Below are 62,529 nucleotides of genomic sequence, written 5' to 3'. Positions count from 1 at the left end.
GAAACTGTCACCCATGGAGGCTTGGGAGAATGTGCTGGTGGAGGAGATGTATGGGCAAATGAGTTGATTCAGCCTTTTGAGATGTACGGCAGGAAAACTAAATACAAGGAAAATGGAACTGGATGATTATTACCACGTTGCCTGGACATCGTCAGGCATCAAATGAAAGACCGGGGGTGAGGCTGGGCACGGTAGCTTACACCTGTAATCCTAACACTTTGGGAGGCTGAGGCAGGTGGATCACTTGAGGTCAGGAGTTTGAGACCAGTCTGGCCAACATGGTTAAACCCCATCTCTACTAAAAATATAAAAATTGGCCAGGCACAGTGGCTCACGCCTGTAATCCCAGCACTTTGGGAGCCTGAGGCAGGGGGATCACCTGAGGTCAGGAGTTCGAATCCAGCCTGGCCAACATGGAGAAACCCTGTCTCTACTAAATATACAAAAATTAGCCGGGTGTGGTGGCACGCACCTGTAATCACAGCTACTCAGGAGGCTGATACAAAAGAATCGCTTGAACCCGGGAGGCGGATGTTGTAGTGAGCTGAGATCGCACCACTGCACTCCTGCCTGGGTGACAGAGCAAGATTCCTTCTCAAAAAAAAAAATTAATGGTTGAATGAGTTATCATGGGAGTGGGTGAGTTATCGCCACAGTGGGTTTGGTATAAAAAGCCAGTTTGGACTTCAGTGCACCCCTCTTGGCCATGATGCCTTTTGCCATATTATGACATAGTACAAGACCCTCCCAGAGGCTGATCAGAAAAAAACCCTCAACCTTGGACTCCCCAGCCTCCAGAACTGTAAGAAATAAACCCCTTTTCTTTATAAATTACCCAGTCTCAGGTATTCAGTCACAGCAACATAAAATGGACTAAGACAGTTCTTTAAAGGTAATTTTTCTAATTAAGTTGGATACCTGTTATAGGATTTTGGTAGGTTCCTTTTATCAGATTGAAGACTATTATCATGGCTCACTGTAGCCGCAAACTCCTGGACTCAAGCAATCCTCCTGCCTCAGCCTCCTGATTAACTGGCACTACAGGAGTGTGTGGCTAATTTTTTAATTTTTGTAGAAACAAGGTCTTTCTTTGTTTCCCAGCCTGGTCTCAAACTCCTGGCTTCAAGCGCTCCTCCTACCTCGGCCTTGAAAAGGGCTGGGATTACAGGCGTAAGCCACTGTGCATAGCCTAGAGTGTCAAATTCTATCAAATGATTTGTATCTTTTCATCTGTTAATATGATGTATTACATGAATATATTTTCTTTCTAAATTTTTTTTTCTTTTTTGAGATGGAGTCTCTCTCTGTCACCCAGGCTGGAGTCCAGGGGCAAGATCTTGGCTCATTGCAACCTCCGCCTCCTGGGTTCAAGTGATACTCCTGTATCAGCCTCCCAAGTAGCTGGGACTACAGGCGCCCACCACCACACCCGGCTAATTTTTGTATTTTAGTAGAGACGGGGTTTCACCATGTTGGCCAGGCTGGTTTTGAACTCCTGACCTTAAGTGATCCACCTGCCTCAGCTTCCCAAAGTGCTGGGATTACAGACGTGAGCCACTGCACCCGGCCTCTTTCTAAATTTTTGTTGTCAAATACATCGTAGGTACAAAGGCATGCTGGATGCTGTAATATGCCACCCACACCCCCTCTTTAGGACTGAGGCATTCTTTCTGCCAGCAGCCTGGGGTGTTGGTAGCTGATGGCTTACAGCTGCACCTCTCTCTGGGACTTCAGCTGAAGAAAGCCATCTGGCCCAAGGTTATCCCCAATCCCCAGGGGCAGCCCACATTCTATATCTGGTTCATAAGGAAGTACAAAGGCCTGGCTCCATGCCTCAGCCGGGGATCCCTCGGACAGGCCACCCCAGCTCCGCATTCTCTGCCATCCTGGCTGAGGCTCTGGTGGCAAGCACATCACACTTCCACATCTCCCTCTGCCCACCTTGCGCTCCTCTCTCCCTTAGAAGTTTCCCCCACAGAGCACTCCTCCAAAACCATCTGCCTGCAAATCTCCACCTCAGAATCTGTTTCCCAGGAAACCCTACATAAGTAAAAAAGTGTGTGTGCTTGTGTATTTATTTTTAAACAGTAATAAAATACTTATCTGTCCACCAACTAAGTTCTGAAATGGAATATTACCAGTGCTTTAGAAACCTGCTTTCCTTTCCCTTCCATCATACTCAGAGATCATCAATAATCTGATCTTTTTTTGAGACAGGGTCTTGCTCTGTCACCCAGGCTGGAGTGCACTGCTGTGATCTCAGCTCACTGCAGTCTCCGTCTCCTGGGCTCAAGGGATTCTCCCACCTCAGCCTCGCAAGTAGCTGGGACTACAAGTGTGAGCCAGCACACCTGGCTAATTTTTGTTGTTGTTTTTGCTGTTATAGAGACGGGGTCTTACTGTGTTGCCCAGGCTGGTCTCAAACTGCTGGGCTCAAGTGCTCCTCCTGCCTTGGCCTCTCAAAGTGCTGGGATTACAGGCGTGAGCCACCATGCCCAGCCTCTCATTTGTTTTTTAATTTTTATTTATTTATATATTATATATATAATATATAATATATAAATATATGTATAATATGTTAAAATATATAATATATATTTTTAAATATATAATATACAATATATAATATATAATAATAATATATAAAATATATAATAATGTATATATATATATTTTTTGAGATGGAGTCTCACCCTGTCACCCAGGATGGAGTGCAGTGGTGTAACCTCCGCTCAAGGTTGGCTCACGGCAACCTCCACCTCCTGGGTTCAAATGATTCTCCTGCCTCAGCCTCTCGAGTAGCTGAGATTACAGGCATGTGCCACCATCCCCGGCTAATTCTTTGTATTTTTAGTAGAGATGGAGTCTCATCATGTTGGCCAGGCTGGTCTCGAACTCCTGACCTCAAGTGATCTGGCCACCTCGACCTCCCAAAGTGCTGGAATTATAGGCTTGAGCCACCACGCCTGGCCTGATTTGTTTTTTTAGAGTGGGAGGCCTCACTCTGTTTTCCAGGCTGGAGTGCAGTGATGCAATCATGGCTCACTGCAGCCTCAAACTCCTGGGCTCAAGCAATCCTCTCACCTCAACATCCCAAGTAGCTGGGACTACAAGTGTGGACCACCATGCCTAATTAACTTTTTATTTTTTGTCTGCAGAAATGGGGTCTCACTATGTTGCCCAGGCTGGTCTCAAACTTCTGGCCTCCCACCTCAGCCTCCCAAGTCACTAAGATTACAGGTGAAAGCCACTATGCTTGGTAATATCCTAATTTTTTGTAATAATCTCTTGCTGGCTTTTTTTTAGTGTTTGGCCATCTATCGTGTGTGTGTGTGTGTGTGTGTAGTTTTTTGTTGTTGTTGTTGTTGTTGTTTCTTTTTGAGATGGAATCTCACTCTGTTGCCCAAGCTGGAGTGCAGTGGCGTGATCTTGGCTCACTGTAACCTCTGTCTGCTGGATTTAAGCGATTCTCCTGCCTCAGCCTTCCGAGTAGCTGGAACTACAGGTGTCCACCACCATGTCCTGCTAATTTTTGTATTTTTAGTAGAGATAGGGTTTCACCACGCCTGGTCTCAAACCCCTGACCTCAAGTGATCCACACACCTTGGCCGCCCCAAGTGCTGGGATGACAGGCATGAGCCACCGTGCCTGGCCTGTGTTTGATATAAATGTTATAAATGATACAAATGAAAGCATACCACCTGGATTCTTCTGTGACCTGCATCTTTCATTCAACATTAATATGAGATTCATCCATTTTGATGAAGATAACTACTGTTCATTAATTTTGTCCATTATGGGAGTGGACTACAATCTATGCATCATTGTGTCCTTAATGTGCTAGTGCCCCCAGTTTGGGGACTATTTCTCACCCATGCTGCTGTGAACATTATCTACCTTCCTCCAGGGGCCATGGGCAGCAATGTCTGTAGGGCAGAGTTTCTCATTCTTGGTAGTGGTGACATTTGGGGCTGGATAATTCTGGCTGGAAGGGCCCACCCTGGGAATTGGAAAATGTCTAGCAGCATTTCTGGCCTCAACTCACTAGATGCCAATAGCACCCCTGCTTCTCAGTTGTGAGAGCCAAAAAATGTGTCCAGATACTGCCAAATATCCCCAGGGGGAAAAATCATTCCCAACTGAAAACCACTGCTTTAGGCAAACCACTTATTTTTTTTGTTTTGTTTTGAGTCGGAGTCTTGCTCTGTCGCCCAGGCTAGAGAGCAGTGGCGCAATCTCGGCTCACTGCAAACTCTGTCTCCTGGGTTCAAGTGATTCTCCTGCCTCAGCCTCCCAAGTAGCTGGGATTACGGCGCCAGCCACCACGCCTGGCTAATTTTTGTATTTTTAGTAGAGATAGCATTTCACTATGTTGGCCAGGCTGGTCTCGATCTCCTGACCTCTAGTGATCCGCCCTCCTCGGCCTCCCAAAGCGTTGGGATTACATGCGTGAGCCACTGCGCGTGGCTACAAACTGCTTAATTTCTAAGACCTTTCTCCTCTACATAATAGTGCCAATAAAGTATCTACTTATTATTCTATATATATTATATATTCTACCTACCCATATAATATAACCGTATATACCTGCACAAGCTGCGTACTAATATGTGCAATGTGCTTAGAACAAGGTCTGGCCCAGGGGATGACTATTAGATTCTTGTGGTTTTTATTGGCTGGGCATGGTGGTTCACACCTGTAGTCCCAGCACTTTGGGAGGCTGAGGCGGGAGGATCACTAGAGTCCAGGAGTTTGAGACCATCCTGGACAACATAGTGAGACCCCCGTCTCTACAAAATATTAAAAAACTAGTTGGGCCCAGTGGCATGCACCTGTAGTCCTAGCTACTCAGGTGGCTGAGATGGGAGGACCTTTTTTTTTGGAGACAGAGTCTCGCTCTGTCACCCAGGCTGGAGTACAGTGGTGCAATATCAGCTCCCTGCAACCTCTGTCTCCTGGGTTCAAGCAATTCTCCTGCCCCAGCCTCCAGAGTAAGCTGGGATTACAGGCATGCACCACCATACCTGGCTAATTTTTGTATTTTTAGTAGAGACGAGGTTTCACCATGTTGCCCAGACTGATCTCGAACTCCTGAGCTCAGGCAATCTGCCTGCCTTGGCCTCCCAAAGTTCTAGAATCACAGGTGTGAGCCACCGTGCCTGGCCAGGGGAGGATCTCTTGAGCCCAGGAGTTCAAGGCTGCAGTGAACCATGACTGCACCACTGCACTCCAGCCTGGGTGACAGCGCAAGATCCTATCTCAAAAAAAAAAAAAAAAAAAAAGAGCTGTTATCTTGGAAGCTGAGAGTGATCTTCACCAGAAACTGAATCTTCTGGCACCTTGATTTTGCACTTCCCAGCCTCCAGAACAGTGAGAAAATAAATTTCTGTTTTTTGTAAATTACCCAGTCATAGGTATGTTGTCACAGCAGCACAAACAGACTGAGACAGTGATGTTCTGCCTTTATGAACATTCCTAGGGGGCCACAGAGCAACCAGAGGGCTCTTGATTGCCTTCATGGGGGTCTGGAGTGGGAACTCTCCATCAGCCGAACAGGTCATTTAAATGTTAATTTTGTTTTGTTTTGTTTTGTTTTGAGACGGAGTCTCGCTCTGTTGCCCAGGCTGGAGTGCAGCAGCACGATCTCAGCTCACTACAACCTCCACCTCCCGGATTCAACCAATTCTCCCACCTCAGCCTTCCAAGTAGTAAGGATTATAGGTGCGTGCCACCATGCCCAGCTAATTTTTGTATTTTTTTTTTTTTAGTAAAGATGAGGTTTCCCCATGTTGACCAGGCTGGTCTCGAACTCCTGACCTCAAGTGATCCTCCCGCCTCAGCCTCCCAAAGTGCTGGGATTGCAGTAAATGTTAAAATCTTCTACACTGCTTGTTGAGTGTTCACTGCCAAGTGCCCTCCTTTCTTTTGCTCCTTCTTTGGAGTTTCCTTGTCTCTCCATAATCAAAGGGGCACACAAGGGAGTGTCTGAGACCCTAATCAGGTGCCCCAGCCTATGTCAGCAATTATGGCCACCGCCATACCATGCCATTATTAAACATTGTAGATGTCACCTTGTTCCTACTGTGGCAGATTCTGTTACTTGCAGGCCATCCCCCACTTCCTGGCTAACAGAACCTAGCTATTTTTTTCTTTTTTTTTTTTTTTGGTGCAGCCATGTGCCCAGCCGTGGATGATGAATTAGAATACACCAGACGTAGCTGGGCACAGTGGCTCACGCCTGTAATCCCAGCACTTTGGGAGGCCGAGGCAGGTAGATCGCCTGAAGTCAGGAGTTCAAGACCAGCCTGGCCAACATGGCAAAATCCTGTCTCTACTAAAAATACAAAAAATTAGCTAGGCATGGTGGTGGGTATCTGTAATCCCAGCTACTTGAGAGGCTGAGGCAAGAGAATTGCTTGAACCCAGGAGGCGGAGTTTGCAGTGAGATGAGATCGTGCCATTGCACTCCAACCTGGGCAATAGAGCGAGACCCCATCTCAAAAAAAAAAAGAAAAAAAAAGAATACACCAGATGTGGCTAGCTTGTTCCCCTTTGCTGGATGTTTGCTTTCACAGCCTCCTTTGCAGCTAAAGGTAGCCCTTTGACCCAGTTCTGCTCAAGAAGGCATCAGGGGAAGTGTGCTGGGCGCCCTTCCCTTCCTATGTCTTCCTGCCTTTGTGTGTGAAGTTATGGTCCCAGCCGCTGAGGCTGCCAACCTCTAAGACAAACACCAACATGCTGAGGGTGATGGAAAGGAAGAGAAGCAGGCTGGCTCCCTGAAGACATAACTGAGCTGCTAGACCAACCCCAAGATCCCAAGATAGCTTATCTCAAGAGTGCTTGTTAAATAAACAATAAGTACCCTTTTATTAGCAGGCCCCAATGTTAACTGGACTTCCTGCTGCTTGTAACCAAAGTCCTTTTCCCTGATCCAGCATCCTCATAGGATTGCGGGAGGTTCAATTAAATGATATGTGAGCAGCCAGGTGCAGTGGTTCATGCCTGTAATCCTAGCACTTTGGGAGGCCAAGGCGGGCAGATTGCCTGAGCTCAGGAGTTCGAGACCAGCCTGGGCAACATGGCAAAACCCTGCCTCTACTTAAAATACAAAAAATTAGCCAGGTGTGGTGACGGGTGCCTGTAGTCCCAGCTACTCAAGAGGCTGAGGCATGAGAATTGCTTGAACCTGAGAGGTGGAGGTTGCAGTGAGCTGAGATTGTGCCACTGCAATCCAGCCTGGGTGACAGAGTGAGACTCTGTCTCAAAAAAAAAGATACATGAGCAAGCTTAGCACTGTGCCTGCCATCATGTCATGGTAGAAACTAAGCAGCATCCCCACCGCCTTTCTTCCCTTCTTCCCTTTAGTTGTAGTGTTCCCTGAAATTTAGCTGTGTCAGCTGAAGAATGATGAGGTTCATACACTTGGAAAGGAGAACTTTATTTCTCATAAGGGGTTGTAGCCTGCAGGTGGTCTATTCTGACAAGCTCGGAAGTGTAGCCTCTGGCCAGAAGCCAAAAACAGGCACTTTGAAGGTGGGAAGATGAAGACAGGGGTTTATGCTGAATGGGGTGGCCAAATATATATATTCAACAGGTTACAGGAGGAGCTATGAATATTCACAAAGGGGAAACGTGTGCATGCATAGTAGGCCAACATATGCACATGCATCCCATGTTCATCTGGGGTGAATATTTAAATGTATTACAATTTAACATTTAAACACATTACAATTAGGCCCTATACATCAAAAGATGAAGCAGAGGGCTGGGTGTAGTGGCTCACACCTGTAATTCCAGCACTTTGGGAGGCTAAGTCAGGCAGATCACTTGAGGTCAGGAGTTCAAGACCAGCCTGGCCAATATGATGAAACCCCGTCTCTACTAAAAATACAAAAATTAGCCAGGCATGGTGGCAGGTGCCTGTAATCCCAGCTACTGCGGAGGCTGAAGAAGGAGAATCGCTTGAACCTGGAAGGCGGAGATTGCAGTGAGCTGAGATCGCACCACTGCACTGCACCCCAGCCTGGGAGACAGAGTAAGACTCTCAAAAAACAAACAAACAAAAACAAAAGGCGAAGCCGAGGTCATGAGGGCCCTCAGTGTGCAAACTCTGTAGACTGGCCAGAACCACTCTGTGACTGATAGTATCTTATCACGAAGGAATGCTGGTCAGTTGTGTCAAAATCACAAAACAGGTAGCATCGGGCAATTGGTTGATATCAACAGTGGAATGAGGCTTTCAAAAAGGCTGATTTGGCTGGGCATGGTGGCTCATGCCTATAATCCCAGCACTTTGGGAGGCAGAGGCGAACGGATCATTTGAGGTCAAGAGATCGAGACCATCCTGACCAACATGGTGAAACCCCGTCTCTACTAAAAATACAAAAATTAGCTGGGCATGGTGGTACGCACCTGTAGTCCCAGCTACTCGGGAGGCTGAGGCAGGAGAATCGCTTGAACCCAGGAGGCGGAGGTTGCAGTGAGCTGATATCATGCCACTGCCCTCCAGCCTGGCAACAGAGCGAGACTGTCTCAAAAATAAACTAACAAATAAAAAACAAAACACAAAAGGCTGGTTTGTGTTCAACCCTCGGGGAAGAAGAACTAATGGAGGTTAGTGAGGGAGGGGGTGATATTATTAGGCTGTGTCCCCACCCAAATCTCATCTTGAATTGTAGCTCCTATAATTCTCATGTGTTATAGGAAGGACTTGGGGGGGATAATTGAATCATGGAGGCCGATTCACCCATACTATTCTCATGGTAGTAAATAAGTCTCACAAGATCTGATTTTTTTTTTCTTGAGCTGGCTTTGTTGCCCAGGCTGGAGTGCAATGGTGTGATCTCAGCTCACTGCAACCTCTGCCTCCCAGATTCAAGTGATTCTCCTGCCTCAGCCTCCCAAGTAGCTGGGACTACAGGCGTGCACCACCACACCTAGCTAATTTTTGTATTTTTAGTAGAGACGGGGCTTCTCCATGTTGGCCAGGCTGGTCTCGAACTCCCAACCTCAGGTGATCTGCCTGCTTCAGTCTCCCAAAGTGCTGGGAATACAGGCATGAGCCATCGCGCCTGGCCAAGATCTGATGATTTTATAACGGGGGACCCCTTTCACTTGGTTCTCATTTCTCTCTTGCCTGCTGCCATGTCTCTACTAAAAATACAAAAATTAGCCAGGCGTGATGGCGTGTGCCTATAGTCCCAGCTACTCAGGAGGCTGAGGCAAGAGAATCGCTTGAACCCGGGAGACAGAGGTTGCAGTGAGCTGAGATCACGCCATTGCACTCCAGTCTGGGTGACAAGAGCAAAAATCCGTCTCAAAAAAAAAAAAAAAGGATGGGGATTGTGGAGTGGTGAGGAGAAATGGCAGGGAGCTGTGAGAAGAAGGGGCTGAAACTGTCTGTCACCTATTCATTAGCCATCCCCACTTCCTGTCTAATACAGCCTTGAGTTTGTTGGCATCTCCTTCCATTCCCAAGTCTGGAAGGAAATCCTGATGGTTTGGATATCAGGGTGATCCTGGTTCCTCTTGCCAGTGTGCATGTGACTCAGCTCTGATCCGTGACTCAAAAGAAGAAGCCCTTACCGTGGCTTCTGGGAAATGCTCTCAATGCAGGGACTGGGATCTGTGTTCATCAAGCCCTGTCTTGTTTTCCTTCTGGGCACACAGAGCCTGACTACACTTCCAAGCCTCCTCTGCAGTTCAGTAGAGAATGTGGGCAGGAGTGACGTGTTACGTTTCTGGGGCTGACCCACAAATATCTCCCCCATAACTCTCCATGCCCTCATCCCTCTCACCTGCTGGACTGATCCAGTGGAATATTATGAGGCCTGGGAGGATGGTGGGGCCACTACATGGAAATAGCCTGGATCCCTAAATGACTGCATGGAGTAGAGCATCTGCCCAGGCAGCCTGGGCAATAACAGGAATGAGAAGTAAGCTTTTACTGTGTGTCCCCATCTTGCCCACAGTAAACACTCTTGCCCAGAGCTCCCTGTGTTCCCTCTGCCTCCTGACCTACCCTGGTGAGTCCCTGTGTGGCCCCCATGGTATGGCATGCCCCCTCCTCTTGGAATTTGTAAGTACAACAAACTTTCTAATAACTGTCATCTCAGGATCTCTTGGTTTTACTATACCCAAATAATAATAAAGCCTGTGTTAAAATATTGTCCCAGGACCACAGGCCCTTGCGTACTGTTCAATGCACACATCTGGATGCCTTTCCCAAAAATGGGTACCATGTGGAAGAGGAGATGATGCAGAGAGGCCTGCAGCCTCAGATCTGAGGCTCAGATTCCTCTCCTCCTCCCTCACTCCTCCTTTCTCATCTCTAGCCCAGACCCACCTAACTGAACAGCCAAGATATGGTGGTGATCATTTGGAGCCTTGTCCAGAATCCAGACACAGCTGCAGTCCTGCACATTGCCCCACCTGGCACTGTGAAGATCTGGCTGTGTCTCAAAAAAACCCCACCAGATCTGGCCGGGAGCAGTGGCTCATGCCTATAATCCCAGCACTTTGGGAGGCCAAGGTGGGCAGATCACTTGAGGTCAGGAGTGCGAAACCAGCCTGGCCAACATGGTGAAACCCCGTCTCTACTAAAAATACAAAAAAAAAAAAAAAAAAGCAAGGTGTGGTGGTACACACCTGTAGTCCCAGCTACCTGGGAGGCTGAGGTGGGAGAATCGCTTGAACCTGTGAGGTAGAGGTTGCAGTGAGCCGAGATGACACCATTGCACTCCAGCCTGGGCGACAAAGCAAGACTCTGTCAGGAAAGAGAGAGAGAGAGAGAGAAAGAAAGAAAGAAAAGGAGAAACCACCAGATCACCCACAAATGGACAGGAAGCAGAGAAGGGCTCTGGCCAGGCGGAGGTTGGTCTCTGCTCTGCCACTCTCTGCCTGGAAAACCCTGAAAAGGTATTTTTCCCCTCTGAGCCTGTTTCCCCATCTGTAAACTGTTTCTCCATCTGTAAACAAAGAGAGGTGATGATATTCAAGAGGCTTAAAAACAGCACAGTGCGGCCGGGCATGGTGGCTCATGCCTGTAATCCCAGCACTTTGGGAGGCTGAGACAGGCAGATCAGCTGAGGTCAGGAGTTCAAGACCTGCCCAGCCAACACAATGAAACCCTGTCTCTACTAAAAACATGAAAAGTAGCCGGGTGTGGTGGCGGGCACCTGTAATCCTAGCTACTCAGGGGACCATGGCAAGGAGAATCACTTGAACCCGGGAGACAGAGGTTGCAGTGAACTGAGATCGTGCCATTGCACTCCAGCCTGGGCAACAGAGCAAGATTCTGTTTCAAATAAATAAATTAATTCATTAAATAAAATAAACAACACAACCCAACCAAGGAGAATGGGGTGGGATGGGGGTCTTGAGCCATGAACAATCTGGGCCGAGCTGTCCCGCACTGGTGGATGATGACAAGGACTAAGTGAAATTCCTGGGTCCGGGGTGAGCCACTGTGATGATTCTCACCCAGGTCACTGTCCAGAGGCTGCATTCTTGGCCAATTCTCTTGGAGGTCCGCCAGCTCCTTGTGGCACCAGCTGGGAAGAGGAAGGAGGGAAGGAGATGGGCAGGAGAGGAGGTGGAAGAAGGGCGGGCTTCATTCTCAGGCTCTGAAGCCCAGGGCTGGTGAGGCAGGGGTCGGGCACTCACTCAGTAAGTCACAAAGCAGGTCTGGGAGCCTGCGAGGGTCCCTTCTCCCCAACATGTCATTGCCACAGTGCTGCAGATCCCAGGCGTCCTCTGCAGGACCAGGGAGTAAGGGAGGCACCAGCCCTGGGCCACACACCCTTACTGGCCGGGCTGTGCCTGTCCCTGCTACTTGGACTTAGTAGCCTTGACCCTGTCCTTGGGAAAGGCTTTGAGCCCTTCCATGATTACATCATCATCCCTGGAGGAACACTGCAAAGTCTTGGCTCCCCTCCTTCCAGTCATCCCTGCCAGGCCCTAGCTGCCCCTGGTCACCCGGCCACACTCCCAGACTTCTCCAGGGCAGTAAAGAACTCAAGCTAAGTCTTGAAGAGGTAGAACCTAGAATGATAATTTTCAATTTTTAGATCATGACCAATGGATAAAAGTCACAACCAGCACAATTTTTAAAAAATGAAATTCAATAGAAACCATCAGAGTGCACTGCACACAGCAAGCGGTAAACATGGCTGCAGAAATTCTACTTTCAGGTGTATTGATTGTTGTGTAAAATACATTTCTTTTTTTTTTTTTTTTTTTTAGATGGAATCTTACTCTCTCACCCAGGCTGGAGTGCAATGGCACAATCTCGGCTCACTGCAATCTCTGCCTCCCAGGTTCAAGCAATTGTCCTGCCTCACCCTCCCGAGTAGCTAGGATTACAGTCGCCCACCACCACACCTGTCTAATTTTTGTATTTTTGTAGAGACAGGGTCTCACCATGTTGGCCAGGCTGGTCTTGAACTCCTAACCTCAGGTGATCCACCCACCTCGGCCTCCCAAAGTGCTGGGAGTACAGGTGTGAGCCACCGCACCCGGCCAGAATGCATTTCTTACTCAGGCTATGGTTACAAAATTTACAGAAACATTGGCCTTGAAGTTCATAGCACATACCCAGAAAGATTTTGCAACCTTCTGAACCTATTCAGATTCCGCACGCCATCTTCAGGGAGCGGCACTCTCATTTCACCAGCTGCCAGACCCAAGAGCCTGGCCTTGTCCTGGACTCCTGTCTCTCCCCATTTCTCACACCAAATCCAGTCCAGCACCAAATCCTTTTATCTTTCCTTCAAAGGACATTCAGAACACGCCTGACTTCTGCCATCACCCCGCAGCTAGGTTATCACTCCTCCACCTTCGAGACAGCAGAACCCTAAGAGAGCGCACTGCACATAACAGGTGTTAGGCTGGGCGTGGTGGCTCACACCTGTAATCCCAGCACTTTGGGAGGCTGAGGCAGGAGGATCACTTGAGCCCAGGAGTTCAAGACCAGCCTGGGCAACATAGTGAAACTCTGTCTCTATTAAAAAAATAAAAATAAAAAAATTAGCTGAGTGTGGTGGTGTGCACCTGTAATCCAAGTTACTTAGGAGGCTGAGGCAGTAGGAATGCTTGAGTGTAGGCGTTGGAGGCTGCAGTGAGCTATGATGGCACCACTGCACTCCAGCCTGGGCAACAGAGTGAGACCCTGTCTGAAAGAAAGGAAGAAAGAAAGAAAGAAAGAAAGAAAGAAAGAAAGAAAGAAAGAAAGAAAGAAAGAAAGAAAAGAAAGAAAGGAAGGAAGGAAGAAAGAAAGAGAGAGAGAAAGAGAGAGAGAAAGAAAGAGAGAGAGAGAGAAAGAGAGAGAGAGAAAGAAAGAAAGAGAAAGAGAGAGAGGGAGGGAGGGAGGGCTGCATGCAGTAGGCGCTCATCTGTGGATTGACTGGTGGCAGGGCTGGGCTTGGAGATTGCTTGGCCAGCCTCCTCCCTCTGTCCCCCTCCAGCCGCCCAGAGCCTGTTATTTGACCTCCCCCAACATGGGCTCCTCGCCTCCCCTCCTCCAAGCCTCCAGACTCTGAGGTTTGTAAGCTGAGCCCAGCAGCCACACACGGTGCCGCCCCTGGGCTGGTAGATGACAGATGAGTTGCATCCCCCTTGCACTCTGTTGACATTATGAGAGCTGATCCCTCCCAGGAACAATCTACAGCCTCCCCAAGGGGCCCCCTGAGACCTGCCTGTTCATCTCTGGGTCACAACCCCAACATCAGCCTGGCCAGAAGGAAAGCTGGCCGAAGGGGTGACAGGCAATATAATCGGCCTGCCAGGCATCATGTAACTACTCTCAGGGGCCATGGCCAGGCCAGACGGTGAGATGGAATGCAGAAAGAATGCAGAATAGAGCTGGGCGACAGAGAGACCGGCTGATGCCAGTCCAGCCGCGAGCCACCTGGGTAGCTACAGACTTTCCTCTAATGTCACTGGTTAGGAAAGTGAGCTGATGGTACACCATGAACCCAGACTGAAGGCCAGAGGACCAAACCTTTGTAGCCCATGAAGCCCATTTGTTATGGTAACAATTTTAGAAGGGCTCAGCAGTGTTTTTGAAAAGGTTGTTTTGTTTTGTTTTGTTTTGTTTTGTTTTGTTTTGAGACAGGGTCTCGCTCTGTTGCCCAGGTTATAGTGCTATGGTGCGAACACACCTCACTGCAGCCTTGATCTCCTGGGCTCAAGCGATTCTCCCACCTCAGCCTCCCACGTAGCTGGGACCATGGGTGCGTGCCACCATGCCCATCTAATTTTTTAAATTTTTTGTAGAGACGGGGGTCTCCCTAGGTTGTCCAGGCTGGTCTCAAACTCCTGGGCTCCAGTGATCCTCCTGCCTCAGCCTCCCAAAGTGCTGGGCTTACAGGTGTGAGCCACCATGCCAGGCTAAGGTTTTTTTTCCATAACTAGAAAGTCAGAACTCCCTTTCCAATAATAAATTATCTGGCCAAGAATTAATCTCACCTAGCTAGCAAAATTGTTATCTTTTCTCTTTCTTTTTTTTTTTTTTTTTTTTTAAGAATAGAGACAGGAGGCCAGCACTCCTGTGAGGTGAGACAGGAGGTGGCTCACACCTGTAATCCCAGCACTTTGGGAGGCCAAGGTGGGTGGACCACTTGAGGTCAGGAGTTCTAGACCAGCCTGGGCAACATGGCAAAACCCTGTCTCTACAAAAAATAGAAAAATTGACTGGATGTGGTGGCACGCACCTGTAGTCCCAGCTGTTCGGAAGGCGAAAGCAGGAAGATCACTTGAGCCCAGGAGGCTGAGGCTGCACTGAGCCGTGATTGCACCACTGCACTTCAGCCTGGGCTGCAGAGTGAGACCCTGTCCCCACCACAAAAAACAATAATAAATAAGAGGCCGGGCGTGGTGGCTCACGCCTGTGATTCCAGCACTTTGGGAGACCAAGGCAGATGGATCATTTGAGGTCAGGAGTTCAAGACCAGCCTGGCCCACATGGTGAAACCCCATCTCTACTAAAAATACACAAAAAAATTAGCTGGGCGTCATGGCAGGTGCCTGTAATCCCAGCTACTCCAGAGGCTGAGGCAGGAGAATCACTTGAACCCGGGAGGCAGAGGTTGCAGTGAGTTGAGATCACGCCACTGCACTGCACACTCCAGCCTGGGCGATACAGCAAGACTCCATCTCAATAAATAAATAAATAAATAAAATAATAACAAATAAGAACAGAGATAGGGTCTTGCTTTGTTGCCCAGGCTGATTTCAAACTTCTGGCTTCAAGTGATTCTCCCACTTTGGCCTCCCAAAGTACTAGGATTACAGGCGTGAGCCACTGTGCCTGGCCAATAAAATTGTTTTCTTATGTGTCTTTTCATGTTCAGCCAGGAAGGCTTAAAATTGAATACAGAGATGAAGGAAATCAAAGCCCCAGAATTAAGACTTTTATGTTATATTTAAGAATCATCAGGCCAGGCACGTTGGCTCACGCCTGTAATCCTAGCACTTTGGGAGACTGAGGCGAGTGGATTGCCTGAGGTCAGGAGTTCAAGACCAGCCTGGCCAGCATGGAGAAACCCCATCTCTACTACAAATATAAAAACTAGCCAGGAGTGGTGGTGTGCACCTGTAATCCCAACTACTTGGGGGGCTGAGGCAGAAGAATCGTTTGAACCCAGGCGATGGAGGTTGCAGTGAGCCAAGATTGCACTACTGTACTCCAGCCTGGGCGACAGAGCAAGACTCCATCTCAAAAAAAAAAAAAAAAAAAAAAAAAGAATCATCTGGGCTATTTGGTGTTTTAAGTATTTGAAATGTATAAAAAAATTTGGGCCAGGCACAGTGGCTCATGCCTGTAATCTCAGCACTTTGGGAGGCCAAGATGGGCTGATCATGAGGTCAGGAGTTCAAGACCAGCCTGACCAACATGGTGAAACCCTGTCTCTACAAAAAACACAAAAAATTGGCCGGGCGCGGTGGCTCACGCCTGTAATCCCAGCACTTTGGGAGGCCGAGGCGGGTGGATCACAAGGTCAGGAGATCAAGACCATCCTGGCTAACACAGTGAAACCCCGTCTCTACTAAAAATACAAAAATTAGCCGGGCGTGGTGATGGGTGCCTGTAGTCCCAGCTACTCGGGAGGCTGAGGCAGGAGAATGGCAGGAACCTGGAAGGCAGAGCTTGCAGTGAGCCAAGATCATGCCACTATACTCCAGCCTGGGCAACAGAGTGAGACTCCATCTCAAAAAAAAAAAAATTTTAGCCGGGCGTGGTGACAAGCACCTGTAATCCCAGCTACTCGGGAGGCTGAGGCAGGAGAATCGCTTGAACCCGGGAGGCAGAGGTTGCAGTGAGCCAAGACCATACCACTGCACTCCAGCCTGGGCAACAGAGCGAGACTCCGTCTCAAAAAAAAAGGAAGGGAAGGAAGGGAAGGAAAGAAGGAAAGGAAGGAAGGAAGAAAGAGAGGGAAAAGAAAAGAAAGATCATAATCATAATTGCACCATTACACTCCAGCCTGGGCAACAGAGCAAGACCCTATCTCAAAAAGAAAGAAATAAGAAAGTAGGAGAGAGAAAGAAGGAAAGAAAGAAAAGAAGGGAGGGAGGAAGGGAGGGAGGAAGGGAGGGAGGAAGGGAGGGAGGGGGGAGGAAAGAAGGATGGAAGGAAGGAAAGAAGGAAGGAAGGAGGAAGGAAGGAAGGAAGGAAATTTACATTCTCTCCTAGGAATGTGTATTTCTAGTGGTAGGGCAACCCACCACTAATACACATGAAACTGGTCATGTAAACATGCTCTTCTCTTTCTCTCCCCCAGGGAAATATTGTCTGTGAAGCAAGATTCTCACATTTCTTTTCAAATCCTCTTCCCATGGGCTAGCCCCTCTGGGAATGCACAGGTCCCTGGTGCCCCAGCTGGCCAGCTAGACCAAAGCCACTGGCTGCCTTTCTTTTTGAGCCTGGATCTTCAAAGGAGATCCACTTACAAACTGTCTTAGTCCCTTTGGACTGCTGTAGCAAAATACCATAAGCTGGGTATTTCAATAAACAACAGAAATGTATTTCTCACCGTTCTGGATGCTGGGAAGTCCAAGACCAAAGCACCAGTAGATTTGGTGTCTGGTGAGGGCACATTCTCTGGTTCATAGATGGTGGGTTTTTTTGGTTTGTTTTTGTTTTTGTTTTTTTGACACAGGGTCTTGCTCTGTCCCCCAGGCTGGGGTGCAGTGGCACGATCTCAGCTCACTGCAGCCTTAACTTCCCGGGCTCAAGCGATCCTCCCACTTCAGCCTCCTGAGTAGCTGGGACTACTGGCACCCACCATCACACCTGGCTAGTTTTTATATTTTTTGTAGAGATGGGGTTTCACACTGTTACCCAGGCTGGTCTTGAACTACTGGGCTCAAACGATGCTCCCTCTTCAGCTTCCCAAAGTGCTGGGATTACAGGCATGAGCCTCGGTGCCCAGCCCATGGTGCCTTTGGACTCTGTCCTCACGTGGCAGAAGGCGAGAACTCTGGTCTCTTCAATCCCTTACAAGGGCACTAATCCCATTAACGAGGGGCCCACCCTCAAGAGCTAATTACCTCCTGAAGATCCCACCTTTTAATACCATCACACTGTGGATTAGCTTTCAACACAGAAATTTGGGTAGACACAAACATTCAGGCCACAGCACAAATATTTGACATCTGGCAAACACTGACTTATAAAAAATCTATGCCCAGGCTCACACCTGGAATCCCAGCACTTTGGGAGGCCAAGACAGAAGGATCAGTTGAGGCCAGGAGTTTAAGACCAGCCTGGGCAACCTAGTGAGACCTCGTCTCTACAAAAAATAAACAAAACATTATCCAGGCACGGTGGTACACGCCTGTAGTCTCAGCTGCTCGGGAGGCTGAGAGGAGAGAATCACTTGAGCCAAAGAGGTTGAGGCTGCAGTGAGCTATGATTATGCCACTGAGCTCTAGTCTGGGCCACAGAGCAAGACTCTGTCTCAAAAAAAGAAAAAAAATGCTATGCCCAGTGTTCCCCCGGGAAGTATTATTTGCAAAGTCATGACCTGAGCCCATGGTTTTCAGACATCCCCTGACACCAACAAGCAACTCCCCAGTCTCTACTGTCTGGATTCAGCAGGGTCGATGCCAGGGAGGACCAAAATCCCAGAATCATGGCAGGCGGAGAGCACAGAGGGCCAACACCTTTCAGTGAGGTGCAATTAACAAAACTTAATATATACAAAGTCTTAGGAAACCTCTGCCCAGAGAAGGGGGCATCTGAGTGTAACTGTGTTTCTTGTGCTTGTGAATGGGGTATCCTGGGGTGGTGATTAAGGGCTCCGGGGTCAGACCAGACTTCACCGAGGTTTTTTTTTTGTTTTGAGATGGAGTCTCACTCTGTCATCCAGGCTGGAGTGCAGCGGCACGATCTCGGCTCACTGCAACCTCTGCCTGCCCGGTTCAAGCGATTCTCCTGCCTCAGCCTCCCGAGTAGCTGGGGTTACAGGCATGTGCCACCACACCAGGCTAATTTTTGCATTTTTAGTAGAGACGGGTAAATTTTTGTATTTTGAGTGATCCACCCACCTCAGCCTCCCAAAGTGCTGGGATTCAACGCGTCAGCCACCGTGTCCGGCCATCGTTTTTGTTTAAAATATTTTTTAACACCACAGCTTCTTTCACATATTAATTTACTCATTCATTCCACACATATATATATATATATATAATTTCTTTTTTTGAGACAGAGTCTTGCTCTGTCACCCAGGCCAGAGTGCAGTGGTGCGATCTTGGTTCACCGCAACCTCCACCTCCCAGGTTCAAGTGATTCCCCTGCCTCAGCCTCCCAAGTAGCTGGGATTACAGACATGTACCACCATGCCTGGATAATTTTTTGTATTTTTATATTTATTTATTTATTTATTTATTTTTCTGAGATGGAGTCTTGCTCTGTCACCCATGCTGGAGTGCAGTGGCACTCTCTCTGCTCACTGCAACCGTTACCTCAATTCTCCTATCTCAGTCCCCCAGGTAGCTGGGATTACAGGCACCTGCTACCACGCCTGGCTAATTTTTTGTATTTTTAATAGAAATGGAGTTTCATCATGTTGGCCAGGCTGGTCTCAAACTCCTGACCTCAGGTGATCTACCCATCTAGGCTTCCCAAAGTGTTGGGATTACAGGCGTGAGCCACTGCACCCGGCCTAGGCTTCTCTGTTTCTTAGCGCTATTGTCTCTACTTGTTTCTTCAGGGTAGCAAAGGTCCCTATTCCAGAGAGTTGCTGGAAGAATTAGATGTGATACTGTACCTAGATCTCTTAGCCCAGAACCTGGCACTTAAGATTTTATTTTATTTTTATTTTTTTCTTTTTTATTTATTTATTTTGGCACTTAATATTTTAGAACTAATAATTATAAAATGTGATTAGATAACAACTACTAGAATGATGACCACTATTATTATAAAAGAACTATGGTCCGAGCCAGACATGGTGGTTCACGCCTGTAATCACAGCACCTTGGGAGGCCAAGGTGGGAGGATCACTTGAGGTCAGGAGTTCAAGACCAGCCTGGGCAACATAGCAAGACCACAGGCGTGGTTGCTGATGCCTGTATTCCCAGCACTTTGGGAGGCCGAGGATTACTTGAGGTCAGGAGACCAGCCTGGCCAACACCAGTGAAACCCCATCTCTACTAAAAATACAAAAAAATTAGCTGGGTGTGGTGGTACATGGCTGTAGTCCCAGCTACTAGGGAGGCTGAGGCAGGAAAATTGCTTGAACCTGGGAGATGGAGGTTGCAGTGAGCCAAGATCATGCCATTGCACTCCAGCCTGAGCAACAGATCAAGACTCCATCTCAAAAAAAAAAAAAAAGCCCAGGCATGGTAGCTCACGCCTGTAATCCCAGCACTTTGGGAGGCCAAGGCAGGTGGATCACATGAGGTCAGGAGTTTGAGACCAGCCTGGCCAACATAGTAAAACCCCATCTCTACTAAAAATACAAAAATTAGCCAGGCGTGGCAGAGTGCACCTATAATCCCAGCTACTTGGGAGGCTGAGGCAGGAGAATTGCTGGAACCCAGGAGGTGGAGATTGCAATGAGCCAAGATCGCACCACTGCACTCCACCCTGGGTAACAGAGTGAGACTGTGTCTCAAAAAAAATTTAAATAAATAACTATGGTGTATGGTAGACTGAATAATCCCCCCTTCTGCCAAAATTATCCAGGTCCTAACCTCTGGAATTTGTGAATGTTTCCTTATATGGCAAAAATAACTTTGCAGATATAATGACGTTAAGGTGGGTGGGGGGATCTTTGTTTTTTAGAGACGAGGTCTGCCTACGTTGCCCAGGCTGGTCTCGAATTCCTAAGCTAAAGTTATCCTCCTGCCCCAGCCTCCCAAACTGCTGAAATTACAGGTGTGAGCCACCACACCTGGCCGAAGTTATAGGTTTTGAGACAAGAAGATTATCCTGGAGTATCTAGGTGGGAGGCAACCCAGACCCCCACACAGCCTCCTGTGACACCCTTGCAGACAGTAGTCTCTCCAGGTGGCATGTGGCTTGAGAATTTTTTTGGAGCTTACTCTATGAGTCTGTGCCTGTCTAGGTGTGGTGGCTCAAGCCTGTAATCCCAGCACTTTGGGAAGCTGAGGCGGAAGGATTGCTTGAGCCCAGGAGACCAGCCCTGGGAACATGGTGATACCCTATCTTTACCCAAAAAAAAAAAAAGCCAGGTGTGGTGGTGCACACCTGTAGTCCCAGCTACTTGGTAGGTTGAGGTGGGAGGATCACTTGAACCCAGGAGGTCGAGGCTGTCATGAGCCATGATCATGCCACTGCACTCTAGCCTGGGCAACAGAGCAAGACCTTGTCTCAAAACAAAACAAAAAAAGTGTGTGTGTGTGTGTGTGTGCCTTCAGTTCTGTGTGTGTGTGTACCTGTCTCTATCCCTACCAGGGGTTGTGTCTCTATGTCTCTATTTATATCTAAATGGATATTTTTTGTGCCCTACATTTTCCAAGAGGATTCCTTGCAAGTTTCCTTTTTTGTTCAGAAGATATTCCTGGCCAGGCGCGGTGGTTCACACCTGTAATCCCAACACTTTGGGAGGCTAAGGCAGGTGGATCACATGGTCAGGAGTTTGAGACCAGCCTGGCCAATATGGTGAAACTCCATCTCTACTAATAATACAAAAATTAGCCAGGTGTGGTGGTGGGCGCCTGTAATCCCAGCTACTCAGAAGGCTGAGGCAGGAGAATTGCTTGAACTCGGGAGGCGGAAGTTGCAGTGAGCTGAGATGGCGCCACTGCATACAGCCTGGGCGACAGAGAAAGACTCTGCCTGAAAAAAAAAAAAAGATTTTCCTCTATCTGGTAAGCTTTTAATTTTTAACTTTCTGCCCTCCAACCATGCACATCTTCACAGTGCAGATGTACCTCTAATTGATTAACTGGGTCCCTTGACAGCCATCACTAAGGCAAAGCTGGACTGCTTTGTTTTGGGCATTTCTTTTGTCTTCTAAAGGCTCATAATGTAGGAGTCTGCAGGGCCAGGCTCCCAGCTGAGTGTTTCGAGAGGATCATCCCAGGAGTTGCCACCGACGCAGGATTTTTCTCAGCCACATTGCTGGCCAGAGACCTCTGGCCAGCAATGCCACTGCCCAGGCCTTGCACTGTTCCCAGGTTTGTTGCAGGAGGCACCCTGCCCACTCAGCCCACCAGGGCACAGCTAGATTGCACTCTGGCATGGATCCCACAGCCACCGTGACTTTGTGCTCAGTCCCTGGTGGGAGGGGGTGTGTGAGCCAGCAAGTGTGGGGTCCCACTGGCCCCTGCAAGCACTGACACAGGGGCAGGCTCCATGTAGGGTTTGTGGCTGGACCAGGTGTGTTGCAAGCGGCTCCCACTGTGTACTCTGGCGTTCAGACAAGGAGAACACAGCGGCACCCAAACAGGGAAGCCCATGACCCTGAAGTCCCAGAGGTGGTGTTATAGCATGATAACAGCTCTGTTAGTCCCTCCACAGCCTGACGAATGGAGGCATGTTAGTAGTTCTGTCATGTTGCCCCACTCTGGCCTGTAGCTCCAGGGCTGGCCTGGTCTTGACACTGCTTTCTGTTGCATGGGGTGGCCGCTAGGCACCAATCGGGGGGAGCTATGGTGCTGCTGCCTTCTTCGTACCTACATTCGGCAGGGTCCCAAGTTCTTGTCCCACGTCCAAGAAGAACGAGATCACACTTACAATCCAAGGGTGAGAAGGGTGGAGAAGAGTTTTATTATTAAGTGACGTAAAAGCTCTCAGCAGAGAGGGGATGTGAGGGTAGTCCCCCACCTGAAGTCAGGTGGTCTCTCCCTCAGTGTGGCTGGGTCTGGGGCTTTTATGGACTTAGAATGGGGGAGTGCATGCTGATTGGTTTGTGAGTATGCAAAAGAGGCTAAAACAAAAGCACCATTCAAAGATGGGCATGACAGTGTAAAAAACCAATTACGGGCTGGGTGCGGTGGCTCACACCTGTAATCCCAGCACTTTGGGAGGCCAGGGCAGGCAGATCACCTGAGGTCAGGAGTTTGAGACCAGGCTGGCCAACATGGTAAAACCCTGTCTCTATTAAAAATTCAAAAATTAGCCAGGCATGGTAGCAGGCACCTGTAATCCCAGCTACTTGGGAGGCTGAGGCAGGAGAATTGCTTGAACCCAGGAGGCAGAGGTTGCAGTGAACCAAGATCATGCCACTGGACTCCAGCCTGGGCAACAGAGCGAGACTCCATCTCAAAAAAAGAAAGAAAAGAAAAAAAAAATTAGGGAAGGGTAGGTACATGTAAAATAGATGAAGGGTGGGGAGGAATCAGAGGAAAGTGCACCAAACAGGAAGACAAGTTCTCATTCTGGTCTGTGGATTTATCTGAGACTTGCAGCTTGGCCTTCAGGCTTAAAACTGTCTTTGGCTTGAAGATGAGGTTTCACTGGGGAACCACCCCTATCTGCCAAGGGATTTGACTGCCTCCTGCCACTATCACCACCACAGATAACCACAAGCCAGGATATTAATGTGATGGATGATGGGCCCAGGCAATGCACTGCACAAGGTAAGGGACTGTGAGAACACGTGCCCTATAGTGTAGGCCATCTCTCCAGAGGCTGGAAAGTTAGATTTGTATGTGACATCCGTCCATTTTTCACTGTTTGCAATAATTGCACCATTTTTTTTTTGAGTCGGAGTCTCACTTTGTCGCCTAGGCTGGAGTGCAGTGGAGCAGTCTCAGCTGACTGCAGCCTCTACCTCCTGGGTTCAAGTGATCTTCACACCTCAACATCCCAAGTAGCTGGGATTACAGGCATGTGCCACCACTCCAGGCTAATTTTTGTATTTATATTTGTATTTTTTTATATTTATTTATTTTTGAGACAAACTTTTGTTCTGTCACCCAGGCTGGAGTGCAGTGGCACGATCTCAGCTCACTGCAACCTCCGCTTCCTGGGTTCAAGTGATTCTCCTGCCTCAGCCTCCCAAGTAGCTGGGACCACAGGTGCCCTCCACCACATCTGGCTAATTTTTGTATTTTTAGTAGAGACAGGATTTCACTATATTGGCCAGGCTAGTCTCAAACTCCTGACCTTCTGATCCGCCCGTCTTGGCCTCCTAAAGTGCTGGGATTACAGGAGTGAGCCACTGCACTGGCCCATTGCACCATTTTTAAAACACAACACCTGACCAGTAACTGCAGAAAAATGGGCAAAGGTGATTAATGACAAACTATGTAGAAAGAAATGCAAATAGCTCTTAAACACATGAAAAGATGACCAATGTCCTCATCTTAGGAGAAATGCGAAGGAAGATACCAGGGCAATACCTTGTTTTGTTTTCTTTTTACTTCTTAGATAGGCAAAGATGTAAACTTTGTTTGTTTGTTTGTTTGTTTTAAGACAGAGTCTTGTTGTGTTGCCCAGGCTAGAGTGCAGTGGCACAATCTCAGCTCAGTGCAACCTCCGCCTCCCGGGTTCAAGCAATCCTCCTGCCTCAGCCCTCCTAGTAGCTGGGATTGCAGACACATGCCACCACACCCAGCTAATTTTTGTATTTTTAGTAGAGACGGGGTTTCGCCATGTTGGCCAGGCTGGTCTCAAATTCCTGACCTCAGGTGATCCGCCTGCCTTGGCCTCCCAAAGTGTTGGGATTACAGGCGTGAGCCACCGCGCCCGGCCTGTTTATTTGTCTTGAGATAGAGTCTTGCTCTGTCACTCAGGCTGGAGTACAGTGGCACCATTACAGCTCGCTGCAGCCTTAACCTCCCAGGCTCAGGCGGTCCTCCTGCCTCAGCCCCCCAAGTAGCTGGAACCACAGTCACACACCATCATAGCCAGGTAATTTTTTAATTTTTTGTAGAGATGGGGGTCTCACTGTGTTGCACAGGCTGGTCTTGAACTCCTGGTCTCAAGTGATCCTGCTGCCTCCCAAAGCACTAGGATTACAGGCATGAGCCACCGTGCCCAGCCAATGTAAACATTTGATAACACATCAGATTGGCAAATGTCAGGGCCTCCTAGTTCAGTTCTTCATGGTTGATGGGAATGACAGTTGAGGTTTTATTGTGATAGAAGGCTTTAGATTTAATTGGGTAGAAACAGGCCTTGCTCAGCAGAAAGAGCTGCAAAGTAGGCACATCAGCCTGCACCATGTGAGGAGACACCAGGAACAAATGTGACTCCGAGGGAAAGCACGACCAAGACCATAAATAAAACCTCTCTTCCTGTTCAGATCCAAGCACATGGACAGGCTCTGAGTGACAACCGCATTCAGTGGGCTGCCCTGCTAGAGGTTCCCCAGGCCTCTCCACCGGTCCTGAATCATCAGCCTTCCTGAAACTGGCTCTGACCTAAAGCCGAAACCTCAGCAGGTCCGAGGCGGTTACCAGGGCTCCTTATATTGGGTGAGTCAAATCACACTCCCTGCAGGAAAGGAGTCTAAAAACTAGAATACCAATAATAAAGAAACAAGGCCAGATGCAGTGGCTTATGCCTGTAATCCCAGCATTTTGGGAGGCCAAGGCAGGCGGATTGTTGAGCTCATGAGTTCGAGACCAGCCTGGGCAGCATGGTGAAACCTCATCTCTACAAAAAATACAAAGATTAGCCGGTCATGGTGGCGTGCCCCTGTAGTCCCAGCTACTTGAGGGGCTGAGGTGGGAGGATCACTTGAGCCCAGGAGATCAAGGCTGCAGTGAGCTGTGATCATGCCACTGCACTCCAGCCTGGGTAACAGAGCCAGACGCTGTCTCAAAAATAAATCAATAAATGAAAAATAAACAATTCCACTTTTCGTAATAATAACAATAATAAAGAAACAAGCTCAAATCCATGGGTATCAGCACACTGGTGACACGTGTCAGCACAAGTATGCATTAGCTTTGTAATCATTATAATAACACACAATTGCTTTGTCTATTTGTTAAGGTATTTACAACAATCGCAAACATCTGACATTAGATTTGGGAAGGCTTTAAGCGATGGCCTTTGGAAGGAATGTTGAAATGATTAGGGAAATCTGGTTTCGAGGAAGACTTAGAGGAACAACTGTTTAATGTTTTATCAAAGAACAAAGATTAGTTAGTATTCTCGTCCCTACATACACAAGCCCCTGGATGTCAGAGAATTGAGCAGCATGAAGAAATGGCTACTTACGGCCAGGCGTGGTAGCTCACGCTTGTAATCCCAGTACTTTGGGAGGCCAAGACAGGCAGATCACCTGAGGTCAAGAGTTCGAGACCAGCCTGGCCAACATGGCCAAACCCCCTCTCTACTAAAAATACAAAAATTAGCCAGGCATGGTGGCGCGTTCCTGTAATCCCAGCTACTCGGGAGGCTGAGGCACAAGAATTGCTTGAGCCCGAGAGGTGGAGCTTGCAGTGAGCCAAGATCTAGCCACTGCACTCCAGCCTGGGCAACAGAGCGAGACTCCGTCTCAAAAAAATAAAATAAAATAAATAACCCCCCCAAAATCCGGAATGCAAAACAAACCTAGGCCTACGCCTTTCACATAAGGAACTGCGTGTGGATCTGTGCTAAAAACTCTACCAATAATACAGTAATTTTACAACCCACAGCAGAAAATGCTTTCAAAGGCGGTTGTTACAAATAATGTAATAGTAGTCAAATTAGCGTTGGCTCTGAGTCCAGCACTGTGCTCCGCGCTGCACACGCAGTCTCACGCCGTCCTCACGATGGCGCTGTGGGGCCTGGCTGAGGTTTCTAGGGGAAGGGGCTTTAGGGAATCCAGGCTCTCTGGCTGTGTGACCCCTCCAAGCTAGCGACTTGGACTACGTGCAACAGACCAGGTATCTCTGGACTTCAGTGTCTCGGGAGAGGCGTCCATGAGGAGGTCATGCATACAAAGCATTTAGCACAGTGGCAGATATGAGCCAGTGGGCCTGGAGAATGATTTACCAGCGTGGGGGAGGCCTGGCTTCCAGAAAACTAGCTCTGGGGTGTCTGAGATCAGTCACCTTGAGGTCCCTGGTGCAATCTAGGGCCATCAGAAGGGACTGCAAAGACCCAAGGGCAGAGGTAAAGGGAGAAAATGGGTCGCGGCCCCAGCCTGACCGAAACTGAACCTCCGGATTAATTCAGTTGTCTATAGCTGGGGGGATGGGGAGGACAGGGGAGTCCTAAGGTGGAAGGGTACAGGTTTGTCATTGCCACAGAGAGTGCGTGTGGTGAAGGGATTTAATTTAAGATCAGCCCCGGGCTTCTGAGAATCTGGCCCTGGGAAGCAACGTAAATACAAGAAAATCCCTGTGGCCAGGGACTTTGATCCAGGTGTTTCGAATCAGGCCCTGGGTCGGGCTCACAGCTAAGCGGTTTACCAACCGTGGACCTATGCAGGATCCCATAGATGTGAGGGGTGGAGACGGCCGCAAGCAGGAGGCCAGAACCACAAGGAAACGGAATTTGGGTGGGGGTGGGGAGCTAGGACCAGTCCCCCCGCGGGGGCGTCTTGGGGATGTGGAACTCGCACACCCAGAGGAGGTGGCTCTCCCAGGGGTGGGCCCCGGATCCTAGGGGCGCGGGGCTGGCCCCGCTCCCCGCCGGCCTCGCGGCAACTGGGCCTCCCCCTCGCTGCACGCAGCCCTCCCAGCTCCCCCGCCCGCCCTCGCTCCCGCTGGGCCCCGCAGCCGGAGGAGGGGCGGCCTCCCGCCCCCGCCCGCTGGATCTCAGAGTCGCCGCCCCCGGCGCCGGGCTGCAGCCGCCACGCCCCGGGAGAGGACAGACCGCCCAGACCGCCGGTCCCGGGGCCCCCTGGGCCACGCCGATCACGGGGAGCCCCTCGACTGCCTCCCAGAGCAAAGTGGGAAAGGGAAGCTTAGCCCGCCGCTGCCGCCTCCGAGCAGCCCGCCAGGTGAGCGCCGGGACAGGTAGGGGACCCAGGTCGGGACCCAAGCGTCAGTCCCGTTCTCGCCCACAGCTGGGGCGCCCCGGGAAGGATTCCCGCGCCAGGCCCTGCCCGGAGGGGCGGGTCCCTGGGAGTCCCATAACCCGCAGCGTCGCTTCCCCGGGCACTCCCTCGGCCTGAGGCTCCTTTAAACCCAAAGTTATACAAATGCACGTTAGAAAGCCCTAAATCTGGAAGGGCTTTGCTTTGAACGTGGGTGTTCGAACGCCCAGGCCTCTCCATCCCTGCGCTCGTCCGCGGAGGCCACCATCCAAAACCCCTGCCAAACGCTGCAAACCAACACGTGGGCGCAACAGCCCGGGGAAGGCCAGGCCGCTTTTTACCGTTGCTGGATTTTCTGTCTTCTGGCCGTCAGTCCCTTCGCAGAATCTGTGAATCAGAAGCCTTGGAGGGCGGTTTCTCGATTTAGCAACTTGGGCACATTATGTGTTTCGCTGCGGCCCCAACCCTCAATTTAAATTTTGTTCTGCCAAGTTACTTTTGCAATGTTCAGTGATATGTTCTAAAGCTCTGTATACTGCCTCTTCAACTTTAGACAGCGTCTATTTACTCCATATTTTGAAAGACAAATATTATGGGAGCCTAGTTGTAAAATAAATAATACTTCTTTAAAAATGTTCCAGTAATACACGACACTCAGACACGTAGGACAGGACAGAGCTTTGCATGGAAAACAACACGCCTTTAAACAACAACCTCTCCCTCACCACCGCCCCCAACCCCTGTCGGCCAAATACATTTTTTTGTTAACTACATTACTTTTCAAAAATGGCAAGAAGTAACTCGTGATCGCTGGTGCCTCGTTTTTAACTTTTTCCACTTTTTATTCCTCGTATCTATTTCCAAATCTTTACAGCATATTTTTGGATTGTTATTTCTTATTTCATCAACTTTTAGACAACGCGTCCATGGATCCCTTGCTAAAAATAGGAGACAACTTTGATCATCTCCGTGGTTCCTCCTCCCTATATAATCACCTCCTTGTATAGTCAGGACATTACTTTCGGCTTCTCTATTGGCTACTTTTCTAACATAAAATAATTTTTTTAACTTGTATTTATTGTTCCATTAAATATACCTAGTATCTGTTGACTCTCTTTTTGTAAGGCTTGGCTAAGGAGCTTCTTTTTAAAAAATATATTTTTAGGCCGGGCGTGCGCGGTGGCTCACGCTTGTAATCCCAGCACTCTGGGAGGCCGAGGCGGGCGGATCACCTGAGGTCAGGAATTCAAGACCAGCCTGGCCAACATGAAACCCCGTCTCTACTAAAAGTACAAAAATTAGCTGGGCGTGGTGGTAGGCGCCTGTAATCCCAGCTACTCAGGAGGCTGAGGAAGGAGAATCGCTTGAACCCTGGAGGTGGAGGTTGCAGTGAGCCAAGATTGTGCCATTGCACTCCAGCCTGGGTGACAAGAGCAAGACTCTGTCTCAAAAAAAAAAAAAACTATATATGTACATATATATATGTGTGTGTATATATACGTGTGTATATATATATATGTGTATACACATATATATTTGAGACCCTGTCTCAATCAAATCAAATCAAATCAAATCAAAACTGTGTTGCCCAGGCTGGAGTACAGTGTCGTAATCATGGCTCACTGCAGCCTCAACCTCCTGGGCTCAAGAGATCCTCCCACCTCAGCCTCCTGAGTAACTAGGGCTACAGGTGCACGCCCCCCGCCCCAAACCCCACTAATTTTTTTATTTTTTGTGGATATGGGGTTTTGCCGTGTTACCCAGGCTGGTCTCGAACTCCTGGGCTCAAGCCATCTGCTCGTCTTGGCCATCAAAAGTCCTGGGATTACAGGTGTGAGCCACCGGTGCCCAAACAAAAAGATATATTTTTAAAATAACATTTTTGTATTTATGTAAATATTAATTTCTTCAATTCTAATCAAATTCTACATATGGCTTAGAAATCAAATAGAAAAGTTTGCCTTAATTTTTTTCTATAATAAAAGTAATGTAATCTCTTTTAGAAAACTGGAAAACGAAGCGTTTTAGATTAAAAGAGATGAGTGAGACCTGCCACCCCCACTGGTGTTTGAGCCCCCACGGGGATCTTGTTAGGAGGAAACAGCCACAGAAGACCTGCTAGAGACAGTAGGGGAAATTGTTCACGGAGTGGGTATTGAGGGCAGAATGAATTTTTGAGGCAGAATCTCTCTCTGTCGCCCAGGCTGGAGTGCAGTGGCACAATCCCGGCTCACTGCAACCTCCACCTCCTGGGTTCAAGCGATTCTCCTGCCTCAGCCTCCCTAGTAGCTGGGATTACAAGCATGTGCCACCACGCCTGGCTAATTTTTTTGTATTTTTAGTAGAGATGGGGTTTCACCGTGTTGGTCAGCCTGGTCTCAAACTCCTGACCTCGTGATCCACCCGCGTTGGCCTCCCAAAGTGCTGGAATTACAAGCGTGAGCCACCACGCCTGGCCAGGTTGCCCTTAATCTTAGGAGATTCATTAGGAAGTACTGAAGAGTAGTTCATCAAGGCCGCCAGGCGCGGTGACTTATGCCTGTAATGCCAGCACTTTGGGAGGCTGAGGAGTTCGAGACCAGCCTGGCCAACGTGTTGAAACCCTGTCTCGACAAAAATAAAAATGTAGCAGGGCATGATGGCGGGTACCTGTAATCCCAGCTACTTAGGAGGCTGAGGCGGGAGAATAGCTTGAACCTGGGAGGTGGAGCTTGCAGTGAGCCGAGATCGCGCCATTGCACCCCAGCCTGGGCGACAAGAGCAAAACTCTGTCCAAAAAGAAAAGAGAGAGCGCAAATATGGCAAAATGTGGAGCAGATAGTGATGTTCATTTGATTACTCTTTCAACTTGTCTATAGAATGAAATTTCATAGTAAAAATTGGGAGAAAATAAAGTAAGATTATTTTGAAACAAAGAAAGAGAGAGAAGACATGTATACAGTAGCACAAACTATGGAGTCCAATATACCAAGATTCAAATCCCAGCAGGTTTTTTTTTTTCTTTGAGATGGGGTCTCACTCTGTCGCCCAGGCTGCAGTGCAGTGGCACAATCACAGCTCACTGCAACCTTGACCTCCTGGGTTCAAGCAATTCTCCTGCCTCAGCTTCCTGAGTAGCTGGGATGACAGGTGCGTGCCACCACACCCAGCTAATTTTTATATTTTTAGTAGAGATGGGGTTTCATCATGTTGGCCAGGCTGGTCTCGAACTCCTGACCTCAGGTGATCCACCTGCCTTGGCCTCCCAGAGTGCTGGGGATAACAGGTGTGAGTGAGCCACTGCTCCCGGCCTAGTTTTTTTGTTTGTTTGTTTTTTTCTATCATTCTTTTCCCTTGGTCCCAGCTTATAAAACCCACCATTCTCTTACTACCCAGTGGGGGTCTCAGTCTGTTTCGTAGAATGGAGGCTGCCCCATTCAAGAATCTTGAATAAAAGCCCATTAGATCTATAACTAAATTTGTTGTAATTTTGTCTTTTGACATGGCTCTGTTGCTTCTTTGTTGGGTGACCTTGGGCACGTTGCTGTCATCCTCCAAGCCTCAGTTTCCCCATGTGCCTACTTCATGGGGTGGTTTGAGGCTTCTGTGAGATTTTGTAAAGCAATTCCCACATGCCTAGAGGAAAGTAAGTGCTCAGTTAACAGTAGCTGTTAGTATTCTGTGAAGGCATCTCCTTAACTATTATAGCCTGTTCACCTATGACTAACACTGTCAACATAACTGCTGCAGCTGGGCCCTTTCTTTTTCTTTTCTTCTTTTTTTTTTTTAATTGGCACAGGGTTTCACTCTCACCCAGGCTGGAGTGCAGTGGCACAGTCTTGGCTCACTGCAGCCTCAACTTCCTGGGCTCAAGTGATCCTCCCACTTCAGCCTCCCGAGTAGCTGGGACCACAAGTGCACACCACCATGCCTGGCTAATTGTTAAATTTTGTTTGTAGAGACAGGGGTCTCACTATGTTACCCAGGCTGGTCTTAAACTCTTGGGCTCAAGCCATCCTCCTGCCTTGGCCTCTCAAAGTGCTGGGATTACAAGCGTGAGCCACAGCACCCAGTCACCACTCATTTTTCTAGGGATAGATTTGGAACTTGGTATTTTCTTTTTCCTTTTGCAAATTCAACGAATGATCATGCCAGAGGTTCAGTTTTTGTCCTGCTGTGTTTCGCCTTGTTTTTTCCTAAGCGTGTCTGTCCTTATCCCACATTCTTCTAGTCTCTGATGGCAGCATATGGAGGTGCCCACGTGGACTCCTCCAATCCCATAGCTGGGTGTTTGCTGCTAATCATAGTAACTCCTCACAGTGGCAGCAAACATTTGTTGAGGGCCAGGCCCTGATCTCATGAAATTTCCCTACAACCGTGAGGGGCAGGGGTTGTTAGAGGTCCATCATCTCTGATCCAAAGCTCTTGGGGCCGGATGCATTTGGGAATCTAGACTTTGAATTTTTTTTTTTTTTTTTTTTGAGACGGACTCTCCTTTGTCACCCAGGCTGGAGTGCAGTGTTGTGATCTTGGCTGACTGCCACCTCCACCTCCCAGGTTCAAGCCATTCTCCTGCCTCAGCCTCCCAAGTAGCTGTGATTATAGGCATGCACCACCACACCCAGCTCATTTTTGTATTTTAGTAGAGATGGGTTTCACTATGTTGACCAGGCTGGTCTCGAACTCCTGACCTCAAGTGATCTGCCTGCCTTGACCTCCCAAAGTGCTGGGATTATAGGCGTGAGTCACCATGCCCAGCCTAGACTTTGAATATTAAGCAAGTCATATGGAGCCCATTTGGTATGTTACATAAGTCCCCTAGTAGGGCTGAGGAGCATTTGTGTAATCAAACACTAATAGACCTTCAGTGAAATGCACGTTCATTCTCAGGGGAGTAACTAAAGACTATACAAAACCTCATGACAGCTCAAGTCAGCTCCTGCCACCAAATGGGTCTGGGAAAAACTGTTGGTTTTCTGAGCTTTTGAACATGTAGATTGTGGATGACAGATGTGGACCTGCATATTTCCCATCTTGCAGAAGGGACATCCTCACACACGAAGAGAGAAAGGGCCAGCCGTGGTGGCTCACGACTATAATCCCAGCACTTTGGGAGGCTGAGGTGGGCAGATCATTTGAGGTCAGGAGTTCTAGACCAGCCTGGCCAACATGGTGAAACCCCATCTCTACTAAAAACACAAAAATTAGCCAGGCATGGTGGTGTGTGCCTGTGGTCCCAGGTCCAGAAGAGGCTGAGTCAGGAGGATCGATTTAGTCCAGAAATTGGAGGCTGCAGTGAGCTATGATCGCGGCCATGCACTCCAGCCTGGGCAACACAGTGAGACCCTGTCTCAAAAAACATTTTTTTTTTTTTTTTGCTTTTGATAATCATTCATGTTCTGGGTACTTGTGGCTTATTCCTTATTTTGTATTTGTATTATTTATAATATTTGTATTTGCAATATTTGTATTATTGTGCTATATAGTAGTCCATCTTATCTTATTAATGACTTATTTGTATGTGCTACAGTGGACAGGCATCTGGGACTTTTCCAATCTGAAGCTGTTAGGAACAACACCACCATGAATATTCTTGTATGTGTTTTCTGGCTCTGGGGTGGAGTTGCTGGGTCATGGGGCAGGCACATTTTCATTTTTACTTCAGTAAAAAATGTCCAGTGGGCCAGGCACAATAGCTCATGCCTATAATCCCAGCACTTCGGGAAGCCAAGGCAGGAGCTCAGGAGGTTGAGACCAGCCTGGCCAACGTGGTGAAACCCTGTCTCTACTAAAAATACAAAAATTAGCAGAGCATGGTGGCAGAGTAGCTGTAATCCCAGCTACCTGGGAGTCTGAGGCACAAGAATCACTTGAACCCAGAAGGTGGAGGTTGCAGTGAGTCGAGATCATGCCACTGCACTCCAGCCTGGGCGATAGAGTGAGATTCAGTCTCAAAAAAAAAAAAAAAAAAAAAAAGCCCAGTGGTTTCCAAAGTGATTCCAAATGGATTCCACCAGGAATGTATGGGAGTTCTCTTTGATAGTATTTTTAGTGAATTGCAGTAACATTGCACTGTTTTGTGTTTGCTCATTTTCTTTTTTCTTTTCTTTCTTTTTTTTTTTTTTTTTTTGGAGATGGGGTCTCACTCTGTCACCCAGGCTGGAGTGCAGCGGCGGGATCTCGGCTCACTGTAGCCTCAACTTCTGGGCTCAAGCGATCCTCCCACCTCAGCCTCTCTAATAACTGGGACTACACACACACGCCACCATGCCCTGCTAATTTTTTTGTAGAGACGGGGGTCTCACTATGTTGCCCAGGCTCGTCTTGAACTCGTGGGCTCAAGCGATCATCCCACCTTAGCCTCCCAAAGTGCTGGGATTACAGGCGTGAGCCATCGCACCTGGCTGTACATTTGCTTTTACATTGTCAAGGTAGAAACATCTACAGTCTGTTCTGTTTCCATATTTAAGCCCTACATGCTTTAACTGCAAAGTTTGCTGTGTTTTTTTAATCAGCTTTTTTGAGGTGTAATTTACATACCAAAAAATTCAGCCCTGTTAAAGTGGACAACTTTGTGGCTTTTAGTGACTTTACAGAGTTGTGCAACCATCACCACCGTAACAAAGCATGTTCATCACCCCCAAAATATCCCTTGTGCCTATTTGTAGTCACTCTGTTCCCAGCCTAGCCCAAGGCAACTACTAATCTACTTTCTGATCAAAAAGATTTGTCTTTTCTGGTCATTTCATAGAAGCACATCATATAATATGTGTCCTTTTGCATCTGGCCTCTTTCATGTAGCATATTGCTTTGGAGTTTATTCATACTATAGCATGTTTATTCCTTTTTATTGCTTAAAAATATTCTATTTTGTGGACATGGCACATTTTATGTATCCATTCATCAGCTAATAGACATTTGGAGTGTTTCCAAATGTATAAAGCTGCTATGAACATTAGCATATGAGAGTTTGCATGGAGGTAGAAGGTGTATTTTCATTTCTCTTGGGTAGATAATCTAGTCGTAGAATTGCTAGGTCTCATATAAGTTTATGTTTAACTTTTTTTTTAATTTTTTTTTTTTTTTTTAGAGACAGGCTCTTATTCTGTCTCCCAAGCTGGAGGGTGGTGGCGCATTCATAGCTCACTGCAGCCTAGAACTCCTGGACTCAGGCGATCCTCCTACCTTGGCCTCCCAAAGTGCTGACATTACAGGCATGAGCCACTGCACCCAGCCATGTTCAACTTTTTTTTTTTTTAGAGACAGAGTCTTGCTCTGTTGCCCAGGCTAGAGTGCAGTGGTACAGTCTTGGCTCACTGCAACCTCCACCTCCAAGGTTCAAGTGATTCTTCTGCCTCAGCCTCCCGAGTATCTGGGATTACAGGCGCCCACCACCATACCCGGCTAGTTTTTGTGTTTTTAGTAGAGATAGGGTTTCACCATGTTGGCCAGGCTGGTCTCGAACTCTTGACCTCAGGACTCCCAAAGTGCTGGGATTACAGGTATGAGCCACCGAGCCTGGCCTCAACTTTTAAAGAAACTGCCTAATGGTTTTCCAGGTTGGCTGTACATCTTACATCCCCACCAGCGATGCCTGAGGGTTCCAGTTTCTTTATATCCTCGACTACACCTGTCAGTATCGTCAGTTTGAGTAATAGCCAGGGTAGTGGGTATGAAGTGGTGTCTCATTGTGAATTTAATTGGCATTTCCCAGCTGGGCATGGTGGCTCATGCCCATAATCCCAGCACTTTGAGAGGTCAAGGAAGGAGGATCCCTTGATCCCAGGAGTTCAAGACCAGCCTGGGCAATATAGGAAGACCCATCTCTATAGAAAATTCAACAATTAGCTGAATGTGGTGGTGGGTGCATCTGTAGTCCCAGCTACTTGGGAGGCTGAAATGGGAGAATCACTTGAGCCCAGGAGGTTGAGGCTGCAGTGAGCCAAGATCGTGCCACTGCACTCCAGCCTGAGCAACAGAGAAGACCATATCTCAAAAAAAAAAAAAAATTGCATTTTCCTAATGACTAATGAAGTGGAGCATCATTTCATGTGCTCATTACTCATTTGTATATGTTCTTTGGTGAAATGTCTACTCAAATCTTTTGTCTTTCTTTCTTTTTTATTTTTATTTTTTTGAGACGGAGTTTCACTCTTGTTGCCCAGGCTGGAGTGCGATGGCGTGATCTCAGCTCACTGCAACCTCTGCCTCCCAGGTTCAAGCGATTCTCCGGCCTCAGCCTCTTGTGTAGCTAGGATTACAGGCTAATTTTTTGTATTTTTAGTAGAGACAGGGTTTCACCATGTTGGCCAGGCTGGTCTTGAACTCCTGACCTCAGGTGATCCACCTGCCTCAGCCTCCCAAAGTGCTGGGATTACAGGCGTGAGCCACTGCGCCCGGCCTTTTGTCCATTTTTTAACTGGTTTATCTCACTGAGTTTTATGAGTTCTTTATATATTCTATACACAAGTGCTTTATCAGATATATAATGTGCAAGTACAAAAGTTTTAACTTATGATAATGTCTAATTTATCCAGTTTTTCTTTTATGAATCATAGTTTTTGGTGTTGGATCTAAAAAATCTCTGCTTAACACAAGATCATGAGATTTTCTCCTGTTTTCTTCTCAAAGTTTTATAGTTTTAACTCTTAAATTTAGATGTATGATTAATTTCATGTTGATTCTGGTATGAGGTAATAGTCTAAATTCATCTTTTTGCATATAGATTTCCAGTTGTCCCAGCACCATTTGTTGAAAAGAGTCTTTTTCCCAAGACAACCCGTAAGTAAAGCCAATGTAAAGAGAATGCCCCTAGCCTCCAGGTCAAAAGGATTCCTTTTTTGTGAACTTTATCAAATAGCTGTAACACAGATACAGTTTTATGTTTTTCCTAGAATTTCTCATAGCTTTAATTTTTCCATTTTGACAGAGGCGTTTTTCTGTTAGTAACTCATCCAATCCATTTCTTTGGATTTCTTTTTCTTCTTGTAGACATTCTTCCTTTTATAGTATCCTGTTCTTACTCTGTTTAGAACATCTTTGCAAATCTTAAGTGTTCCCAGGACTAGCTACATAATTTGCATGGCCCATTGCAAAATGAAAATGCAAGGCCACTTGTTCAGAAATAATTAAGAACGTTGAGGCCAGGCTCGGTGGCTGAGGCCTGTAATCCTGGCACTTTGGGAGGCTGAGACGGGAGAATCATTGGAGGCCAGGAGTTTGAGACCAACCTGGGCAACATAGTGAGACCCCATCTCCACACACACACACACAAAATTTTTAATTTAAGAGAATGTTGGCCGGGCATGGTGGCTCATGCCTGTAATCCCAGCACTTTGAGAAGCCGAGGTGGGTGGATCACCTGAGGTCAGGAGTTCGAGACCAGCCTGACTAACATGGTGAAACCCTGTCTCAACTAAAAATACAAAAATTAGCCGGGCGTGGTAGCGCACACCTGTAGTCCCAGCTACTCAGAAGGCTGAGACAGGAGAATCGCTTGAACCCAGAAGTGGAGGTTGCAGTGAGCCAAGATCACGCCACTGCACTCCTGCCTGGGTGACAGAGTAAGACTCCATCTCAAAAAATAAATAAATAAAAATAAATAAATAAATAAATAAAAAGAATGTTGAGGCTGGGAGCAACGGCTCATGCCTGTAATTCCAGCACTTTGAGAGGCTGAGTTGGGCAGAGTGCCTGAGGTCAGAAGTTCAAGACCAGCCTGCCCAACATGGTGAAACCCCGTCTCTACTAAAAATACAAAAATTAGCTGGGAACAGTGGCTCATGCCTGTAATCCCAGCACTTTGGGAGGCTGAGGTGGGTGGATCACCTGAGGTCAGGAGTTCAAGACCAGCCTGGCCAACATGGCGAAACCTCGTCTCTACTAAAAATACAAAAATTAGCCTGGCTTGGTGGTTTGTGCCTGTAATCCCAGCTACTCGGGAGGCTGAGGCTGGAGAATCGCTTGAACCCAGGAGGTGGAGGTTGCAGTGAGCTGAGATCATTCTGTTGCACTCCAGCCTGGGCAACAAGAGCAAAACTCCATCTCAAAAATAAATAAAAATAAAAATACTAAAATTAGCCAGATGTGGTGGTGGGCGCCTGTAGTCCCAGTTACTCGGGAGGCTGAGGCAGGAGAATCACTTGAACCCAGGAGGCGGAGGTTGCAGTGAGCTGAGATTGTGTCATGCACTCCAGCCTGGGCGACAGAGAGAGACTCCATCTCAAAAAAAAAAAGAAAAGAAAAAGAATGTTGAGATGGCCACAGTGGAGCATTGAAAAGAGGGTGGGCCACATGTGAACGCACAGGTTGCATGCCCATGAAGCCAGCCCTGAGTGTACCAGTTAGGGTTTTTTCTTTTCCTCCATGTTCTTTTGGTCCTGTGAATTGTCTGTTTCCTCTGGGGTCAGTTCACTTTCCTTCTGCTTGTTTACTTAAATGTTTCTCTTTCAGGCTGCTAGTTTTCTTAAACATCTGATGGTCCTTGCTATCCAGTCACTTTTTCAAACAAGAGGCTGGGTGACTGATTGTGGTTTTTTGTTTGCTTGTTTTTAAGTCACTGGTATGACATTTGGGGCTGTTATAAATACAGTCCTTTCCCACTGGCCTCTTGGTCAAGTTGGATGGATGACTGTGAACTCTGTGTTCTGTGGACAGCACTTGATCATGTTAGCAGGGACGAAAACAGTCTTTGTGCTGGGAGCTCACTCCCGGATGCCAGATGGGGAGGGCTTTACTCAGTAACACCAGCAGCATCCACACTTCCCAGGGGCTGCATGCAATTTTTTTTTCTTTTCTTTTTTTCTTTGAAATGGGGTCTCACTCTGTCACCCAGGCTGGAGCACAGTGGTGTGATCATAGTTCACTGCAGCCTCCACCTCCTGAGCTCAAGCACTCCTCCCACCTCAGCCTCCCGAGTAGCTGGGACTACAGGCACTTGCAACCATGTCTGGTTAATTTTATATTTTGTAGAGATGGAGGTCTTGCTATGTTGCCCAGGCTGGTCTGGAACTCCTGGCCTCAAGCAATCCCCCTGCCTCATTCTCCCAAAATGTTGAGATTACAGGCATAAGCCACCATGCCCGGCCAAAAGAGTTAAAAATTAATAAGGGATGGGAAGCTGAGGCAGGAGAATCGCTTGAACCCGGGAGGCGGAGGTTGCAGTGAGCCGAGATCACGCCACTGCACTCCAGCCTGGGTGACAGGGTGAGACTCCGTCTCAAACAAACAAACAAAAATTAATAAGGGAGAATCGGGTAGAGGAAAGTATTCTGAAGGTATGAAAAGGAAACCATTCTGTGTAAACTTTTTATAAGATTGACAATACCAATACCAGGTGCTGGCAACTGCAATGCATATAGAATTTTTGGGAATGCAGATGGCACAATCATGCTGGAAAACTGCTGGGCATTTTCTTGCAACGTTAAATATACACCTGCCATGTGACTCAAAAATTCTACTCCTAAGTATCTACTCAAGAGCAATGAAAATGGCTGGACGCGATGGCTCACTCTTATAATCCCAGCACTTTGGGAGGCCGAGGCAGGCAGATCACTTGAGGTCAGGTGTTTGAGACCAGCCTGGCCAACATGGTGAAACCCCGTCTCTACTAAAAATACAAAAATTAACTAGGTGTGGTGGCGCACACCTGTAATCCCAGCTACTTGGGAGGCTGAGGCAGGAGAACTGCTTGAACCCGGGAGGTGGATGTTGCAGTGAGCCGAGATTGCACCACTGCACTCCAGCCTTGGTGATAGAACAAGACTCTGTCTCCAAAAAAAAAAAAAAAAAAAAAAGCAATGAAAACATATGTCCACACAAACACTTGTACATGAATATTCATAGCAGCCTTATTCATAATACCCCTAAGCTGGAAACAACCCAAATGTCCATCATACTGAGTGGATAAACAGGTTGTAGATTATGTGTTCAGTGGACTATTACCCAGCAATAAAAAGGAATAGACTACCGATTGATACACAACAAGTGGATGGGCCAAGCGCGGTGGCTCATGCCTGTAATCCCAGCAATTTGGGAGGCCAAGCTGGGAAGATCGCTGAGCCCAGGAGTTCAAGGCTAGCCTGGGCAACATAGCAAGACCCTGTCTCAAAAAAATTTTAAAAATTAGCCAGGCATGGTGGGGTGCACCTGTGGTCCCAGCTACTTGGGAGGCTGAGATGGGAGGATTGCTTGAGCCTGGGAGGTCATGGCAGTAGTGAGCTATGATGGCGCCACTGCCCTCCAGCCTGGGCAACAGAGTGAGACCCTGCCTCAAAAAAAAAAAAAGTATGAGTGAATCACACGGACATTATGCTGAAGGAGAGGACAAATAACCCTAAGCCATGCCTACAACTCAAGGAATATTACAGGCATGAACCACTGTGCCTGGCCCAGATGCCTTCTTCACAAGGAGACACATACTGTGTGTATCAGTCAGGATCCAACCAGGAGACAAACCACACAGTAATTTAAACAGTGATTGTTTAATATACAGAATTGTTAACTATAATAGGGGATTTGAGTAAGAGGAACTGGTTACTAAGAAATAAAGAGAATGCTAACAAATGTAGAAATAGACTGGGCACAATGGCTCACACCTGTAATCCCAGCACTTTGGGAGGCGAGGCAGGTGGATCACGAGGTCAAGAGATCGAGACCATCCTGGCCAACATGGTGAAACCCCGTCTCTACTACAAAAAGTAGCTGGGCGTGGTGGCATGTGCCTGTAGTCCCAGCTACTCAAGGAGGCTGAGGCAGGAGAATAGTTTGAACCCAGGAGGCAGAGGTTGCGGTGAGCCGAGATCTTGCCACTGCACTCCAGCCTGGGTGACAGAGAGAGACTCCATCTCAAAAAAAAAAAAAAAAAAAGAAAGAAAGAAAAAGAAAAAAGAAAGAAAGAAATAGCAGATACAAGGAGCAACCACTCCTCCTAAGTCTAAGATAGCCCGAGAAAGATGAGAGCCCCAGGCTGAGACCCCGACCTTGCTGGAGTAGTCTTGGCCATGGCTCACCGAAGGACAAAGGCATCCCTATGGTGCGGCACCAGTAGAATGCGGCAGAAGTCCATCCAGTAAGATGGTGGGGAAAGCAGCTGACAGGGAAGTGTCTCAGCTGAGGTGGGTGCTGCTGACTGCCATATTTCAGGAGCCATGTGCCAGAGAAACTTCCTGACACTAAAGAAACCGCACGCATGTAGGAGTCAGAGGCTGGAGAAGCATGCTCGCTGCAGGAGTAGCTGCCCTGCAGGAGCCAAGTCTGGAAACTGGAAGCCAAACCCTTTCCTCCTACAACGTCTCTCCAGCGCCCTCTACTGAAAAAAACTTAGCATCATGTCAGTCAGCAAAGGAAGAAGATTTAAAGGGCCAAACTCCAATTATTATTTATTTATTTATTTATTTATTTTTTTGAGACGAAGTTTCGCTCTTGTTGTCCAGGCAGGAGGCAGGCGTAAGCCACCGTTCCCGGAGCTTTTTTTTTTTTTTTAACAGCGTCCCTGGGTGGGCTAGAACCAAACTCCAGTTTCGCAGCTTAGAACAATGAGGTCGTAGGTTGATAGCCGACACTCTATATGATTCCATTTACGTGAAATTATAGAAAAGAAAAATTGAATTTATAGTAACAGAAAGCAACCGGGCACGGTGGCTCACGCCTGTAATCCCAGCACTTTGGGAGGCCGAGGCAGACGGATCACTTGAGTTCAGGAGTTCAAGAACAGCCTGGCCAACATGGTGAAACCCTGTCTCTACTAAAAATACAGAAATTAGCCGGGTGTGGTGGTGCGCACCTGTAATCCCAGCTACTCCGGAGGCTGAAGTAGAAAAAATCTCTTGAACCCGGAAGGCGGAGGTTGCAGTGAGCCGAAATCGCGCCCCTGCACTCCAGCCTGGAGGACAGAGCAATACTACGTCTCAAAAACAAAACAAAACAGAATAGTAGTTGACTTTGGGTGGGAGTGGGGAGGTTGGCTGGGAAGGGATAAACCTTTTGGGGCAATAGAAATGTTCCATATCGGCTGGGAGCGGTGGCTCACACCTGTAATCGCAGCACTTTGGGAGGCCGAGTTGGGTGGATCACCTGAGGTCAGGAGTTTGAGACCAGCCTAGCTAACATGTGAAATCCCATCACTACTGAAAATATAAAAATTAGCTGGGTGTGGTGGCGCACGCTTGTAATCTCAGCTACTTGGGAAGCTGAGGCAGAAGGATTGCTTGAACTTGGGAGGAAGAGATTGCAGTGAGCTGAGATCATGCTACTGCACTCCAGCCTGGGTGACAGAGTAAGACGCCATCTCAAAAAAAAAAAAAAAAAAAAAGATTTAAAATCAATTGAAATAAAATTGCTACATTTTAAACAGATACAATTAATAAAACGTAACTAATAAAGTAAAAATAATACTTTATAAAATGAACACAGTTAATTGAGGCTGCTGCTGTGTTAGTAAAACCTGTTCAATACAATGAACCTTGAAGATGAAAGTATATTATCTGGGCCATGCGCAGTGGCTCACGCCTGTAATCCCAACACTTTAGGAGGCCAAGGCGGGAGGATCACTTGAGGTCAGGAGTTCGAGACCAGACTGGCCAACACAGTGAAACCCCGTCTCTACTAAAAATACAAAAAATCAGCCTGGTGTGGTGGTGCGCACCTGTGATTCCAGTTACTCAGAAGGCTGAGGCAGGAGAATTGCTTGAACTTGGGAGGCGGAGGTTGCAGTGAGCAGAGATCATGCCGTTGCACTCCAGCCTGGGCGACAGAGCAAGACTCCATATCAAAAAAAAAAAAAAAAAAAAAAAAAAAGTGGCCGGGTGCAGTGGCTTATGCCTGTAGTCCCAGCACTTTGGGAGGCCGAGGCAGGTGGTTCACCTGAGGTCAGGAGTTCAAGACCAGCCTGGCCAACATGTGAAACCCTGTCTTCACTAAAAATATAAAAATTAGCCGGTGTGGGTGGCACGCACCTGTAATCCCAGCTACTCGAGAGGCTGAGGCAGGAGAATCCCTTGAATCTGGGAGGCGGAGGTTACAGTGAGCCGAGATCGTGCCACTGCACTCCAGCCTGGGGGACAGAGCGAGACTCTGTCTCAAAAAAAAAAAAAAAGATATTATTTGGTTTGTTTCCGAAAGTAGCTGGACAGACCAGGTGAAAATAGAGAGAAATGTCTAAGGAGCGCCAGCTGTTCGGGTCTCCTCACTTCAGCTGCTAGACTAGGATGGAAGAAGCCTCAGATGACCCAGCCCCATCCACCATCTGACGGCAAAGGCACAAGTTCCCTAAGTGAGGACCGCATAGCTGATCCCAGTCCCCAGAGCCATAAAAAAAAAAAAAAAAGGAATAATGGCTTATTATAAATATACTCTGGCAAAATTATACTCTGGACAGACCAAAAACAAACTGGTATCATGATTCACAGAGGTATTTTTTGTGCAGAATTTTCCAGTCAGTATAAAAAGGTCTCTGGCCTCAAAAAAACTATACAATTTGAGAATCTGCTGAGGAGATACTTATAAGCTAACTCTTAATCATTTTCACAGATTCTTCTATTTTAAAATAGTAACATCTTTTGTTTGATGGCTTTGAGGAAAGTTTTTGGACATCTTTTTGTTCCTTTCCATGGACTGCCATATCTGTTTTTCTTGTTTTCATCATTTTTAGCAAACGTTGAGGGTTTTGGGTATGTGTTCTGTTTTGGTGGTGGTGGTGGTGTTTTTTATCTGTTTGTTTTTGGAGACAGAGTCTCACTCTGTCACCCAGGCTGGAATGCAGTAGTGCAATCATAGCTCACTGTACCCTTGAACTCCTGGCCACAAGCTATCCTCTCACCTCAGCCTCCCGAGTATGTGGTACTACAAGTGTACACCACCAGGTCCAGCTAATTTTTTAATGTTTACTTTTTTAGAGATGGGGTTTCACTATGTTGCCCAGGCTGGTCTCGAACCCCCGGGTTCAAGCGATCCTCCCACCTCAGCCTCCCAAAGTGCTGGGATGACATGCATGAGCCATGGTACCCAGCCCATTTTTAGCAAACCTTTTATAGAAAGTGCACAAATTGCACAGCCTAATGAATCCCAGCACTTTGGGAGGCCAAGGTGGGCGGATCACAAGGTCAGGAGTTCGAGACCAGCCTGGCCAACATGGTGAAATCCCGTCTCTACTAAAAAAAAAAAAAAATACAAAAATTAGCTAGGCATGGTGGCGTGTGCCTGTAATCCCAGCTACTCTGGAGGCTGAGGCAGGACAATTGCTTGAACCCAGGAGGTGGAGATTGCAGTGGGCCGAGATAGGGCCATTGCACTCCAGCCTGGGCAACAGAGGAAGACTCCGTCTCAAAAAAAAAAAAAAAGAAAGAAAAGAAAAAGGAAAAAAGAAAGAAAGACAGGCAGAGGCTGCATACTCTTTTATGATCCAGCCTCAGAAATCCCTTAGCAGGCCGGGCACAGTGGCTCCTACCTATAATCCCAGCACTTTGGGAGGCCGAGGCGACAGGATCACTTGAGCCCAGGAAGAGACCAGCCTGGGCAACATAGGGAGACCCCTCACTTCTAGAAAAAAAAAATATAAAACAAACTAAGCTGGGCATGGTGGCATGTGTCTGCAGTCCCATCTACTCAGGAGGCTCAGTTGGGAGGATCGCTTGAGCCCAGGAGTTCGAGGCTTCAGTGAGCCATAATCACGCCACTACACTCCAACCAGGCGACAGAGTGAGACTTTGTCTCTTAAAAAGAGAGAGAGAGAAAGAGAGAGAGAATGAAATCCCTTAGCAATCTCCCTTCTGCAGTGCTCTGAAAGTTGAGGCAGTTGCAAAAGCCTGCACGTGCCCAGGAGAGAAATGTGGACCCCACAGCTTCACGAGCAGTGGTGAACTGAAAAAGCATGTCAGATAGGAAATGTTCTCATAGCCACTTTTGAAAAATACAGTCTGCTGTAGTAGCATCCTGGGTCCCTTTGGGTAGCTGAGTACCAGTAGCATTCCCCAGTCACTCTGACAGCCAGTAACCTTCCTCCAAACACACACTCTCCCAAAAACCCTGGAAGCAGGCAGTACTAGGCCCTACTTGTCCTATTGTGACTCAGCCAGTAGTTGGCATTCAATCTTGCAGTGGGTACTTTTCAACCTTTCCCAAAATTGGCCAGAAGCCCCTCTCAGGCTTATTCTCCAAAATAAGCCTGTCTTTGACTGTTGAGCCACTTTTCGTGTTTCTTTCCTCTTTCCTTTTTTTTTTTTTTTTTTTTTGAGACAGTTTCACTCTGTTGCCCAGGCTAGAGTGCAGTGGCACAATCTCAGCTTACCACAACCTCCATCTCCTGGGTTCAAGGGATTCTCCCATTAGTCTCCCAAGTAGCTGGGACTACAGGAGCATGCCACCACACCTGGCTAATTTTGTATTTTTAGTAGAGACGGGTTTCACCATGTTGGCTAGGCTGCTCTCAAACCCCTAACCTCAGGTGATCCACCCACCTTGGTCTCCCAAAGTGCTGAGATTACAGGCATGAGCCACCGTGCCTGGCCACAAACTTTTTTTTTTTCTTTTTTTTTTTTGAGACAGGATCTCACTCTATTGCCTGGGCTGGAATACAGTGGCCCCTTCACGATTCACCACAGCCTCAACCTCCCTGGCTCAGGTGATCCTTCCCCCGTCAGCTCCCAAGTAGCTGGGACTACAGGTGCATGACACTATGCCTGACTAATTTTTTTGTATTTCTTTTGTAGAGAGAGGGTTTCGTCATGTTGCCTAGGCTGGTCTTGGACTCCTGGGCTCAAGCAATCCTCCTGCCTCTGCCTCCCAAAGTGCTGGGATTACAGGCATAAGCCACCACACTGGGGCCCCATACAAGCATTTAATATGGTTTGTGTGGTATAGCTGAGGGCTCATACAGTACATTTCTTGAACATCTCTGCTCCTTGGTGAAGTCTGGCTGTCCTCGTTGGGCGAGGGGCCTACCCCCAGCCCCAGAGATCCTCCTTTTGCCAGTGGGAACACGCTCCTAAGAAGAATAGGAACTGCCGGGCGCAGTGGCTCAAGTCTGTAATCCCAGCACTTTGGGAGGCCTAGGCGGGCGGATCACAAGGTCAGGCGTTCGAGACCAGCCTGGCCAACATGGTGAAACCCTGTCTCTACTAAAAATACAAAAATTAGCTAGGCGTGGTGGCAGGTGCCTGTAATCCCAGCTACCCGGGAGGCTGAGGCAGAGAATCGCTTGAACCCGGGAGGCGGAGGTTGCAGTGAGCCGAGATCGTGCAACTGCACTCCAGCCTGGGCGACAGAGTGAGACTCCGTGTCAAAAAAACAAAAAAGAAGAAGAGTGGGAACTAAGAACTCCTCCTAAGAAGAACTCCAGGAAACTAAACTCTGGTGAACATCACACCCATGCCAGGCAGGCTGGTAGACTTGTTTATAAACCTAGGGAATTTATTTATTTATTTTTGAGACAGAGTCGCTCTGTCACCCAGGCTGAAGTGCAGTGAGTGATGTGATCTCTGCTCGCTGCAACCTCCACCTCGCGGGTTCAAGCGCCGGGCCTCAGTGAACTATTAATGCAACTCAGAACCACCTGGAGAAAAGCACAGCTTGGTCTTTGTAAAGTCTGTCTCCACAGCTTCATTCTTTCTGCAGTAGGAATAAAGATGATGTCAGAGGCTGGGCATGGTGGCTCACACCTGTGAAAATTAATATTAATATTTTAAAAATTAATGTGAAACACTAAATTATGTTAGTTGCCATTATTATGACACATCATTTTTAAAAAGTGACAGCAACTATTTTATTTATTTATTTATTTTGAGGCAGAGTCTCGCTGTGTGCAGTGGCATGATCTTGGCTCACTGCAACCTCCACCTCCCAGGTTCAAGCGATTCTGCTGCCTCAGCCTCCTGAGTAGCTGGGATTACAGGCTCCCACGACCATGCCTGGCTAATTTTTGTATTTTTAGTAGAGACAGGTTTCACCATGTTGGCCAGGCTGGTCTTGAACTCCTGACCTCAAGTGATCCACCCACCTCCGCCTCCCAAAATGCTGGGATTACAGGCATGAGCCACTGTGCCTGGCTGACAGCAACTATTTTAGCTGTGACATTTTCATTTAGCGGCATTTATTGGCCCTTATTAAGCCACGGTGCTGAGCATTTAAGCTGGATCAGCTCATGAATTCTATCATCTTGTTTAATGGGCAAAACTCTCCTTTGAGGGTGCCCTTGGTTAAGAGGCTTTAATGATCTAATGCTTGTTATCTTCATGTGCCCAATAAGTGCTCAATTAATGTCAGCTATTGTCATTTTTAAACAAATTAAGGTTTTACTTAAAAAAAAGAAATAAGCCTGTGTCAGGCAAGTAGTCCATGAATGTAGCAAAAATTCCTGACATCATCTTTTTATTTTTTTGAGACAGAGTCTCAGTCTGTCGCCCAGGCTGGAGTGCAGAGGCACGATCTCAGCTCACTGCAACCTCCACCTCCCGGGTTCAAGTGATTCTCCTGCCTCAGCCTCCCGAGTAGCTGGGATTACAGGTGCCCACCACCACGCTCCGCTACTTTTTGTATTTTTTGTAGAGATGGGGTTTCACCATGTTGCCCAGGCTGGTCTTGAACTCCCGACCTCAGGTGATCCGCTCACCTAAGCCTCCCAAAGTGCTGGGATTACAGGTGTGAGCCACCATGCCTGGACTAATATTAAATTAATATCACTCTTATTTAGGAGCCTACAGGGGCTTTTCCTAAGTGCTTTAAAATACTCATTTCATCCTCACAACAGCCCTATGATGGAGGCACTGTTAGCAGCCCCATTTTCAGAAAGGGAAACTGAGGTATAAAGAGATTAAGTGACTTGCCATTGGTCATATAATTTATAGCAAGAAGTGGAGCTGGAGCCGAGCACAGTGGCTCACACCTACAATCCCAGCACTTTGGGAGGCCAAGGCAGCAGGAGCCTTTGAGCCCAAGAGTTTAAGACCAGCCTGGGCAACATGGTGAAACCCTGTCTCTACTAACGATACAAAAATTAGCAAGGCCTGGTGGCACGCACCTGTAGTCCCAGCTAATCAGGAGGCTGAGGCACGAGAATCACTTGAACCTGGGAGCCAGAGGTTGCAGTGAGCTGAGATTGTGCCACTGCACTCCAGTCTGGGTGACAGAGGGAGACTCTGTCTCAAAAAAAAGAAAGAAAGAAAGAAAGAAAATGTTTTAGAAAGAATGGAAGCAGAAAATACTGGGTAGACAGCTCTTTTGAGAAGTTTTACCACAAAGAGAAACAAAGACGCTGCATGCGGTGACTCATGCCTCTAATCCCAGCAGTTTGGGAGGCTGAGGTGGGAGGATCACTTGAGCCTGGGAGGTTGAGGCTGCAGTGAGCCGTGATCACACCACTGCACTCCCACCCGAGTGAAAAAGCAAGACCCTGTCTCAAAAATAAAAATAAAAGGCCAGTTGCAGTGGCTCACGCCTGTGATCCCAGCACTTTGGGAGGCCGAGGCGGGCGGATCATGAGGTTAGGAGATCGAGACCATCCTGGTTAACATGGTGAAACCCCGTCTCTACTAAAAATACAAAAAAATTAGCTGGGCATGGTGGCGGGCGCCTGTAGTCTCAGTTACCCGGGAGGCTGAGGCAGGAGAATGGCGTGAACCCAGGAGGCGGAGCTTGCAGTGAGCCGACATCGCACCACTGCACTCCAGGCTGGGCAACAGAGCAAGACTCCGTCTCAAAAATAATAATAATAATAATAATAATAATAATAAATAACACATTCTCAGGCCAGGCGCAGTGGCTCACGCCTGTTAATCCCAACACCTTGGGAGGCTGAGGTGGGCGGATCACCTGAGGTCAGGAGTTTGAGAACAGCCTGGCCAACATGGTGAAACCCTGTCTCTACTAAAAATATAAAAATTAGCCAGGTGTGGTGGCGGGCGCCTATAATCCCAGCTACTCAGGAGGCTGAGGCAGGAGAATTGCTTAAACCTGGGAGGTGAAGGCTGCAGTGAGCTGAGATCGCGCCATTGCACTCCAGCCTGGGCAACAAGAGTGAAACTCTGTCTCAAAAAAAAAAAAAAAAAAAAACACACACATTCTCGGCCCGGCGCAGTGGCTCACACCTGTAATCCTAGCACTTTGGGAGGCTGAGGCAGGTGGATTACCTGAGTTCGGGAGTTCGAGACCAGCCTGGCCAACATGGTGAAACCCTGTCTCTACTAAAAATATAAAAATTAGCCAGGCGTGGTGGCAGAGGCCTGTAATCCCAGCTACTTGGGAAGCTGAGGTAGGAGAATCGCTTGAACCCAGGAGGTGGAGGTTGCAGTGAGCTGAAATCGCGCCACTGCACTCCAGCCTAGGCGACAGAGCGAGACTCCATCTCAAAAAAGTAGATAAATAAAAAATAACACATTCTCTGCACACACCCTTGCCCGCTTTGGCTTCCTCCTGCATGAGACCCTGGTTAAATCCAGCCTTCCTCTCTGCCGTGCCTGCACCCACACAGCTTGAGTGAGCTAAAAAACAACACAGCCCCCTGGCCAGGCTAATTTCAAGTCTGTGAACTTGACCCTCAGGCGGACCCCAATGCTGCCTGGCAGCCATATGACATTTCTCTGATCCCCTCCTTCCTCCTGTCTTCTAGACAACTAATTCACACCTTTTCCCTTCTCCTCTAATCCTTTCCAACACCTCCTTGGCTTTCACTCTCCCTTGGCTTCTTATTTTGCAGAGAAAATGCAAGAGATGAGAAGTGAACTTCCACAGCCACCCCCGCCTCTACCACCTACCTGCACCCTTGCCCACACCCGTTCTCCTGCTGTGACTGTCCCATCACCTGCTCCCACCTTCCCGCCCACTTCCAGCCACCGTCCCTGGTTCTCACCTCTCTCTGCTGCTCATTCAGTTTCCCCCATGCACTGGATCTCCTGTTAGCCCACACAGCGTCCTGTCTCCCATCTCAAAACAAACCCTCTCTCTTTTTTTGTTTTTGTTTTTGTTTTGTTTTGAGACAGGGTCTCACTTTGCCGCCCAGGCTGGAGTGCAGTGGTGCGATCTCAGCTCATTGCAACCTCTGCCTCCTGGGTTCAAGCAATTCTCCTGCCTTGGCCTCCCGAGTAGCTGGGATTACAGGTGCGCCACCACACCCAGCTAATTTTTGTATTTTTAGTAGAGATGGGGTTTCACTATGTTAGCCAGGCTGGTCTCAAACTACTGACCTCAAGTGATCTGCCCACCTCGGCCTCCCAAAGTGCTGGGATTACAGGTGTGAGCCACCGTGCCCAGCCCAAACCCTCTCTTGACTTCACCTCCCCTTCTAGCTACAGCCCCACTTTTTTGGCTATTCTTTTTATTTTATTTAGAGACAGGGTCTCGCTTTGTTGCCCAGGCTGGAGTACAGTGGCACAATCATAGCTCACTGCAGCCTCCAACTCCCGGGCTCCAGCGATCATCCCACCTTAACCTCTGGAGTAGCTGGGACTACAGGTGTGCACCACCACACCCGGCTAATTTTTTCATTTTATTTTTTGTACAGGTGGAGTCTCGCTGTGTTGCCCAGGCTGATCTCAAACTCCTGGCCTCAAGCAGTCCTCCCACCTTGCCCTCCCAAAGTGCTGGAATTACAGGCATGAGCCAGCGTGCCAGGTCAAGAATGTTTTTAATGATTAACCATGGAATTTAAGCTGGCTAAGGAAGAAATGAGGGCATAGGAGGGTGAGGGGGAGTAAAAAATGAAAGGGACAACAGATGGGAGATCACAGTGGGTTGGAAGGATCATGCGAGTGGGGCACTGGAGGGAATGAGGTGGAAAGAAAAAGTGATGGGTGGAGAGTGAGTGTGTGAGATTGAGGTTCTGAAGAGGCTGCTGTTATTCAAACAAGGTCTGGGTTTGACCACGAGAGGGAGATGTTGGGGAAGGAAAAAGTCACTAGAGAGAGGTCAGGGAACAGAGAGGTTGGGGCTGCGGAAGAACTATCTGGTTATAGAAATCACTGAGAATGATGCTAAGAGCAGCGGGAGCGGCCGTGAGCCCAGAGCTAAAATTAGGGAGAAGAGAGGAGTCATGATCTGGGTCAGCAGATGACGCACGAAGCAAGGTAGTGATGAGATTCATCGCTGGGGGTTTTGGGGAGGGTGGAGGGAGAATGGTCAGGAAGTAGCTCCCAGGAGCACGGAGACCTCCCCACTTGGAAGGCCCACAGGAGAGCTGGGTTCCAGTTAGAGCAAGAAGGTGGTAGGAATGTTCAGAGAAGTAACTGAGGCAAGAAGAGGTTTTGTTGAAGATGGGTCATGGGTTCCAAAGCTCACAGTAGCTGGAACACATTGGGGTATGGGGTAGAAATGGTTTCTTCCGCAGTGGGTTTCCTTGTGGGTCTGTAACCCAACCGAGGTTTGGCCGCTCAACACTCAAAAGCCAAACTCAGGCCAGGCGTGGTGGCTCACGCCTGAAATCCCAGCATTTTGGGAAGCTGAGACAGGTGGACCACTTGAGGTCAGGAGTTTGAGACCAGCCGGCCAACATGGTGAAACCCCATCTCTACTACAGAAATTACTGGCTCGGTGTGGTGGCACACATCTGTAATTCCAGCTACTTGGGAGGCTGAGGCAGGAGAATCGCTTGAACCCGGGAGGCGGAGGTCGCAGTGAGCCAAGATTGTGCCACTGCACTCCAGCCTGGGCAACAGAGTAAGACTCAGTTTCAGAAAAGAAAGCCAAACTCGGGCCAAGCGCGGTGGCTCAAGCCTATAATCCCAGCACTTCGGGAGGCCGAGGTGGGTGGATCACCTGAGGTCCGGAGTTCGAGACTAGCATGGCCAACATGGTGAAACTGTCTCTCCTAAAGATACAAAAATTAGCCAGGTGTGGTGGTGCATTCCTGTAGTCCCAGCTACTCGGGAGGCTGAGGCAGGAGAATCACTTGAACCTGGGAGACAGAGGTTGCAGTGAGCCGAGACGGGCCACTGCATTCCAGCCTGGGTGACAGAGTGAGGCTGCCTCAAAAAAAAAAAAAAAAAAATAGAAAGCCAGACTCAAGAGAGATGACAGTTGGTGGGAGGAAAAGCAAGTTTATTTGGAGAGCCAGCAAACCGAGAACACAGTGGACTATCATCCTAAAGTACCATCTTAAATCAGTACAATTTTTTTTTTTAGGGGCAGAGGGAAGAGAAGGGCATTGTGATCAAGAGGTGACCAACAGGCCAGGCGCAGTGACTCATACCAATTCCAGCACTTTGGGAGGCTGAGGCAGGAGGATCACTTGAACCCAGGAGTTCAAGACCAGCCAGGGCAATGTAGTGAGACCCCATCTCTACAAAACAATAAATAAAATAAAAAACTAGCTGGGCATAGTGGCATGCACCTATAGTCCCAGCTACTTGGGAGGCTGAGGCAGGAGGATCACTCGAGCCCAGGAGGTAGAGGCTATAGTCCTGGTTTCTAGCTCCATAAAAAAGTAATAAAAATAAGGAGGTGACCACTGCAGACATCTGAGTGCCAGCTAGGGTCCGAGGAGGTTGGTGACTTCTTTGTCCTTGGTTGGGTCACAATGCCCCTATAAATCTTTGAAAAAACAGGCTGGGCGTGGTGGCTCACACCTGTAATCCCAGCACTTTGAGAGGCCGAAGTGGGTGGATCACGAAGTCAGGAGTTCGAGACCAGCCTGGCCAAGATGGTGAAACCCCGTCTCTACTAAAAATACAAAAATTAGCCGGGCGTGGTGGCAGGCACCTGTAGTTCCAGCTACTCGGGAGGCTGAGGCAGGAGAATTGCTTGAACCCAGGAAGTGGAGGTTGCAATGTGCCAAGATCGTGCCACTGCACACTCTAGCCTGGGCAACAGAGCAAGACTGTGTCTCAAAAAAAAAAAAAATCTTTGACAAAACATAGTTGTTTACATACTTCTTTAATCCCAGAGTTAGTTTTAAAAACTACATGATTGCTGTTTTTGCATATTATCTCAGCGGTCTAAAATTAACCTAGCCATGTGCAGGAATGGGTAAAGTCCCCTTAAACAAAAATGGGGTTAGTTATGTTAGTTCTTTTGCCATTCCACTGGTCATATACGTGAAGCGCTTAGCCTGACACAAGTGAACGCCAGACGGAAGCCGTGATCAGCGGTCCTGACGGGGGTCAGAGTCAGACCAGGGGTCTTTTACCCAAGTGGGGAAGATTGGGAGAGGCCTAGGATCAGAGAGGGAAATGGGTCCCTGGTTGCCCATGGACCGGGGCCTTGCGCCCTGGGGGGCAAGGTAGGGAGGGGGTGGCCTGGCTGCGCTGACCCGCCTACCGACCCCTCTCGACCTGCAGGACTCTGGCTGCTGGAGATGGGCGCCCGGCTATCGCGGCGACGGCTGCCGGCGGACCCGTCCCTGGCCCTGGACGCGCTGCCCCCGGAGCTGCTGGTGCAGGTGCTGAGCCACGTGCCGCCACGCTCCTTGGTCACGCGATGCCGCCCAGTGTGCCGCGCCTGGCGCGACATAGTGGACGGGCCCACTGTGTGGCTGCTGCAGCTGGCCCGCGACCGCAGCGCCGAGGGCCGCGCACTCTACGCAGTGGCTCAACGCTGCCTGCCCAGCAACGAAGACAAGGAGGAGTTCCCGCTGTGCGCCCTGGCGCGCTACTGTCTGCGCGCGCCCTTCGGCCGCAATCTCATCTTCAACTCCTGTGGAGAGCGTGGGTGACGGGGGCGGGGCCCAGTAGGCTGAGGGGGGCGGGGCGAGCGAGGCGGGGGCGGGGCCGGGACAGAGTCTGAGAGATGTAGCCAATTGGCTAGACCGCTGGAGGAGCCAGGGGGCGGGGCTGAGGGACGCAGTGACTGGGCGGTAGGCCCGGTGGGCGGGGCTGGAGAAGGTGGAGCCGGGAATCCGAACGAGTGGGCGGGGCAAGGCAGGAAGACCCTGGCTGGACCGGGGGAGAAAGCAAGTAGTTTGGTATGCAGAGGAGATGCAGAACAGGACAGGGGCCAGGCGCGGTGGGAATGGCAATGCTTTGGGAGGCCAAGGCAGGAGGATCGCTTAAGCCCAAGGAGTTCAAGGCTGCAGTGAGCTATGATCATGCCATTGCACTACAGCCTGGGTGACAGAGACCTTGTCTCAAAAAAAAAAAATGGTGGGGTGCAGTAGCTCACGCCTGTAATCCCAGCATTTTGGGAGTCTATGGTGGGAGGATCACTTGAGGCCAGGAGTTTGAGACCAGCCTGAACAACAAAGTGAGACTCTGTCTCTAAAAAATTTAAAAATTAGTCCAGGTGCAGTGGCTCACGCCTGTAATCCCAGCACTTTGGGAGGCCCGAGGGGGCAGATCACTTGAGGTCAGGAGTTCAAGACCAGCCTGACCAACATGGTGAAACCCCATCTCTACTAAAATACAAAATTAGCCAGGTGTGGTGGTGCACGCCTGTAATCCCAGCTACTTGGGAGGCTGAGGCAGGAAAATTGCTTGAACCTGGGAGGCGGAGGTTACAGTGGGCTGAGATCATGCCATTGCACTCCAGCCTGGGCAGCAAGATTGAAACTCCATCTCAAAAAAAAATTAAAAAATTAAATTAGCCAGGCGTGGTGGCATGCACCTGTGGTCCTAGCTACTCTGGAGGCTGATGTGGGAGGATCGCTGGAGCCCAGGAGTTTGAGGCTGCAGTGAGCTATGATGGAGCCACTGCACTCCAGCCTGGGCGACAGAGTGAGACCCTGTCTCTCACACACACAATGAAGAGCAGGACTGAAGGAGAAAGAGCAAGTAAGGGTGGCTGAAGAGAAGCTGAGTGGATGGGCACGGCTGAGAGTCACAGTTGTGGGGTAGGACCAGGAATACAGAATAATGGGAGGAGGAGTCGGTAGGAGAAACCAGGGAGGATTGGAGCACAAGAGGGAGAGGCTGGTGGACAGCACAAGCTGGGTGGTTGCGGGGTCTCTTCTGGGCAGGCTGGCAGGTGAACCATATGTTCAACTCTTGTTTTCCCACAGAGGGCTTCAGAGGCTGGGAGGTGGAGCATGGCGGGAACGGCTGGGCCATAGAAAAGAACCTAACACCGGTGCCTGGGGCTCCTTCGCAGACCTGCTTCGTGACCTCTTTCGAGTGAGTGGCCCAAGTGAGAGGCCCTGATCCCTGGGGCAAGGGCCCCAAAGAAAGGGACCCTACCCCCCACACTGTCCTCATCGTCACCTTCACCCTCTCCTTCCCCCATTTATTTATTCATTGATTCATTCCATCAATCAACAAATACTTGTTGAGGGTACTGTTTCATATGCCAGGGATACAAGGAAAGATCAGGAAGGTTAGCAACCACAGGCAGCAATGCTCTGTGCATCATCGCCTGCAGTTTGTGAGACAACAGCAAGACAGCTTTGATCTAAAGACAGGGTTTTGGGCCGGGCACGGTGGCTCTCGCCTGTAATCCCAGCACTTTGAGAGCCCGAGCTGGGCAGATCACTTTAGGTCAGGAGTGCGAGACCAGCCTGGCCAACAGGGGGAAACCCCGTCTCTACTAAAAAGACAAAAATTAGCTGGACGTGGAGGCTGAGGCAGGAGAATCGCTTGAACCCGGGAGGCAAATGTTGCAGTGAGCCGAGATTGCACCACTGCACTCCAGCCTGGGCGACAGAGTGAGACTCTGTCTCAAAAAAAAAAAAAAAAAAGGGAACATGGCAGATTAGCACCCAAGATGGAGTCACTTTTGCCTCCACAAGGAGTTACTCTATACTAGACACTTTACATATAATTCTGGCAACAACCCTGTGACATAGATACTGTTATTGCCCCCACTTTATAACAGGAAACTGAAGGCCGGGCACGGTGGCTCATAGCTGTAATCCCAGCACTTTGGGAGGCCGAAGTGGGAGGATCTCTTGAGCCCAGGAGTTCGAGGTTGCAGTGAGCCTAGGATCATGCCACTGCACTCCAGCCTGGCAACAGAATAAGACCTTGACTCAAAAGAAAAAAAAAAATGAGAATCTGTTCTCCATGGAATGATGGTGCCACCTCTACAGTTTATGAAGTTTCTGTGTATACCTACGTCTGTCCCTGGCACTCTGTTTTTTTTGTTTTTGTTTTTGTTTTTTGAGATAGAGTCTCATTTTGTTGCCCAGTCTAGAGTGCAGTGGCGCAATCTTGGCTCACTGCAGCCTCTGCCTCCCTGGGTTCCAATGATTCTCCTGCCTCAGCCTCCCAAATAGCTGTGACTACAGAGGTGCGCCACCATGCCTGGCTAATTTTTGTATTTTTTGTAGAGAAGAGGTTTCACCATATTGACCAGGCTCATCTCTAACTCCTGACCTCCGGTGATCTGCCTGCCTCGGGCTCTCAAAGTGCTGGGATTACAGGTCTAAGCCACCGCACTCAGCCGGTTCCTGGCACTTTGTTCTATTCCATTGCTCAACTTACCCATCCTTCCACCAATACTGCGCAATTTATGTTATTATGGCACATTCTAGTTTGAGGAGAAGGACTGTTTACAAAGTTGTAGGCAGGAGCCCCTGAGCTAGTAACAGTTAGGAAAGGAACGTTACCACCCCTAGACTGCTAGAGGTGAGGGGAGGAAACAGTTACTGGAAAATGAGGAGACAGTGCCATGGAGCTTTGCTTTTTCCTTGGGGAACAAGGCAGTCCCTTGAGAAGGACCTAAGAGGATAAATACCCTGATTTTAGTCACCTCTTTCACTTCCATCCCCTGCCGGAGCATCCCATTGGCTGATCCAACAGGAAGCAATGGGTGACAGAGACAAGGCCGTCCAGCTTTAGACCCGGGGCCCTCGCACTTTAGGAGGCCACAGAGCTCCCCGCTCACATGTCTAGTATGTGGCCTTCATTTGTAGTCATGTCCTGTCCCACAAAGATGAGGGTCAGGCTTTCATAGAGGTCAGCTGCCTGGAGCCCGCAGCAGGGTGGAGAATGGCAAAGGGACTCCAAGAGGCCAAGGAGAGATGTGTAGCCCATCATGCATCTTCAGGTCTGCTAGAGCAAACCCTGAGGGCTGCTTTAGAGAGGGTTATCAAGGGAGACTTCTTGGAGGAGGTGGTTTCTGACTGTGACTTGAATGCCAGGACTATTTGCCCTGCCCCCTGCCATCTCTCCTTCCCAGATGGTGCTCCAAGAGGCAGCTTGTGGACCTGGTGATGGAAGGGGTGTGGCAGGAGCTGCTGGACAGCGCCCAGATTGAGATCTGTGTGGCTGACTGGTGAGTGAGGAGCGGCACCCTGCCCCAGAGCAGCAGCAGGCTTGGCAGCGGCTCTGCAGCAGGGGCTCATTTCCCGCCCCATCAACCCCACGGGTAGCGGCTGTCACTGTGCACCCTTTGTGATGAGGCTGAGAGGGGAAGTGATGCAGAGCCGGGGAAGGTAGAGCTTTGGAGAAGCCAGAGCCCCCACTCTGCACTCCTGCCCACCCTCATCCCAGCAGGCTGGGGTGGTCCACAGGGGGCCACTGACTGGCTTGATACCCCTCTGAAACGAGACACCTCCCCTGACCACCTTGTGGATGCCCAGGGTCTCTGAAGGGGTGGGAGCATGGTGCCCTGTGAGCTGAGGCTCAGGGAGCATAGTTGGGACAGGACTGGCTTCAGAGCCTACAGGCTTAGGATGAATGCCTTCTTCCCAAAACACCCAGGTTCTGCCCCAAAGCATTCCAGCTCCTCCTTCAGGCTGTGGCTCTTCCATAGAAAATCTGGGGCTCTGGCTCTTCCCTGGGGCTCTGGCTCTTCCCTGAAGTCATCGGGCACCTGCCCTGCATTGTGGTTCTTCCCCAGAGCATCCTTTCCCGTCCCCCAACTACCTACCCAAAAGCCTCCAGAATCAACCACAGGACCACCCAGACTCCTCCCCCAGGACCACCCAGGCTCCTCCCCTGCTCTGGCTCCACCCCATGACCACCCAGACTCCTCCCCCAGGCTCTGGCTCCACCCCAGGGTCACCCAGGCTTCTCCTCCAGGTTCTGGTTCCACCCCAGGACCACCCAGGCTCCTCCCCCAGGACCACCCAGGCCCCTCCCCCAGGCTCTGGTTCCACCCCAGGACCACCCAGGCTCCTCCCCCAGGACCACCCAGGCTCCTCCCCTGCTCTGGCTGCACCCCAGGACCACCCAGACTCCTCCCCCAGGACCACCCAGACTCCTCCCCCAGGCTCTGGCTCCACCCCAGGGTCACCCAGGCTCCTCCCCCAGGCTCTGGCTCCACCCCAGGACCACCCAGGCTCCTCCCCCAGGCTCTGGCTCCACGCCAGGACCACCCAGGCTCCTCCCCCAGGCTCTGGTTCCACCCCAGAACCACCAAGGCTCCTCCCCTAGAGGTTCCCAGGCCAGGACGTCTCCAAATGTGGTCCAGATGTGCAGGACCTTCATCAAGATGGAGCCAGCCCTCAGCCTCCCGCCCCGAAACCCAGAGAGCTGGCTGGGTGACGGGGGCATAGAGGCTGACTGCTGCCTGGCAGGTGGGGCGCTCGAGAGAACTGCGGCTGCGTCTACCAGCTCCGGGTCCGCCTTCTGGATGTGTATGAAAAGGAAGTGGTCAAGTTCTCAGCCTCACCTGACCCGGTCCTTCAGTGGACTGAGAGGGGCTGCCGACAGGTGGGTCCAGACTAGCTTCCAGCTCCCCCCGACCCGCTAAAGGCACACACGCCCAGCCTCTCGTCTGCTCGGTTTCCCTTCTGTCACTCCTGGATATCTATAATCATAACAGCTAAGAAGTATTGAGCCCTTCTTACATCCCAAGCCCTGTGTCAAGACGCTTACATATCGATTCATTTCATTAGCAAAACCCCTTAATGTTCAACAAACACTGATTGAGCACCTACTGTGTGCTGGGCACCACTCTATGTGCTGGAAATGCAGCAGTGAAGCAAAATCCTATCTCCATTCTAGAGTTGAGGAAACAGAGGCACAGGGAGGTTATGTGACTGGTCCAGTGCAGAGCTGGACTCAAGACCAATCTGGCACCAAGACTATGCTGTCTTGATCCTCACACCTCAGTTACCAAAGTAAATGTTTCGGCTGGGCACGGTGGCTCATACCTGTAATCCCACCACTTTAGGAGGCCAAGATGGGAGGACAGCTTGAGGGCAGGAGTTTGAGGCCAGCCTGGGCAATATAGCGAGACCTCCATCTCTACAAAGAAATTAAAAATTAGACGGGCATGGTGACTTGCACCTGCAGTCTCAGCTACTCAGGAGGCTGAGGTGGGAGGATGGTTGGAGCCCAGTTGGTCCCACTGCACTCCAGCCAGGGCAACAGACTGAGACCCTAACTAAAAATAATAATAATAATAATGAGTCAGATCAGAAGTCTCACTGCTTGTAATGCTCCTGTGGCTACATCTCACAGTAAAAGCCAAAGTTATGCAGCCACGGAAAAGAAATGAAGCATCAATTCACACTGCAACGTGGATAAACTTTGAAAACATGATGCTGAAAGTGGCCAGACATGAAATGACAAATACTGTATGATTCCACATATATGAAATGTACACTAAGAAGATTGGCGACTGCCAGGGGCTGGGGGAGGGAGGTCTTGGAAATGACAACTCATGGATGCAGAGTTTTTTCCTGGGGTGATGGGAATTAGGTAGTGGTGATGGCTGCATAATATCGTGAATCAACTAAAAACCACTGAATTGTACACTTTAAAAAATGAATTTTGGGCCGGGTGTGGTGGCTCATGCCTGTAATCTCAGCACTTTGGGAGGTCAGGGCGGACAGATCACTTGAGGGCAGGAGTTCAACACCAGCCTGCCAACACAGTGAAACCCCGTCTCTACTAAAAATACACAAATTAGCCAGGCACGGTGATGGGCGTCTGTAATCCCAGCTTCTGGGGAGACTGAGGCGGGAGAATTTATTGAACCGGGGGAGGTGGAGGTTGCAGTGAGCTGAGATTATGCCACTGCACTCCAGCCTGGGCGATGGAGCGAGTCTTGGCCTCAAAATAAATAAATAAAATAAAATGGTGAATTTTGGCTGGGCGCAGTGGCTCACACCTGTAATCCCAGCACTTTGGAAGACCATGGCGGGTGGATCACCTGAGGTCAGGAGTTCAAGACCAGCCTGACCAACATGGCAAAACCCCCGTCTCTACTAAAAATACAAAAATTAGCTGGGCATGGTGGTGCGCGCCTGTAATCCCAGCTACTCGGGAGGCTGAGACAGGAGAATCGCTTGAACCTGCGAGGTGGAGGTTGCATTGAGCCAAAATCATGCCACTGTACTCCAGCCTGGGCGACAGAGTGAGACTCCATCTCAAAAATAAATAAATAAATAAAAAGTTTGTTTTACGAAAATTTTATCTCAACTTTTTTAAATTGGAAAAAAAAAAAAAAGCCAAAGTCCTCCTGTGGCCCACAAGGCCATGATCTGCCCATGACCTCCCTGACCCCTCTCTTACTTCTCCCCTCACTCAGCTCCAGGCATTCTCCAACTCAGGGCCTTTGCGCAGGCCGTTCCTGCTGCCTGGGACACCCTCCAGAGCCCCTCCTGGCTCCCTCTCCTCCTTCAGGTGTCACCTCTGTGGGGCCTTTGCTAACTCACTCTACTCACATTCCTGCCACCTTCCTGGCAGAATGCCCCTGGCCCCTCACCCCCACCTATCTCCAATGTCCGGGCCCCCTGCTAGAATGGCACTGACACCAGCGCGAGGTCCTTTTCCGGTTTTATTCACTGCTCCGTCCCCAGCACCTAGCGCAGGACTGGCACCTCCTCAGTCCTTCGGGCCTATCTGTTGAAGTGGAGGAAGAGAAGGGGCCCGCAGGCCCTCACCCTCTCACTCCCCTTCCCCCTGCAGGTCTCCCACGTCTTCACCAACTTTGGCAAGGGCATCCGCTACGTATCTTTTGAGCAGTACGGGAGAGACGTGAGTTCCTGGGTGGGGCACTACGGCGCCCTTGTGACCCACTCCAGTGTGAGGGTCAGGATCCGTCTGTCCTAGCGACTGGACTACTGCCTGACGTTGTCAGTCAAGACCAGACTTGCAGCCAGGTGCAGTGGCTCACACCTGTGGAATCCCAGCACTTCAGGAGGCCGAGGTGGGAGGATCACTGGAGCTCGGGAGTTCAAGACCAGCCTGGGCAACATAGTGAAACCGTCTCCACAAATAATTTTTAAAAAATTAGCCAGGCATGGTGGTGCCGCCTGTAGTCCCAGCTACTCAGGAGGCTTGGGTGGGAGGATTGCCTGAGACCAGGAGGTTGAGGCTGCAGTGAGCCGTGATTTCACCACCACTCCAGCCTGGGTGAGAAAGCAAGACCCTATATCAATGAAAAAAAAAAAAAAAGACCAGCTTTGCAGCCAGAAGCCAGAGGATACCCAGGGACAGTAGGGCTCCCAGGTGGCTGGTTCTCAGCACACCTTCCACGAATCTGCTTGCTGCTGCTTCAGTGTGGTGGCCATCGTGCTGTGTGACAAACCAGGCTGTTCACAGCTTCCTCAGCCCCCCAGAAGGGGAGTGTCAGGAAGAGACATTTAGTTCATTTGCCTGCAAATTTTCTTCTCCTGCAAGGATCTCGGTGGACTCAGTCACAAAACAAATGCTAAACCAGGATTTATAAGAGAGGGCTTATAAATCCCTCTGCCGACGCAGGGAGCAGAGACTTGCCGGCATGTTTTGGGGGTAATGATCGTGGGCAGGGAGCAGAGGTCCGGTGAGGCAGTCTGTCCTTGAGACTAACAAAGTCATCTGCTGTTTGGGGAAATCTCTGGTGTTGGGAACAGGCCCCCAAAACTGGCCATAAACAAAATCTCTGCAGCACTGTGACATGTTCATGATGGCCATGACCCCCACCCTGAAGGTCATGGGTTTACCGGAATGAGGGCAAGGAACACCTGGCTCACCCAGGACGGAAAACGGCTTAAAGGGGTTCCTGTACCACAAACAATAGCATGAGTGATCTGTGCCTTAAGGACATGTTCCTGCTGCAGATAACTAGCCAGAGCCCATCCGTTTATTTTGGCACATCCCTTTATTTCATAAGAAATGCTTTTAGTTAATCTATAATCTATAGAAATAATGCTTATCACTGGCTTGCTGTCAATAAATATGTGTGTAAATCTCTGTTCGAGGCTCTCAGCTCTGAAGGTTGTGAGACCCCTGATTTCCCACTCCACACCCTGTATTTCTGGGTGTGTGTCTTTAATTCCTCTAGCACCGCTGGGTTAGGGTCTCCACGACCCAGCTGGTCTCGGCACTCTGGGATCCCGCCACGGGGCTGTGTAACTAGTCATCTCTGTGCAACATGCCCAGCACTGCCCGTCAGCATCTCCTGTTCGGGTCAGGCTAGCACCTCTCTCATCAGAATTCCAGAATTCCATCAGAGGCCAAGTCCCCCACCCCCACCTCCTGCCCTTGCTTTGGGGGCAACTTCCTGCAAGGTAACACTTCCTTTTCTCCACACTCCTGTATACAGACTCCTGGAGCAGAGTGTGCCATGAGGAAAAGCTCTCCCATCCCCCCATCTCCCTCCACTTCTCTATTTCTCAGCTAGGCATGGCCAACAAACTAGCTCAATAAAACTGGTGCCAAATATGAGGGGATGGGCAATTTTCATCTGTAATCAGTGCACTTATCTGCCACCAGCTCTGATCCTAAAAGACCTTGTGGCCTCATGTTTACAATCAGGAGACCCTCAGGAGGCTGTGTGTTGAGCGCCAAGAGGAACTCGGAGACAGCTATGATGCGCCAAACAGCTCTCAGGCATGCACCCTTATCAGCACCATTTGGTCCAGGCTCAGAGTGTAAACGACCTGCCCAAGGTCACCCAGCCAGTAAGTAGGGGAGGCAGGGCTTGGAGCAGTGCTGGGCTCCAGAGCCCAATGATATCAACATCGTTTTTTCTTTTTTCTTTTTTTGAGACAGAGTCTCACTCTGTCACCCAGGCTGCAGTGCAGTGGTGCTGATCTCGGCTCACTGCAACCTCCACCTCCCAGGTTCAAGCGAGTCTCCTGCCTCAGCCTCCTGAGTAGCTGAGATTACAGGCACATGCCACCATGCCCAGGTAATTTTTGTATTTTTAGTAGAGACAGGGTTTCACCATGTTGGCCAGGCTGGTCTCAAACTCCTGACCTCAAGCGGTCAGCCCACCTCGGCCTCCCAAAGTGTTGAGATTACAGGCATGAGCCACTGCACCTGGCCCCACTTCTTAAATCTTATGTGGCCAAAAACATGATCAGGTGCAGTCAGCATTATCATCAGTGCCATTTTCCAAGGGAGGAAACCGAGGCCCATAGGGGGAA

The 62,529-nt window shown here is 49.0% G+C and overlaps 1 protein-coding gene across 4 annotated transcripts; it reads left to right on the top strand.

Annotated features, from left to right (window-relative positions):
- Positions 1-26,176: 26,176 nt before the first annotated feature.
- FBXO17 (F-box protein 17) lies at positions 26,177-61,351 on the top strand. 4 transcript variants are annotated; one of them, XM_008964652.4, is made up of 7 exons: positions 26,177-26,298; positions 27,090-27,359; positions 52,634-52,999; positions 54,289-54,400; positions 56,403-56,498; positions 57,745-57,880; positions 60,086-61,351. In XM_008964652.4, exons 3-7 carry the CDS (start codon positions 52,651-52,653, stop codon positions 60,227-60,229), a joined length of 837 nt encoding a protein of 278 aa, XP_008962900.1. In that variant the 5' UTR covers positions 26,177-26,298; positions 27,090-27,359; positions 52,634-52,650; the 3' UTR covers positions 60,230-61,351. The 4 variants fall into 4 exon arrangements, with proteins under 4 accessions (XP_008962900.1, XP_063456322.1, XP_054959567.2 ...); XM_008964654.5 differs by lacking the exon at positions 26,177-26,298 and having other exon boundaries at positions 26,953-27,375; XM_063600252.1 differs by lacking the exons at positions 26,177-26,298; positions 57,745-57,880; positions 60,086-61,351 and adding an exon at positions 56,927-57,132 and having other exon boundaries at positions 26,935-27,375.
- The last annotated feature ends 1,178 nt before the right edge of the window (positions 61,352-62,529 follow it).

Source organism: Pan paniscus, chromosome 20 (genome assembly GCF_029289425.2).
Source record: "Pan paniscus chromosome 20, NHGRI_mPanPan1-v2.0_pri, whole genome shotgun sequence".
Taxonomy (NCBI): Eukaryota; Metazoa; Chordata; class Mammalia; order Primates; family Hominidae; genus Pan; species Pan paniscus.
The sequence above is the reverse complement of the archived record's forward strand: the minus strand, read 5'-3'. Positions and strand labels throughout refer to the sequence as shown.

Bases quoted from the DNA above. Each gene is read 5' to 3' on its own strand.
- FBXO17 (XM_008964654.5), top strand. From the start codon at position 26,964: ATGTGGAACTCGCACACCCAGAGGAGGTGGCTCTCCCAGGGGTGGGCC. The intron at 27,376-52,633 runs GTAGGGGACCCA...CTCGACCTGCAG, and splicing joins CCAGGTGAGCGCCGGGACAG to GACTCTGGCTGCTGGAGATG. The intron at 53,000-54,288 runs GTGGGTGACGGG...GTTTTCCCACAG, and splicing joins CTTCAACTCCTGTGGAGAGC to AGGGCTTCAGAGGCTGGGAG.